Raw genomic sequence first — 72089 nt, 5'->3', positions numbered from 1 at the left:
TGTTTTCCATCATTTTCTTGACTAGAGATCTAATGAATACTAAAATACTAACCTGTCTGCTTTGCTGACAATCTGTCCGCTCTACTCTGCTGCAATTCTTGTCCGTCTGTGTTACTTAAACGGCCAAAACCTCCCTACCGAACTAAGTACAACCTAGGTACATAGCCTCAGAAAGCTTTCCAATTGAAGCAGTCTTATTCCCCCGTGCCCAAAAACTTCAATATAATCAAGGCTCATATCCATAATTATTCTCCACTCTGCTGCCCCCAAACAGGTTTTTCCCCCCTTCTTTTATCTCCTCATCCACCGCTTTCTTTTCATCCCCGTGTCAAAAATTTGGTTACGTGTACTTTATGAAATCAAATCTCATTTGATTTTGTTGATCTTTATTTGAATACAGTTTAATTTAATAAGGTTTATTTATTATATTTTATATTTAATGAATTAATTAAATTCATATTTTTTAATTAATTTATATTATTATTTTATTATTTTCTTAATTTTAAAATGCAAATTTTAATCTGTATTTTAAAATTAATATTTTCTGCTGGTTTTAAGGACTTATCATGTATATGATACTCTAGTGTGGTATTAATTTATTACCTTAATTTATATCTCCTCCTATAATAACTAGCTTACATATAGTGCGATACATGTGGGTCCATGCATATGTAGCTATCGTATGGAGGTCTCGTATGTATGCTAATACTCGTATTTTATTTATTGGCGGGTCATTACAGTTGGACCTTCGGCTTCCTCCTATCCTGCTGGAACTTTGGCTTCCTTCTGTCCTGCTGGACCTTCAACTTCCTTTTGTCCTGCTGGACCTTCGGTTTCCTTCTGTCCTGTTGGACCTTCAGCTTCCTTTTATCCTGCTGGACCTATAGCTAGCTTCTATCTCACTCGATCTTCGGTTTCTTTTGTACCTTTATCGTCTGCTAGACCTTTGGCTTCTCGACCTTTCGACTTCTCGATCTTTCATTCGCTCGACCTTTGGCTTCCTTTTTCGCTCGCTCGACCTTCGGCTTCCCGATCTTTAGCTTCCTCTGTCTCTTCAAGTTCACCAATACTCAAAAGACACGTTCATTTGGAAGAGAGGCCGAATTACAATAGATGTTTGGCAGTCCCCACATGCCACGCCATTGCTTTAATCCCGCAATCGCAATTTCATAAAAATCGGAGTTATTCCTAAGACGACTCCTCTCGCATGCGTCCATCGTTGATCTCATCACTAATCCAACGGTTTTTGATCCACCCGATCAACAAACCCAATCGTCGATCCTCCACCGTTTGATCAAGGCGCGTTGGATCCAATGGTTCACAACGATATCGGCCAGGGAACTTGCGCGACGCTTAACCGCCCTTACAAAGCAGATAAGGATTATAAATCCTTGATCTATAAAAGTTCGGGTCCGTTTTGAGATTAACGTCCGATCACTTTATGACCCAATATCCATTGGATATACGAGGTCATCAAATCTACAGCCTGCGGGTCTTCAACTAGCACACGGGTTAAAAACAGGCCTAACCCTCACCGTTGACTGTGACATAAGCATTTGAAAATGAGATCGATGGCTAGGATTTAGCGCGGGCCTTCAGCCACGATCAAAACATCCGTACACTCCTAACCTCCACTCTTCCGATAGTTGTTGCTCCTGTGACTTCTCTTCACTCTTCCGATAGCTGTTGCTCCTGTGGCTAATCTTCCTGTGACCTCCGATAACTCTGTTTATTCTCCTCCATTGTTTTCTTCCTATCGGTTCTTCTTGGGCATATATTACATGCGATACTTCCGATATGGCTCCTCTGATGTTTTCTTCTTTTCTCCTTCGATATCGTTGTTGCTCTTTGTTCTTTTGATAACACTAACCCTTGGGCAAATGCGATAACCTGCTTCTCTTGCTCCGATGACTTGCTTCTTTGATGGCTTTTGATAGACTCTTCATCTTACTCTTTGGTTTCTTGCTCCTGTTGTTTTACTGGATCTACTGCGTCATTTGTTGTTCAATTGCTATTCAGTTGCTGTTCAATTACTGTTCAATTGACGTTATGCGTCATTTGCTGTTCAATTGACCTCCTGCTGTTCAATTGTTGTTCAATCGCTGTTCAATTGACCTCCTGCGTCATTTGTTGTTCAATTGCTGTTCAATTTCTATTCAATTATTGTTCAACTGACTTGGGTCCCCCATCTCATTATATCATCATATATCAAACTTTCATCACTATGAGCATTATGATCAATGGGCATCAACAGGCAATCATGTATCAAAGAATTTGCCATCACAAACACTGGTATATTGACATCAATGACAACCTAGATTAATAATGTTAGACTCTGGTGCTTCGCATACCCTGATGCCTAAGTCATTCATGGACCATTTAGGACTTCAGATTACCAGACCTTACAAAGACCTGTTCTCATTTGATTCCAGAAAAGTAAAATGTTTAGGGATAATAAAAGATGTAGTTGTAACTTTGGCATAGATACCTTGCCAAAAGTGTAATGATGGACATAGTGGTAGCAGATATTCCAGCTAGATTCAACATGTTATTGTCTCGGTCTTGGGCAGCAAGATTAGAAGGAACATTGCAAATGGACATGTATTACGCATCAATCTCGTTGTTTGTTGCGTGGAAAAGATTATATAGGGATGTCCAAATGGCCTATACGGTAAGCAGTAGAACTCGGCCAGATAATCATCCCATTTATGCAGTAGATACAAAGGTGGGATGACAAATTTTCATTAATGATTTCTGTATTGATGTAGAAGTATCAAAACAAATTTAGGTCGATGTTCAGCAAAAACAGGTTCAAACATTTTCAGATGAATTTTGGAATTTGGATTTTGATGGCTCCACTTGTGAGAAGGGCTCTGCGGCAGGAATTTAGATTGTTCTGCCAAATTGTACCATTCAGTTACATTCATACAAATTGTATTTTGACTGTACAAACAACATTGCATAATATGAAGCTCTGATTAATGGGTTGAATATATTATGAGAGCAGAGAGCGAAAAAAGTTCATATTTTTGGAGATTCAGAGCTAATTGTGAACCAAGTCAAAGGCACTTATCAAACTAGACACCCAAGGATGAGAGCCTGCCGGAATGAGGTATGGGATTTGTTTTCAAATTTTTTCTCTGAGCATGATACCTCTCTCGTCCCTCGAGAAGAAAATGGAATTGCAAACTCTTTAGCAACAACTGCTAATGCATTTAGAATTCCTATCTATCCTAATGAAAAATATGAGATCAATGTGAGACATAAGCCTTCTATCCCGGACAATACTAGGCACTGGCAGGTGTTTGAAAATGACCAACAAATTAGAAGATTTCTTGAAAGAACTGATGAATTTCTTAGCACTCCAATTGACAAAGATGAAGATGAGACCATAGAGAAAGATATTGAAACAACAATCTTCTTGAATATTGTTGTTGGACAAGATATAATTCAGTTAAGTAATAATATAGTCCCTAGAGGTTTAGTTCTTTTAGAGAGATTATTTGATTCAAATGATGTGGAAATTAAACCTAGAATCCTGCCAAGTTATGGGGAGATGGAAGACTACAATTTTGGAACTAAAGATAATCCAAAGATGGTCAAAGTTTCTAACACTTTGAAACCAGAGTAGAAGCTGAAGCATGCAAAAATGTTAAAAGAGTTTGTAGATGTGTTTGCTTGGAGATATGACCAACCTAGATCCATCTTAACTCTAGATCTATCAAGCATTGAGAGGGATCAAAGAGGTGCAAATCTTTCCTCAAGTTTTGCACTCAAAAAAGAGGTTTGCACCTTAAGAGATTTGATCCCTCTCGGCGCTTGATAGATCCGGAGTTAAGATGGATTAGGTTGGTTTACATTTACATTTACGTTTACGTTTACGTTTATTTATTTATCATACCTCTTTTATAAATATGGTATTAATAATTATTTGTCCCATGGTATTTGGCTCATAGGCTTCACCTAAATAAAACATATTTTTTGAGTTTTCGTAAATATAAAGAGGTTTATGGAATAAATATAAAATGAGGTTTTATTTATTTACGATACCTCTAGTTTATTTATATTTTTATTTATTTACCATACCTCTGGAGTAAATATAAAAAAGTTTTATTTATTTACCATACCTCTAGTTTATTTATATTTTTATTTATTTACCATACATCTTTTTTGAGTGTTCCTAAACCTCTTTATATTTTAAATTTATATTGTGTTTATACATACTAATAATTAGATTGATTTTTAAATAGGGCCGACATTACATTAAAAATGTTAAATGTTAAACATTATGTTTACATTTACATTTACATGTTTACGTTTTTATGTGAGATCTACCCCCATACTGGGTTCTTTACATTTACATTTACGTTTATGTTTTTATGTGAGATCTACGTTTACATTTACATGTTTAAGTTTTTAGGTGATATCTACACCATAGGTTTATGTTTACGTTTTTACTTGAGATCTACACCCATACCGGGCTTAGGTGATATCTACACCATAACATTTACATTTAGTTTACATTTACATTTTTACTTGAGATCTACCCCCATACTGGGCTTAGGTGATATCTACACATAGCGTTTATGTTTACATTTATGTTTTTACTTGAGATCTACCCCCATACCAGGCTTAGGTGATATCTACACCATAAGTTTACGTTTACGTTTACATGTTTACATTTACATTTTTACTTGAGATCTACCCCCATACTGGGTTGTAAAGCGCCTCTTGGCACAATGACTTAAAAGTTTATGACAAAATTGTCATCCAGCACACTATACCACTCGAGGAAAACGAGAAGCCCTTTAAACAAAAGTTAAGAAGGACCAATCCAAAGTTGTTGTCGCTGATTGAAAAAGAGGTGAAGAGACTGTTGGCTGCAAAAATCATCATCCCACTGAGATTTTCAAATTGAATAGCAAACTTGGTGCTAGTGACGAAAAAGAGTGAGCAAATCCGTCTGTGTGTGGATTCCAAAAATTTGAATAAAGTTTCATTGAAGGATAATTATCCTTTACCAAAAATGGACCACATTTTGTAAAAATTGGTTGGCTCAGAAAGGATTTCCATGTTGGACAGGTTTTCTGGATATAATCAGATCTTGGTTAATCCAAAAGATCAGGACAAGACTGCTTTCACCATGCCATGGGGCACATTTATGTATTCAAAAATGCCATTCAGACTCATGAATGTCGGAGCCACCTTCCAGAGAGCGATGGATATAACTTTCACTGATGAAAGAGATAAGTTTGTTGTAATTTATCTAGATGATATAACTGTCTTTTCGAAATCTGAATCTGCTCATTTAAAACATTTGAGGACAGTCTTCACTAAGTGCAGGAAGTTCGAAGTTTCTTTAAATCTGAAAAAATCCCATTTCGCTATGAAGGAGGGGAAGTTGTTGGGTCACATAGTATCAAAGGAGAGCATTTAGATAGATCCCAACCGAGTGACAACAATACAAAAATTTGAACAACCAAGAAATAGGAAAGAAGTGCAGTCATTTCTAGGTAAAGTAAATTTTCTACGAAGATTTATCCCATATTTTGCAAAAATTTTGAAAGTGATGTCAAACATGCTTAAGAAAGGAAATGAGATTAAATGGATTGAACACGCAAAGGCATCCTTTAGTGATATCAAAAAGGCTTTAGGTCAAGCTCCTTCACTGATTAGTCAAGATTTCTCTAAAGATTTTGCAATTTTTTCATTTTCTTTCGAGCACACCATCTCTAGTGTTTTACTTTAGAAGAATGGGGAAGGTCAGGAACAACCCATTTCCTTTTTTAGCAGGCCATTAAGAGATGTTGAACTGAAATACAACATAATGGACAAACGGGCATATGTGTTGATTAAATCACTCAAAGATTTTAGCGTGTTTATACTGCATTCTCACGTGATTGCCTATGTACCAAACATTGCAATAAAAAGTATTATGATCCAGCCTGATAGTGATGGCAGGAGGAGGAAGTGGATTGCTAAGATGTTAGAATTTGATTTGGAAATCAAGCCTACCAAATTAATCAAAGGACAGAGTTTAGCTAGACTAATGACTGAAACAAATCTTGACACTTTTGGTGTGAATTCAATTATGGAATTATCAGATTTCCCAAAGGATAAGTCAATGGTTAAAGTGGATGACCGTTTCAGAGATTGTTCATGGTATACTAATATCATTTACATACTGCAGAATCTACAAGTGCCAAAAGGGACAAATAAAGCTCAGGCCTGATTTTTGAGGCTCAAATCTGTTAAATACTATCTTTTGGATGGTTATTTATTTTGGAAAGACCCATAAGGCATCTAATTAAATTGCTTATTAGAAAATGAAACCAAAACAATGATCAAAGAATTTCATGAAGGAGCCTGTGGAGGACATCATTATTGGAAGGCTACTATTGATAAGATCTTGAGAGCGAGATTCTACTGACCTACGGCTTTTTGTTTTGTCAGAAAAGAAGTTGCAACCTGCCATAAATGTCATTTGTTTGAAGGCAAGGCCAAATTAAGTCTCTACCTTTGAAACTCATTTTTGTAGAAGCACCATTTCAGCAATGGGGCCTTGACTTCATAGGCGAAATTCATCTGGCATCTTCAGCACAACACAAATGGATCTTAACAGGAACGGATTACTTTACCAAATGGATTGAGGTACTTCCATGTAGGAAAGCCACTGATCTCATTGATATTCAATTTTTAGAAAACATCATTTCTAGGTTTGGTCATCCAAAAAGAATTGTTACTTATAATGCACATTGTTTCAAATCCAAAAGACTAAAAAAATTCTTTGATGAGTACCATATTAAACTTAGTCATTCCACAACCTATTACCCCAAGGTAATGGACTAGCCGAGTGTTAAAATTGGCAACTAGGGCCAAACTCCATGTGGGTCATCTTATTAATGGCAGCTAATATTTTTCTTGGATCCCTCTCATCGAGAGGTGTAGGATTGACCTAAAGATCATCCGATTCTGATAAGTATTCATGGAGATATGAATTTATTAGTGTTATGGGACAATTCGTCAAGGTCGGCCAACAACCAAATAAACCCACTTGTGCTCAACGTTTTAGTATAAATAGAGGTGGCCTTCAAGTCATTTCACACACTCACTCTTGAGATCTCTCTTCATTTTGTTTTGGGTTTGATGAAGATGAGATCTAGAGGGAGTGCCCTAGGTGATACGCTGCCCTAATAGAAGATGCCCTAGAAGCTGTCATGGACAAGGCTCTACGTTGCCCTGATGGAGAAATCTAATACGCAGCAAGAAGAAGGCTCACGCAGTCAGGGAGGAAGGTTTCATATGAAGCCTTAATGCTGGTATGGTAGAAGCCTAATGCTGTCATCTAAGTAAGGTTCTACGCTGCCCTAAACGTGACCTTCCAACACAACAAGAATAAGCCTAAATGATGCCCTAACACTGCCCTAAACGTGACCTTCCAACACAACAAGAATAAGCCTAAATGATGCCCTAACGCTGCCCTAACAAATTGTTCTAGGACGCAGTTTAAAGAGGGTTCTTATGTGCCCTGACTGCTGTAAATGCAAGCCCTAGCCGCAGTCCTATTGGGAGGACTAGAGCCTTAACCTAGCTGCTAATAATGGAAAGACTTGGCCACAGTTCGAGGAGATCTCTAGCAGTCAAAGAGAGCCACCATACGCTACCTAAAAGGTTCCTCATCCACTGTTTAAACACTCAGCGTAATACGTAGTTTCAAAGAGGCATCTATCTGCCCTAGCAGCAGTAAAATGTGAAGGTTACAACCATCGAAATAAAGGTTTCTAGCAGTTGTCATTTGTGATTCAAACCGCAGTCCAAGTAGGGCCAAATACTGCTACCCTCCTGAGAACTTCTCACCTCAGAAAATTGATTTCCTCAATCTCTGTATGTATCTTCTCCAACTGACCCCAAGCCTCCATTTATACTTTTCCTGTTGAGAAATCAACAACCAAGATTAAGTTTCGAATCAATGGTTAAGAATAAATTAAACTTCATCCTCGTCTCTTAGAAGCTTCTCACCCATATTTTCATTAATACCTATTAATATTTTAATTTTCCTAAGTTTAGACTTAGGAACCTCATTAAAAATATTGATTATTTTAATAAAATGCAATCTGGGTGGAATTTCTCCAAACGATTTCTGGGTCTTAGAGATCTCATGTGTTCTAGCCCTCCACAAAATTTTGAAGCTAGAGCACATCCGATGCTACCCAAAAATCAACACTCCCTCTTAGCGAGGGATGTGCTCTAGCAATACTTCCTAGCAGAAGTATCACACTTATCAATGGCATCGGTCCTTTGCGTTGTGGATGCTCGACCTGCTGCCCTTCATCCACTGTGTTGCTGCAATCTATACTGCTACCCATGACATTGCCACTGTCACTGCTACATCTGTACTGCAGCTCCCTCTCAATACGCTGCATCATGTTGCCCATAGCACTGCCACTACTAACTGCTGCACTACAACTCAGTTGCTGAGAAGTAAGCAATTGAAAAGACACCCAAAAGCTGACATGGTGGTCAGTCTGGATGCCCCGTGATGTTGAAGCTACCTCTACTGCTAATCTGTGTTGACCCTCCTGCTGTTAATCTGTGCCTCCCGCACTGCTGCAACACTCTACTGTGTTGCTTCAGAGTTTGGCACTCTAGCTCTGCCACTGTTGCTCCATCATCCCTCGCACTAACTGAATCTCGTCATTCTGCCACTGTCATTAAGGGCTCCTGTAGTCATATGTGATCCAAGAGTTTGGGCACCTCAAAGGATCCTACCCAACGTGTAGTCCTCCCGACTATAGCTCAATATCGCCCCACCTCTTTTCTAAAGGTGCATGACCACTCATGGCGCAATCATCATCGTCGTCCTCTTTGTCAGCTTTCACTGGAACAGCCTTTGAGTCAGACTTCTCTTCCTTGCCCTTCTTTCGAGGGCACTAAGTGGCGAAATGACCCAGTTCTCCACATCTGAAGCATCTGACTTTGGATATATCTTTCTTTTTCCTCTTCTACTGCCCTTGTTGTCCCGCTGATGCAAGAGTTGCATCCTCCTCTTCCTCCTTGGCTCTGATCCCTTTGTTGTTGCTTCCCTCCTTGGTCAACCGTCTGAGACTCTGATCTCTTCTTGTCAAAGCGTTGCCCACATATCCTCCCAAATGGGGAGAGAAGCCATGCCCAAGATGCTCTGGACAAAGGTTTCCAAGTCTTCAATGACTGCATTCAGTGCAATCCTGATCATGAATTCAAGATCTGGTGTAGACCCTGCAGAAGTTAGCTAGTCTCGGATACCTTGCAACTTGAGAAAGAAGGGATGGACTTCTTCTCCCTTCTCCATCTGATACTTTCTCAACTGACTCTCAAGCAAAATCTTTCATTAAACGGAAGTTCCCTCATACAAAGTGGTCAAGGCCTCCCACATTTCCCTTATTGTGTCCTTCTCAGCAATATGTGGGATCACATGATCCTTGACCCCATCTAAGATCATGCATTTCGCTTTTTTCCTGAGCATCCTCGTACTTCTTGAGAGGATCAGCATCAACTAGAACAGAAATCGTCTTCAAGGCATAATCCTTTATGCGATTTTTATCCAAAACTGTCAGGATCCTGGCCTTCCAGATGACAAAGTTGGAAGCTCTATCCAACCTGTCCTGATCCCTCAGTCCATTAACAACCATCTATGCTCAAATGAGTATTGAACAGGTTCTCTTCTCCCTCTTTTGTTGCCGCCACAGCAAAACTCGGATCTGGATTTCTTTCGTGCTAGAAATCCCCTAAGGAACAAGCTCCCTATGAAATTTGATTTCCCTCGCGGAAATCCTTCTACCAACAACTATCGAACCACCCCTCTCTGATCTCTCTTTGCTGCTGCTCAACATTGGATCTAGATTTCTTGGCAAGGAATCTTTTGAGGAACCGATTCCCTCTACTTTGCTTCTGCCCCACTAGGTACTGTTCTACACCAACAAAATCAGCACCCCGCCAACAACTCTAGATGAAATATGCGTTGCACCTCTAGCCCCAACAACTAGAAAACCGAGACTCAACAGTCTCTGCGCTGGCCCAGCAATCACTGTGTTTCCCTCTGTAGCAACAATGTCACACAAACAGGCTGACGCAGACTCTGCATGAGCCTCCCTTGGTGACTCCGTCACCCCTCCTCTGCTCTCTCAGCTAGAAACTGCGTTGTCACTCGGGACAGCTGCCTTCGCACACTGATTTTCTTCTGTTCTTTCGCTGATGGCTTCAATCCTCCTTGATCTACAATTCCTCTGATACCATGTGAAAATTTATGAATCTAACAGACCAGAAATCCTACTGTAGTAAGCTGATATACATTACCTACTTATATTCTTCATTTAACAAGTTATTTTCGAAAATATTCAGAAAATATAAATGTAAATACACTGCAGCCTACATCTCTATACAAATCAAATACTGAAAAAAAAAAAAAATGAGACAATCATGTAAAGGACACTTATTTTTGGATTAAATGTCCCCGGAAAAACCCAACGTGGGAAAACCGGTGCACCAGCTCTGAGGGTTTTCTATTATTAAGTAGAAGTTCTGAATACAAATGTTGGTTGCCCTCCCGGCAAACTAGTGACAGAAAAATAAAATGTCAAAGAACTTGAGTGAGTTTTACATCACTTCACCTGGCAGAATCCTGCTGATCCGACAACAAATCTAGCTGGCCTCGGCGACCACTGCGCTGCCCCTTCGCAGTAATAGCGTGGGCCTGCATGGAGCTCTCTAGGGCTCTACATTAGCACTATTGCCCACCGCGTCAGCTCTCCCGACTGTTCTGGCAGTTTCCGGCAACTCCCCGGCGTTTTGCATGGAAGGCAGCTCTTGCTCTAGTTGGCCCTCCTGGCTCTGTATCAAGGTTGCGTGGGCCCATACTAGCTTAGCATCATCTCTCCCAGCTATTGCACTGCCTCCACAAGTTTCTCTCCGTCTGTATTCCCAAACTATCACTGCCCCTCAGCTGCAAGATCTCCCCAATCGATTTCCCTCCTAACAACTTCTCACCTCAGAAAATCCATTTCCTCAATCTCTCTATGTATCTTCTCCAACTGACCCCAAGCCTCCATTTATAGTTTTCCTGTTGAGAAATCAACGGTCGAAATTAAGTCTCTAATCAACGACTAAGATTAAATTAGACTTGATCCTAGTCTCTTAGAAGCTTCTCACCCATATTTTCATTAATACCCATTAATATTTTACTTTTCCTAAGTTTAGACTTAGGAACCCCATTAAAAGTATTAATTATTTTAATAAAATACAATTCAGGCGGAATTTCTCCAAACAATTTCTGGATCTTGGAGATCTCATGTGTTCTAGCCCCTACACAAAATTTCGAAGGTAGAGCACATCTGATACTATCCAAAAATCAACAATCTTTAGGTCAATTTTGATCCTCTCGAAAAGACGAATCTAATGCAATCATTATCTTGGTAGTTTGAGATGTCCAAGGTGGAATTTTACTGCAATTGCAAAAATTAACACTCCCTCTCAACTAGGGAGAATTCCACCTACCAATATCTATTGATCGAACAATATGCTATTATGGAATCTTCGAGTGTCATCATCACGGATCATCTTTGTCATGTAGTCGTTGTGCCATGTCCATCACAAGTGTCTCATCATCACGGATCATCTTTGTCATGTAGTCATCGTGCCACGTCCATGTCATTGTACATCTCAATCTATCCTTTGCTTATTTCGACTTATCACTTGATTGTTCCTACTCGTATGTTGAACATTCTCATATCTAGAAGAAGAAGAATTTGTTATCGGAGGGGAGCTCAAGCTACCACCCTCTATCCATCACGCTGCTATCTGGAATCTCTATCGACGAGCTGCTACCCGAAATATCAATCATCATCGGAGAGCATATTATCAAGGAGCACGTCTCAACCTAGAACCACATTGGGGAGCAACAGATTCCACCCATACCGAGCAAAAGGATAACTCATCACACAGGGGAGTACACCCTTGACCCTGGAATTTCATCGAGGAATTACCCTCTACCCAGAACCATATCGAGTTATCTCAACCCATCCTATTGCCTACTGATCTTCCCATTGATGACCCAGAATAGTCATGTGGTAGAACACCTACATCATAATCGACTTGGGTTATACACCCCAAGTACACTTTCAGCTCGTTGGCCAAAACAAGGAGTGGTATTCCCATCAAGCTGGCCTACTTGAGGTTATGATGCCAACTGGGGTATACTTTGTAAAGACCAAGAGTGGAGCAGCATGCTCCAACCCTATAAAGATAGGGGAGCAACATTCTTCTACCCTGGGTAACAGTAAGGGTAACCCCCTATTGTCCAGAGTTACCTCAACCCTAGGAGCCCTCTATCTCAATTCCTCACCCTGGTGTTGTTCCTCTGAGATGATAATGGTCAGTTGACCATGCCAGAGCATCTAAGATATTTGTTTTGGGGATTTTGGTTTTGGTTTTTATGGAGGACCAATACATAGACAAACTGTAAGAATGATGTATTAACTCTTTTAGATAGTACTAATAGATAATCAAAGGGCTGCTTTTTAACTTCACACAGTGATTTAAATTTATAAGGTGTGTAGAAAGAATTGTAAGGAGATATGATTAATATAGATTTCAGACAGAAAGATAAATTATCATAAGTGGAAAACCTGTGTCCAATGTTCCAAAGTTAAACAAACTATGCTTAAAATTACATAAGATGTTGACAATTTTATGATTTAGAGGGAGCCTTTCAAACAGACAATCCAATATCTCAGTCTCTTTATGATAATAACTTCAGAAAGGAATTTTAAGAATAACTGTAACACATTTATTCTCACCTGATATCTCTGTAAAATTTAAACACATGAAGAATAAACAAAATGAATGAAACACATGAAAAACTTACAAAAGAAAACGAAACTGTATGAGACCAAATTCAAAATCCTTTGCTTTATTATCAGTGATCTAGAAACAGCTTGTACATCAATGCTTTTACAAAATTGCTTATGAAAGGTACCACCCTTGATAACTCGTGAAAGAGAGTTATTTATACAAGTTGAGTGTTAAGAATATATCTTAAACAAATTTACAAAAATAGCTTAATACAAAATCAGGAAAAATGAGCTGATAGTCGATCTGTCACTATTTTGTTGTTGAATTGTTTCCTCAAAACTCTGAATGTTGTTGACCTGTTGATGACTATTCCCCAAAATGCTGAATGTTGTTGATCTTTCTTTCAGTCAAGTAAATCAGTTAACTGTTCCCAGCGTTTTTTATCTGGGATAGATAACTTAGTTACCCTTCTATAAACCTCATCCATTTCTGTATATTTAGTAAAAGTAGGTTTTACTAAAAATATGTGTTTTATTTCATTAAGGATGAAAAAGGTATCTCGGAGGGCATTCAACACAAGCCTTGGTGTTGTTGTACCCTTTATATTTGAAACTATAGTTGCACTGGTCTTGACCTCTGTGAGCTTGCGGACATAGTCTTCAATAGGCATTAACTTATCATTTATCACAAATATGGAGGGCAAACCCTTGCTGGTCAAGGGTTCCAGCTTGTTGAAAAAACGTTGAACTATGACATTAACACTGCTGCACTTTTCCTCCAACTGAAGAATGAGATTTTTCTTTGTAATAACTTTCTTCACTTCCAGTATGGTTGTTGTCCTGTCATCAATACCCAATTCTTGAAGCTCATAGCTATCTTTAGAATTCAAAAACTTGATTATATCAGTGGCTATTTCTAGCTTGTCCTCAAGTTCATTTGAGATAGTTTCAATAGCTTCTTGAGCTTTTTCCAACAAGTCTTTTTTATCAAAAATTATTTTGATATAAGGTCGGATATCTTTGATTGATTAAATGATCTCTTCCCATATAATCTCCTTTACTAAACCCAGTATATTTCCGAGGTAAGGGTCTTTGACTTCTTTCTACAATACCTCAATTTGACCTCTTTCCCTCTACAAGTCAACTGCATGTGAGTTGTCTGCAACTTCTTTCATGTGTTGTAGTGTCTTCAGTTGATCCTGCAATTTCTTGATTTCCTCTGTCTGAATAGACATATTCTGAACAGCTTCAGCAAGCTGTTCAGCTCCTTCTACTGTGCTTGAGGTAGAAACTATAGTTATAACGACTGTTGCAAGAGGAACTACATCCATTTGAATATTGGCCTTTTTCACAACTTCCTCTTCTCTTTGACAAGTTTTTCCATTTGTTCCTCCATCTGTTTTATTTGCAGATTTTGTTCCATAATGAGTTTCGTAATATCTTATTTCTGAGCCTCAGTTTCTTCAATTTCTTTAGTCATGGGGTCCTCTGAAGCTGGCAATTTTAGTTGCTTCCTTAATGCTGAAACCTCAGCATTTTTCTTCTTGACAATTTCTTCTACATCATTTATATTGGAGGGATCATATCCCATCTTCAACACCGGATCTTCCAAAGATTTGATCTTGGTGTCTTTTGCCAATGAGGAAACTTTCTCAATCTTGAGTTGTGACTGTGTATTAGCCAAGGTGACCTACAATTTTGATCGACTCATGGCAGTGTTAGTTAAAATAGAAGAAATCATTTGGCCAGTCTGTTTGTGCATCTCAATTTGGTCAATTGGATGTACATCTTTAACATTAAATTCAAAGGAGGTTTGCTTTTGGTAATATGCAACAGTTATGGGTTGTGGTATTTGAGCTTGTAAGAAAGCCATCTGCATCTTACCCTTTTCAGAGTCAAAGACTAAAAGAAGTCTAGCTTGAGAACTAGAAGAATGTTTCCAGAATTGAGCATAAGTGTTTAACTTTAATTCCTCATTCTTCTTCTTAATTTCACTGAAAACATGAAAAATGTCATCTTCTTTATCCTTCTGACTGCGTTCACTGGTCTGAATCACCTGTTGTTCATGAGATGTGGTGGAATGAGCGGGAGACTGAGTAGATTGTCCACCAAACTGTCTGAAAAGAGATGTCTCTCCAAGTCCATCAAATGTTGTTTTCTGTGACACATTAGTTGCACTGGTCTTCAATGAGATCTTAGGCCTCTTATTTTTGTGTACAATTCTAAAGCCTTTACTTGATGCTTCTTCTGTAGGGGATGATTGTTCTTCCCTTCCTCATTTGGCTGTCTTTTCCTGTGCAAGTGGAGTTTGTATATTTGAAGTAGAGACTGCCTACTCTTCAGCTTCTTGAAGGGTGTTTTCCTTCCATTCTAACAGATTTTTGTATTGCTCAATCTCAGGCCTGGCTGTGTGATGATATGGAGTAAATTTATTTTCTACTCTAAGTTTTGAAATCACTCCCATTGGGTCATAAGACCAAGTAAAGCTGAGGCCAAACTTCATCTCTTTCAATAACCTGTCTGCTTCTTCTCCTGCTGCTCTAGTGTTACAGATGAATGGACCAACCTGAGCTTTTAGCTTAAACTGTGATTTCTTCTTTGCAGCCACAAAATGCACTTCATCTGCATTGAGCCTCTGCCTAATATATTCTAATGAAAAAATTCTCATAGGGAGGTACTTAGGCAACTTGTAAGGTGGAAGCTCACAGCCAAAGACTCTAATCTCTGTATAATTTTGGTAAAGATACCAATCTCCTGTTGTGGCTTGATCAACTAGCTGCAAAACTTTTACAATTTCATCACTAATCCTTGGTTCTGGAGTACTGCTCAGAAGATTAATGGCTGGATGAACAAACAATTCTATGAACTGTTTATATGAAAATTCTTCTTTCTCCTTCATTCCCATAGAAGTCCAAAAGATAACTGATTGTTGGTTCCCTTCTTCATCTAGCTTCTGCAAAGTGAATGGAAACTTGTCTCCCTGAAAATAGATAAAAAGATATACAAGTACTGAAGCATACTTGAATACTTCTTCAGTATTGAACTGGACAAATTGTTCATGAATGGCCTCAGCTAGAAATTGACTAAAGTTAAAAAGAACAGTGGGTTTGGAACCAGCAGAAAAGATAGACAAGAAACCAATGATGGCTTCATCTACATATTGATCAGAATAGTAACCAAGGAGATAAGAGAGAATGGTGGTAATTTTCTTGGTTCTGTCTGGGAATATAGATGAATCATAGGGAGGGTTTCTTTTAGGCAGAGGGCTATCTACAACTAGGAAAAGTTCTAGGGTTTGAGCTCTTTTAGTGAAATCCAGCTTCTGATAGGCTTCTGTTAGGCTTTCATGAGAAAAAGGAGTGGTTGGCACAATAGTTGGGGCCTGCAACATCTAGTCAATGGACTGGGCATTGATGGAGCACAGGATTTCTCCTATAGGTGAGATAATAGCTCTTTGACTGGGGTCATAGGATGCATGACATTTTCTGACAAATTCAGGTGCTCTGTGGATCTGAGGGAAGATGTAATGAGGAAGATGGGAATCCCAAAGTCCAATTTCGTCAATTTGATTGACGAATTGGTCCTCCATCCAACAATAGATCTCAAACAAGTCAAATTCGGACAAGGACTCATGGATTTTATAGTCTCTGTCAACCAAGGGAGTATGATGGAAATCAACTTGAGGATGAATGAGAGGATTTTGGGTTTCTGCAACTTCCTTTCCCTTAGGAGGCATTCTGTTGATTGGATTACAAACTGAAAGTGACAGAAATGGGAAGGATTTGGCTAAAACATAGTGATAACAGAAAAACAGTGTAATTGAAAAAGATTGAGTGAACCTGGATGCTGGCTTGCTTGGAACAGGACAGAAAATTGGCTTGAATGGTGAACTTGTCGTTTTGACTGTAAGCTGCAAGTATCTAGTGATCAATTGAGTTATGGGAATGCACTGTGTAATGGTTTTTATGAAAGAACAAGGTTTATAAGGCATAAAATGGAGCGGGTCTGTTAATCAACGGCTAAAATTCATATTAACTTTTCAACAGGCCTAAGAAACGGATCGATGGAATATTCATTTGCAGGTGTGGCAAATTAAATGGATAACAGGCAGACATGCAGAAGATTGGTCCTTGTAGGATGATGGGATAGAGGAAATAACGGGGTGTTGTCATAGACGATGACGTGGGAGTGACAATGATGGAGGACGTCGAAAACCGCATTTCGGAGTGAGTTCAGGCGGTAAGTGGTTTGGGATTTTAAGTCCCAAATAACTAGCAGTAGGGTTGGCAGTTTCAGAGGGCGGTTTCTAAAACTGCCGACTTCGGACCCCCCCCCCTCTACTGATAACGTTCGGACAGCAAGGGAGGGCCGAAGAGCAATGTTGGTCGTCCGATCGTAGGGGGATGTGAAGGATGAAAAGAAAATGGGGGGAGTTTAATTAAGTGAGGCGGAAGATTGTCAGGCCAGGGTAACTCCTCATTTGAACGAGAGAAAACACTGATTGATTTATTCATTAGCTAGCACTTTATTTATACAAATACAAAACGGATCAGTTCATCTTCTAGATGACTGTCCGGCTTCACCTCATCCGTTTCGGATTAGGTGTCAACATTCCCCCCCTTAATCTGAAGGGATGTTGGTGAGTCCAAGCATCATTCTGAATCTTTCAAGCTTTTCTCTTCCAAGCGCTTTGGTGAAGATGTCTGCAATTTGCTCGTTTGTGGAACAATGACGAAGATGGATTGTTTTGGCCTCAACATGATGTCGGATCAGATGATATTTAGTATTGATGTGCTTAGTACGATCATGGAACTTTGGGTTCTTGGCCAACTTTATTGCAGATGTGTTATCAATCATGAGTGGAGTTGATTGTATTTGTTTTACCTGCAAATCTTCAAGAATTTTCCTGAGCCACACAATTTCTTTCGTTGCTTCAGCTGCTGCCACATATTCTGCTTCTGTTGTGGAATCTGCTGGTACTGATTGTTTGCGTGATCTCCAGGAGACAGCTCCTGATCCAAGACTCATAGTATATCCTGAAGTAGATACCCCTGTTTCTTTGTCTCCATCAAAGTCTGAATCAGAGTATCCAATCAAGTTGAAGTCGTCCACCTGTGTATACTTGATTCCAAGGTCTTGAGTTCCCTTCAAGTACCTTAGAACTCTTTTTGCAGCAGACCAATGTCCCTCACAAGGCTTTTGCATAAACCTGGAGAGGATTCCAACAGCAAATGAAATGTCTGGTCTGGTAGTAGTGAGGTAGATGAGACTTCCTACAAGCTGTCTATACTTTGTTGCATCCTCAAATTCTTTTCCTTCAATAGATGTGAGCTTCAAGTTTTGTTCCATTGGAGTAGAAAGGGGATTGCACTCTGTCATGCCAAATCTGTTTAACAAATCTCCAATGTATTTCTTTTGAGAAAGAAATATGGACTTTGGATGTTGGGTTACTTCAATGCCAAGATAGTAATGAACATAGCCCAAATCAGTGATTTCAAAAATTTTTCCTAATTCTTTCTTTATGGATGCAATATAGCTTTCATTGTTCCCTGTCATTAAAAGATCATCTACATATACCACAAGATATACAACTGTTTTGCCAACTTTCTTGACAAATAAAGTTGCATCATCAAGATCAAAATGTTCGAGTTTCAGAAGATGCTCAGTTAGTTTTTCATACCAGGCTCGTGGTGCTTGTTTGAGGCCATACAAGGACTTCACAAGTTTGCATACTTTGTGTTCATGTCCTTTCACAGCAAATCCTTCAGGCTGGGACATAAAAACATTCTCTTTTAGATCTCCATTCAAGAATGCAGTTTTTACATCCATTTGATGGACTTTCCAACCGTTCTGAGCAGCTAGTGCAAAGAGTGTCCGGATGGTGGCCCATTTTGCTGTGGGAGCAAAAGTTTCCTCATAATCGACCCCTTCCTTCTGTGCAAAACCTTTTGCCACAAGCCTAGCTTTGTGCTTGTCAAGTGAGCCATCAGCTTTGTACTTGTTCTTGTAGACCCACTTGCAGCCAATTGGTTTGGTTCCAAATGGAGGATCAACCAGCTTCCAAGTGCCATTCTTTATGAGGGCATCATACTCCTTCTGCATCGCTTCTTTCCATTCATCATGAGAAGCAGCTTCTTTGAAGGAAGTTGGTTCAAAATCTGTAGACAAGTTCAATTCACAATCATAAGTAACATCCATATCAACAGGTGAATTAGAGTTATCTACATCACCTCCATCTTGTCGGTTTGAATTTCTGGTTCCTGTTTTTCCAATTTCATCAGGATGAACACTTTCAAGTGTCTTTGTCAGCCACTTTGGGGGACCTTTCTGAGATGGTCCAGGCTGTTCTGTTGATTGAGTTGGGTCTGAATCAAGATTGAGTCTCCCAATTCTATCAATTACATCACTTAAAGCATCATCCGTTGTTGGAGTGTCATGCAGGGGAGGTTGTTCTTCAGAAGAAGATTCCACATGTTGATCTAGTATAGGAATCCCCCCTTCAAGATGTGGAATCTGATTATCAAACTCTTGAAATGATTTCGGTTTTGTGAATCTATCCAAGCGATCAAGTTGCCGCTCAACAACACTGTCAGATTTGGATGATTCAAGAAAAATGACATCTCTAGATAAAACAAACTTTTTATTTACTTCATCATAAAGGCGGTATGCTTTAGATGTGTTTGAATACCCCAGGAAGATACACTTACGACTTCTAGCACCAAGTTTGTTTCTATGTACCTTTGGTATTAAAGCATAACAGGTGGAACCAAATATCCTGAGATGTTTTACCGAAGGAACATGTCCATACCACAATTCATAAGGAGTCTTGTTTCTTATAGCACTAGATGGACATCTATTCTTTATATATGCAGCACATAGAACAGCATCAGCCCAAAACATTGTCTTTACATTTTTGAAGAAAAGCATGGATCGTACCATATTCAAAATTGTTCTGTTCATTCTTTCAGCTACACCATTCTGTTGAGGATTATAAGGCACAATTGTTTGATGTTTAATCCCATGTTGGCGAAGATAGTGTTAAAATTCATTTGATGTATATTCTTTTCCATTATCAGTGCGAATAGACCCAATATGAGATTGTGCATCATTTTCAATCCACTTATGAAAATTCTTGAATGTTTGAAAAGCATCAGATTTGTTCTTCAATAAGTAAACCCAACACATTCTGGTGTAATCATCAATAAATGTCATGATATATTTATTTCCATTTGCAGAAGGAACAGGCATTGGACCACATAAATCTGAATGAATAAGTTCAAGCTTCCTATGTGCTCTTGAATGTGAATCATGAAAAGACTGTTTGCTATGCTTTCCTAGAATGCAAGCATCACATTGTTTATGTTTTCTAGGAATTGTAGGCAAACCAGCAACACCATTTTTCTTCAACAAGCGGAGACTATCATAGTTTAAATGTCCAAATCTAGCATGCCATAATAAACTTGATGGAAGTGTACTTTCATCATGATGAGAAACATATGAAAAATGTTGTGCACGAGCAGAGGTTCCTTGCAGTTTAAGGAGTCTTTCTTCTTCTATACCCCTCATGACAAGTGAGTGGTCAGATGCCTTTCTTACCTCAAGCTTGCCATCAAACATGTGAATGGAGTGACCTTGCTGGCGGATGTGGACCAGGGACAGCAAGTGTCTCTTCAGCTGTGGGAGATATAGAACATGATCCAGAAGAAAGTCTGGAAGACCAGGCAGTTTAAGCCTGATTGTGCCAAGCCCTTATGGCTTGATTTTTGACTGATCTGCAAAGTATACTGCTCCATCAACATTGTAAGTGAAATCTTCAAAGAAATCTTTCCTATGAGTCATATGACAGGTTGCTCCTGAATCAAGCAACCAGTCATTTTTCGAAGAAGTAAGTGAAGCATTAAACAGATCTTCATTTACTCCAATGTTACATTGTGCCTCAATATAGTGAGCGGATTCAGGTGCTTTACCTTTGTCTGTGTCATCAGTTTTACCTTTCTGCTGATTTCTTCTCTGCTCAACTTTGTCCCATGGTAGCTTGCATGTAGAAGCATCATGTGATCCATTTCGTTTGCAGCGAATGCAATGCAGATCTGACTTTTCTGCTTGAGGATGTCTGCCCCCCCTGCCTCTGAAGTATCTTCCTCTTCCTCTTCGTCCACCTCTTCTTCTTGTAGAATCTTGAGCAGGCTGCTTTTCTTTATGAGCAAGGCAAACAGTCTCTTCAGAAGATTCAGGGACTGTTTTCTTTCCAAAGGCTTTCTCTCTTTCAGCAAACTTTTTCACAAGAGTGTCAAAGGTTATATCTTTAAGATTTCCATTTGCTTGTAAAGACTCAAGATAGTTAGAGTAGGTAGGATAGAGTGCTTTGAGAAAGGCAATAAGAGAGATATCCAGCTCAACCTTAGTGGATTTAATATCATGCACTATAGACTTTATTTCAGATGCAAGAGTAAGAGGATCATTATTTTTCAGTTCAAGAGTGAAGAGTTTAATCATGAGCTGAACAACTTCAAGTGCAGAATGTGTATCATAGAGTTCTTTCAACTTTTGTAAAGCTTCAAAGGCAGTGGAATAGGATGAAATATGACGACTTACTTCCTCATTGACAGATGCTGCGATCAATGCAAAGGCTTTGCTGTTCTTGTTTTCCCAAATGACGAGTTCTTTGTCTGATGTGGGTTGCACAGGGTCTCTGTCTTCTTCTCCGACACACACTCCTTTCCACAGCTCATTGTAGATGAGGGTGTGTTTCACCATCCGAGACCATTCAGAATAGTTCTCCTTGCCAGTGAGAACTATTCCGACCATTGAAATGATTGAGTGCATTCTGTAAAATATCTCTGCTAAAAAAAAACTTCTGTTGATAAAAAATTTCTGCTGGAAAAAAAGAAAATCCTTATGTAATAGCCTTATGCATTCTATAAAAAAATATATCTCTGCTCATATATATCACCGTTTAATAAAACGAGGGCGCTCACTGCTTACATATATCACTGTTCAACTCATATATATATGACTGCTTACATATATCACTGCTCAACAAAAAAACATGGCGCTCATATATATGTCACTGTTTACATATATCACTGCTCAACAAAACAAAAAAAAGGCGCTCATATATATGTCACTGTTTTGAAAAAGGAGAGGGCGCTCAACATATGTAGTGTTTTGAAGAAAAAGAGGGCGCTCAACATATATCTCTGTTTTGAAAAAGAGAGGGCGCTCAATACCAACAAAACGCAGCCAATACCATGGAGCAGCTTACAAACAAACGCAGCTTTGATGCCATGGAGCGGTCTTTACAAACAAACGCAGTCAATACCATTCTCAATACATCAATACAAAAAACTCGGCATCTGTTATATCAACAAAGCTCAAACCCACCGACAAAACACGGGTTTCCTCAACAAAGGAAATTACAAGAAAGGAATGATAAGAATCGCCTTCTTCTTCCGCTAAAAAACGCAGGGGTACCAATCAGCTCTCAGCTAAACTCTTTTCACCGGTTTCTAATCTCTTTTCTTAACAATTAGAACAGTCTTTTAAAAAACGCAGGGGTACCAATTAGAACACTTCCGCTGCGCAACTCTGTTCTTACCACAGTTTACAATCTTTAATAGCGCAGCATCAAATACATTCAGAACGCGGTATCAAATACATTCAGAACGCAGGCTTCAATACATTAACCCAGCATCAAATACATTCAGAACGCAGGCTTTAATACATTAACCCAGCATCAAATACATTCAGAACGCAGGCTTTAATACATTAACGCAGCATCAAATATATTCAACGTTGCTTTCCAGATGTACAAAACACACCATTAACGCAGTCATGAAGGCACCATCAGTTTCATTTGAATGGAAGGAGATAGATATTTTTTTTTTTTACCAGCATCGAAAACGCTTCAACGTATACCACGGACAGAGGGCGCAGTCTCCATGTCTCAGCAGTGTCAGGAATCCCTCAGCAGAGGGCGCAGTCATATATATATGAGTTGAACAGTGATATATGTAAGCAGTGAGCGCCCTCGTTTTATTAAACGGTGATATATATGAGCAGAGATTAGGTGTCAACAAAGATGATGGTGGGGTCGAAAAGATATGATGGATGTGACAGGTGTGGGGTCCGAAGGGAATCAATGGATAAAGTTGAATAACATTGAGGTTTAGCAAATAATGGTTAATTAAAACCATTCGTTATATGCACATATATCCAATGATTTGACTTAGGATAAAAATCCTATCATGCTCCAATTTTATTTCATTTCTCTACCTACCCTTAACTCTCCTAACATTTTTTGCAATCTTAGTCACCCAAGTGCATTTAGACTAGCAACTCAACATTTTCCTTTTAATGATTAATCTACTTCTATCCCTTATTGCTTCCATTGGCTCAGATTAAACTGTTGAGCCAATTTTATTTGCTACCTATTAACAAACAATTTAAATCTAATCCAATCATGATTAAACTTTACGATTGGATTGTATGAACTAGTGTGGCATTTAAACAATCTGCACACAACTTTATTTGCAAAAATAAAATTGACTAAGAGTAGTGGCATTTGGATGTGCAACACTTTCAGAATTTATTATTTTTTCTTTTATTTCTAACCTAACATTTTATTTTTTGCCTTCCTTTTTTAGGGCATCTATTCTAACATTTTATTTTATATGGACTTATTCATCAAAATATTCCTAACATTTTGTTTCTTTATTCTTTTTGTCCATATCCTAACTTAACATTTTCTTAAAATATATTTTCATTTTTTGCTAACTTACCAAAAGCAAAAAATGCTACAACACCTGGGATCTCAAGCAGGGTAGGAAGAGTTTGCTCAGTGTCCTCGATCATCGCTACTCTTGTCATCAGCTTGTCTCAATAGCAGTTGTTTCCTGTTCATACAGAACATCAAATCAAATATCATGTCAGATCATATATAATCATATGAATCACAAAAGGATACCATAATCATCCTCCCTCTCAAGGAGGTGCTAACCACAAGCCTAAGCTTGTTTCGAACAGCTGCACTGTCTCAATATATGAGAGTATCTCAGTCCCAACTATAAATATGGGACTTACTGCCAATCGGATCATCACAATGTATCCATGGTATCCATGTCATATCCAGATCATGCTCAAACAGCTCTCTAAGGAGCTTCCGTATCCTGCCTCACAGCTAGCCATGCTAGCAACATCATGATCAACCTTGGTCATGCTATGGACCTCTCATCCAAGATATCATGGCAGATCGTATACTAAAACAGCATCCAAATGTGCTTATCAACAATAATCTCAAATATTAGCGATACATCTATGTAGATACATATCATAGGAGAAATATCACATTCTCAAAATAGAACACCTCATTCAGAGATTTCAAAGCATGCTCAGAGGCAATTCTATGTGAGTGAGGAAACACTCAAGAATTCATTAAGGTTTTGTGCACATCATACATATACAGATGGATGTTCAAAACGAAACATCAATGCTTCAACCATCGAATGCCATGTCAAGTTCAAGAACATCTTGAACTTCAAATCCAAGTATCCAAGGATTTGCAATTTTCATTATTCAAAAACATTTTCCAATAGCTTTGCAATATGGAATTTCTTTCCCAAATTCTAGAAATCGATTCATCATGCCATGATACATTATTTTGGGTTTCATAAGCCATCTCCCTCTGATTTAGATCATCAGAGGCTCATCACCTATCACAAGTAGATCATCAGGATATAAAACCAAAACCATAATCAATATCAAAGCCATACCTTGGAACTCATCATCTTGACTTCATCAGATAACTGTCAAATATAGACATATCTGGATCGAGGAGCTTGCTTCATGCAAAGCTCTCTACAGGTACCATGCCTTGCTAAGCCACCATAATTATCCTTACATAACTCAATGTTATACCATCAATCAACAAGGTCAACTCATCAGAGTTTATAAGCCAAATCACGACCATTATCAAAGTCATCATTATCATAGTATTAATACTTTCAACCAGGAGACAGGTGTAGCTCATATCAAATCATGACTTCATCATGCCAACAAGTCATGCATTATCAATCCGAACTTGATTAAGTCATTCTCATAATCATAATATAAGTCATCTTGTCACTAGGTGCAAATGCATACATCAAGGATGAGTCATGCAGGTTCCATTTTTCATGCCAAATCACAACTATCATTATTTCAACCATTGTGCTAAGAATAAGGAGGCCAATCTCCAAATAAGTCATCATGCCCACATAGTATCGATATCAGGCAAATCAACAATCGTCAAATCAAATCACTAGACATCAAGTCAAGTCCAAATGCTATCGTAGAGAGATCTATAGTCAAAGCACATCTCAATCATTAATTCAAAGTTATTGTCAAGCATCATGACAAAACACTTTTCATATATACCAGTAGTGCCAAATCATGCCAACCTCTTGTAGCACAAACATAGTGACATATCTATATGTATGTCTCGGTCACCTGCAAACACAAGTTCAATCTGCATGTTCATGTTATGGCAAACATTCAACCTTTTCTTGTTAGAAGATCTTGTTGTTATCTGCAATACATCTGTGGTCCTAATATCTTCCAAGTGACTATCTCATTTCATGCACAATACTTCATTATATGATCAATAATTTAACTCAATAACTTCATAAATCAGTTAACAGTGGCAGAATATGTCAAGAACATCATGATTCAGAGTTCAGACAGCTTCAGAAAGCTTCAGATGATGGTCAACAATAGTCAAACCTCTGGTCGCTCTCTTCAGGTTAGCATGGGAGCGACTTTAGCTGCCTGGACATTGTCTAGGCCTTAGCATGCGTGCGACCAGGGACGAAATCTCCTAGATCTGTGACTACAACCAGAGCAGAAACCCTAATTTTTGTATGGGCTTCAGATCTAAGACTCTGTTGTAGATCAATACTATCAGATGCACATAAATCATACTTCAACAACACATAATGAAAATAGTAATAAGGTTAAGAATCTTGAGAAGAGATTCTCCCTCTGACTAGGGATCTACATCATTCATCTTCATTCATGTCATCAGCCTGTCTCTACTAGAGTCATGCAATAGTAGATATGTTAGATCATAAACATATATCTATCATGGCTATCAACATCATGACATCAATCTTTCATCAAGTGATTAGACTCAAAGCAACAGATAGATGCAGCAAAACAATAATGATATCTATGAAACAGATCTAATCATGCTAGGAATCAGAACCCTCATACTAATGACTGTAATGTGTTTTCACAAACTAATGTCAATTGTTGTATATTGTTGTCACTGTGCCAAACACTGCTGAGTATTGTTGTCACTGTGCCAAACACTATATTGTTGTCACTGTGCCAAACACTGCTGAGTATTGTTGTCACTATGCCAAACACTGCTGAGTATTGTTGTCACTGTGCCAAACACTGCTGAGTATTGTTGTCACTGTGCCAAACACTGCTGAGTATTGTTGTCACTGTGTTGAATACTGCTGAGTATTGTTGTCAATGTGTCGAATATTGCTGAGTATTGTTGTCACTGTCAATGAGCCCAATACATATGTTTGCAACGGAAACTAACAAATTAGATCTACAGATCTGTATAACAATAGAGAGAAACCCAAATCTACCTGATCACTGAAGTCAACTAAAGCCAAGATGTCAAACCCTAGATCTGAATTGGGTCGCCCTCATCAACACTGTTTGTGAGCGACTGAAACTTCTGGGTCGCTCTCACGAATACAGTATGCGAGCAACTGTGACTGCAGAGTTGCTCCCAAGAGGTCTCTATGCGTGCGATTCTGGCATTGAACTGCAAAGACCCAAAGTCGCTCCCTAGCCGAGCTGTGCGAGCGACCGAAAAACCAAAGTCGCACCCTTTCTGAGTTGTGCGAGCGACTGAGATGACAGGGTTGCTCCCAGGGCTACCTAGTGCGAGCGATCGGGGACTGGAGCCTTCCAATCTACCTCTGAACCCAAAGTTCTCCCATAAGCCTTTGTGCCAGCATCCAAGGGTCTATAGTCACTCTCATAGGCTTGTGTGCCAGCGACCAAGGACCAAAATGCCCTATTCTATGCCAGCGACCGAGATCCAGAAGACCCTAACCTAGAGCGAACCTTTCACCTATAATTTCGGACCCTTGAGCGAACTCCTTCCGTCGAACCTATGCGAACCAAGACAAAAGAGAAGAGAATATGTGTCCAAATGATCTTGAGGTCTCTTCTATTTATAGGATTTCCTGAGGGGTCACTTGGGGTTAAGATTGACCCAAGCAGTTACTCATGTGGTTAGGGCTGACCCATTCTATAATACATATGTGAATAAAATAATTCATAACTCAACTTCCACTTAACCAAATTGGGTGATCTTTAGGTCGATTTTTGTCCTCTCGAAAAGACGAATCTTGCAATCATTATCTTGGTAATTTGATTTGTCCAAGGTGGAATTTTACAGCAGTTTCCAAAATTAACAAACTTATCAAATAAGGAATAAGGATCAAAGCAATAATCAGATTACATCTCGAAGTTTTAACCCTAGTTCAAGCTCTGGATTGAATATTGATTTGGGAGGATGGTCGAATAATGCAAAAATCTGGGTTCCTGTCACCGAGATATTGAAGATTAACTTCCAAAAGGCTAAGTTATTAAATGCCATTGAAGCTCCTCATGTTAATATTTCTCAAGAAAAGGACCCTGAAACTGTCTATCAAGGTGCCCCTATATATTTGCAAAGTATGGATTCAGATAACAAAGAGCATCAGCGATTTTTTATTACTTTGCTAGTTAATGGTTATCGAATATATAACTGCATGTTGGATTTTGGTGTCGCAGGTTGTGTTATGGCCAAAAGGATCATGGAGCAGCCCAATCTAAGAATTTCTAGGCCTTATTACAACATATGTGCCATGGATCTAAAAAGATTGAAGTTCATGGGTTGTTCAAGGATTTACAATTTCATTTATCAGTTAACCCTGACATAATGATTTTAATGGACATAGTTGTAAATGATGTGTCAGATGCTTGGGGAATGTTATTGTCAAGGAAGTGGGCCTCTGATCTAGGAGGAAGTATTCAAATGAATTGGTCATATGTTATGATTCCTTCTCCTACATGTTTTGGATTTCTTAGACTTAATAGAGAGCTTGAAAGAAGATTCCATGTTGAAGATCCCAAGAGCCCCCATAATGAGATAATAAAGGAACAACCTAACCTTGGGAATTATGCCATTCTGTCTAACTCCATAATTCCTTTAGATGTTAAGGTTGATGAAAAGTTGGGTGATTTAAAGGATAAAGTATGGTCTATGAATTTTGATGGTGCATCTTCTAGGCATGGTAAAGGTGCTGGAATAGTATTAAAGTCTCCCCTTGGTCACATTTTCAAATTTGCCTATAGATTGGAATTTGAAGCAACCAACAATGTTGTTGAGTATGAAGCTTTATTGTTGGGTCTTGAATTGGAAAAGGATTTGAAGATTAAGTTGCTTAGTATCAAGGGAGACTGATTTGATTATCATGCAGATTAAGAACAAATTCACATGTAAAAATCAAAGATTAAAAAACTATCGAAATGTTGTATGGGATACTATGGAATATTTTGATGCTCTTGATCTTGAAGCTATCCCAAGAGAAAAGAATAACTTGGCAGATGAACTTGCTGTAGCGGCATCTACTTTGCAGTTGTCTGATGAATTGCTAAAGGATAAGGTTAAAATGGAAATTATTTTTAGACCTTTTGTACCTGATAATATGGAGCATTGGCAGGTCTTCGATGATGAGAGATAGGTGATTCACTTTCTTAATAATTTGGATGAATTTGAGAATTTTCAGATTAGTTGTAAGGAGGATGGATCTGATAACCATGAAGATATAACAAATCCTACTCCCAGCAACATTGTAGCTTTGGAGCAACATTTTGATTGACATGATACCACAAAGAAGAAAGATGAAGTGAGAATGCCCAATTGTTGTCCTCTTCCTTGGCTTACCCTCCACCCTTGATGTGGACCTCCTTAAGCCTCTAAGGCTTGGCCGCAAGCCTTTCCCTTCCCTCCTAACCCTCTCGTGTTTGTTTCTCCTCCTCCGTCCTGCCTTTTTCCTTCTTTTTGGCCCATGGTTCACCTCTTTCCAGCCTTCTGCTGCCCTCAATCTCCCTCTGCTCCTCTCGGCCCTCACTGTCGTGGCCTCTAAGGCCTTCATCCCCTCAACGCAACCCTGTTTTGCCCATTTTTCAGGGCTGCAAGCCCCTAATTCCCCTAGACGTCAGGCCTTACGGCCTTTCCAGCCCTAACCGTGGGCCTAATTGGGCATTGTTGTCCTCTCTTCCTCACTGTTTGGTAATTGATTGAATTTTCGGCTAAAATTTTTTAAATTTTGCAGAGATATCAAGACGATTCTCGTGTTTACAGGTGGTCTAAGCTACTGAAGAAGTTTTGGGCATTCTCACTAGGTATCTACAATCCCAAAGGGCTCACTGGTTTGCACCCTCCAACCCTTTGTTTCCTCACTGCTCATCTACAGCTAAGAAATTATTCATTAACAGTGATGAAATCATTATAAAAGTGCCCTAAAAAATAATTCATAAATTGCCTAATAACCTAAGGAATTAATTGCATTAGTGGAGCATTCTTTGTTTGGCACAAAATTGCAAATTCCATTTCTGTTTTGAATGCTTGCTAAATTCTGATAGAAACAGTGACATTTACTTCATCTAATCAACATAAAATTACTCACACATTGCTAAATGCATTGGCAAGTCACTTAGGTAAATTAAGCATTGTTCATTTGGCAAAGATCTAATGATTTTAATAACTGTCACATATACATAATAAGCATAACCAGGTCTGATATATCAGTGGCATAAGCATATTTTTCACCGCTTGTTCTCCATCTCAAGTGCTCTAGTATAGGTCAGGAAGAAATGAAAATTTTATGACTATTTGACACACTTGGCATAAGGAAATTTTATAAGTAGCTTATCACTGCCCTATTGCTCACTGTTATCTTATTTGCGGTTTACTTGGTAATCACTGAATATCATTTTATGTTCATGCTCTAATAAGCTTGATTAAGAAATAAATCTAAATTTCTCCATGTCATAAACTCATTTGCTGCTCCTTTATCATTGGAACATAAGTAGCTTACTGTTGTCATATGTTGCTCATTAATGCCATTTGGAATATAAATATCATAGGTGGCTCTAAGTGCTTTCATTGATTCATAAGATTGTTAACATTGGATAGGGAATATCTTGTTGGGCATCTTGTTTACATCATTTGTCTTTTGAGATTTAATGGTCTTCATCATTCTAATTGGTACAAGAGCATTGGTATAACTCTCATTTTTGTTTCATTGCTAAGATACCTTATTGAAAGATAACCTTACGTTGGCACTTTGAGATCTAGGGATTTGTAAGTCTCCTTGTTTCAATTGAGCATCTCTTAAGTTGAATGATCATTGGCATTTTGTAATCTAACTAAGGAACATTGGTTGCATTGCCTAAAATCGTTGGCTAAGTGTTCTAATAGAAAGGTGCTCTGATTGTTACTATTGGCTTATATTATCGCTATCTTGAGAATATTGATAAATTCGTTTATTTTGTTGGGCATTGTTGACCACTGGAGTGGCACCTGATGATTATATGAAGACTCTGTTCCCAAGGATGATCCAAATGACACTTGTACCATCAGATATCATCAATCAACAAAGTGTCTAAACTCTACTTCTATTTCTCATCATCTTTCTTGTACCCAGATTCCACACCCTCAAGGGAATTGTAATAAGTGATACTAGTAATGATGAGCTTTGAGTCTGTAACAAGCCTAGAATGTTGGAACTCTATTAGCAAGCAAGTACACCTCAGAGTGTTTTTTTATCTGGTTAATTATCCCTTCTTTTTTAGAGGCGGATAATTTTCTAGGTTTTTTCACTCACTTTTTACCCCAAAGTCGGGGTGACGGTTTGAAGGTTGAGTCCCTGAAACATCTTAGTGTCTAGATTCGATGTATATTACCATACTAGATCACACAAAAAAATTCGTGAAATTTGGTTAGGTCGAGGTAGTCATTTTTTAATTTTTTAGATTTTCCGCAGTGCAGAAATTGCAATAAAAATTGTATTTGTAATGTAATAAGTGATGTCTAGAGAAATTGTATGGGATATTAGTAACAAAATTTGCCCCTCACCCTCAACTTTCTACTATGACACACTTTGAGGGGTTAAAAATGTGTTTTGAACCCTCAAAACCCATTTTTCCTTAAGTTTAGTTGGAAATCTGACAATTAATCAGTGTTTTACAACTCGGACTCGGACTCGGACTCGGCCGAGGATCGACTCCGACTCGGACTCGGACTCGGTAATGACTCGGCCGGCTCGATTTCAATGACTCGGTCGTTGTAAAAAATACATTAAATATTTATTTTTTTTATAAAAAAACATAATTTTAAATATTTTAAACATAATTTTAAAGATTTTCATTCAAGTTTCCAAACACACAACATTATAATATACATGGAAGACAACCATTCAATTCCATAATAACATACCCTGCATGGAGACTGAGTTATTGTGGGTGTTTGTGAGATACTGAGCTGTGACCTGGGCTGAGTTTGGTGCCTGTTCGCGGAACTGATATATGCAGTAAAAAGGGGCTAGATTTATCAGTTTTGGAGGTCCAGCTACAGCCAACCTTTGAGAGGACGTGTTGCTGATTAGAAGACTGTATAAACAGCCTGTTTATTGGCATGTATCTCGGTGGAAGAAGGGCTGAGTTCACAACCATCTAGGAGCCATTATACCTGAAGATGACAATCCTAAAACCACTCAACAAGTGACTGAGAAACTAAAGTTTGTATCACTGGAGCTACCCCAGGTTCCTCTTATACTGTGCACTGTAATTCTTCAAGAACTGTCCCCTAAATAAAGTTGTATGGTGAAGGGTCTTCTGAATCCATATTAAGAGGTGAGTCACATAAATGAACATTTCACACGGTTATATCCAGTAGATAGAAGGTTCAAAAATCAAATGCTGAATCAGGTTTCCCTAAAGCTGCCTGAATTAGTTTGCTGAAAGACTTTAAAGTTTAAACTTTAAAGAGCCATGCACTTGAGTATTTGACTAGCATTTAATCTTTGCCTTGTGTCAGACAGTTAATTTTGATTGTGTCAGACAATTAACTTTGATTCCTTTAATCTTCAATTTGTTATAGAGTCCACAGACTAGTATGACCAAGAGTGCCAGCTTTACATCCTGGAAATTAATAAGTTTGCGTGTTTTTCATTTTACCCAACAGATCATATCTGAAGGTTGTGCAAAAATGTTTGCAAGGATACCGTCAAATACTGATTGTGGTATAGGCATCTATGGTGAATGAGGATACCATGAGATAGTGGTAAGCAAGAGGTCACTGGGCAAGCAAAAAAATGTGAATGGCAAACTAACAGGAAAGATTGGAACCTTAAACAACAAGAAATGAAGCACAATGTAGCAAAAGAGTGCATAGAGTGTGTAAGATTGCATCACATTGGCTATTTGAGTGTGATTTTCTTTTGATGTGCAACCCCACTGATGCATCCAAGTGAAAATTTGCTTGACCCCTACTTACCTTTACCAAATATCAGCAAAAACATGAATTTTTTTTATTAAAATTGCTGCCCAGCCGTCCTTTCCATGACTCGGCCGAGTCAATACAAACCCGGCCGGGTTGACCGAGTCATTGGATGACTCGGCCGAGTCATTGCTGACTCGGTCAGCCGAGCCGGGTCATGGGCCGGGTCAACCTGTGGGCTAATGAAACGGTCAGAAACGGCCGTTTCCGTTTCAACCCGCCCGTTTTGTAAAACAATGCAATTAATTAAGCCATAAATTAAATAAATGGAGAAAAATAAATATCCACGAATGCTAAATGTTGTGGAAATGAGGTGGAAAATCATGAAAGAGTTAAAGTGAAGTCCCAAGGTGATGTGGACTCCTAAAATCAAGGAAAGGGCATGTGCTCAAATATAATCAAATTTCTAGCATTAAATGAGAAAATTGCTTACTTGGAAATTCGAATTTGTGAAGTTAATGCACATTTGGGAGGATTTGAGAGAATATTTGGTGGAGAATTTTGCGGGAAATTGTCCCCACATGGATTACCACCCATCTACACTTGTCATTCCATCATAAAATTCTAATTTGGCACATAAGGGAAGAAGAAAATGATGTCCACTTGCCAGAATTCGATTTTTACACTTGGCATTGGAGCTCCATTCAACAAATTCGAATCTCTTTGGGATTGTCATCTCATGCCACTTGTTTAATCACTTCCACATTGGGATTTGCTCCCAACTCTGTATATAATGAGGTTATGGGCTCTTATATTGTTTCATTGTTTACTAGCTCGTGTGCTTGCAAAAGTGCTGCTACCTTGTACACTTTTCAAGAATATCAATAAAAAGACTTTGGGGGTCCATTCATGGGTGTTTTTCCTTTGGAGCATGATTCATTGTGAGCTATTAGTATAATATTTCTATGCTTTGAATTATTTCGTTTTCCAGATATTCTTGTAAACTTGCTAGTGCACAACTATCTTGTATTAGTATTTGATTTGAAAGTAGGCTCTAGAGTTTGAGAGTTCTAGTTTATTTTCAAAGGAATTTCTAGAAGTTTCAATTCATTGTTTCTTTATCTAAATCTATATGGACTAATGTTTAATTTGAGTATTGTAGAAGAATTTTTGTTGGATCGAGCGTGAGGGGAAGTCTTTAGAGGACCAACCCAGTGTTGGAGCACCATTCAAAGAAACTCTCATTTGTTATTTGGATTCACTTAGTATCTTACAAAAAGTGCCTTGCAGACATTCGTTTGGGCATAGCTTGTATGCAAACAATTATTTTAAAAATTTTAAATATTTGACATAATGCTTCATTGATTCATATTAGCTATTTGAGAGCTTTTCTAAATTAAACCAAGTGATGGGGTTCACTCATATCACTTGGTTTGGTTTCTTGTATATTATTTGTATTTTATTTAATTGTTTTCGTATTCTCTCTACGATAATTTGTTTCTTGATCTTGCAGCCCATATGTAGAGTGTTGGTGATAAGAGCATCAAGGAAGGATCACAAAAACTCTAACACTTTTCCTTCTAGGAACTCTCTGCCCTTTCAAAGTTGATATTTTTGACGAGGCCATGGATAAAGAGGAGAGATGTTATTAGGCAAGGTCGTGGGCTTTCGAGGAGGATTGAATCCTTGTTTTGTGCAACATTTCATTCACATTTGGAGGCCAAGCCTTGGAGCACCAAGAGACACTTAACTTCTTCAATATTGAGAGTTTTCTCATTATACTTGCTTCATTTTCTGAATTTGAGTTTCAAGAAAGAGATCTAGAGCTTGAGAAGCCTCCTTAATTGTAAAGACTCATCATGAAGATTTACTTGAGACCTCCTCAAGGTTTCTCATCTTGTAACATCTAATAAAAGCTTAGTTTTTCTTGTGGGGGCTTGGGTTTTCACCCAAGGCATCATTTTCTCCTTTTTGGCAAAAGGAGGAACATGTGGGTGGTTTGATTTTGAGGTTGTTTTATAAGTGTTTCATCTTGCATGCCTTAAAATTAACACAACATCACCTTCACCAGCTAATTTTCTGAATTTGCTTTTTGTTACTTATTTTCATGCTTTACCATTTCAAGTTTAGCTTTCAAGTACAATTCTGAATCTTACTTTTAGAAGCAATTTATTTTATGCAAGGTGTCTAATTTTAAGTAGCAAAGTTTAACCATTTGCTTCATGTTGGCCTCATAATAGGCTCATTGTTTACATGCTCTTTTATCCAAGTTATTTGTTCATTTTGCAAGCACACAAATTTCAAGCTTCATCGCTTTAGTTGGTTATTTGTTTATCATTTGTCAAAGAAATTATTTTGAGTAACTTACAACCTTATATGTTCATGAAGCTAATGTATCTTTCATTATCTTGAGCAACTATCCAAGTTATGTTTTTGAGCACCTTTCCATTTTCTTGAAGCAAAGCATTTAGTAATCTTATTTAATTCATGTGCAAGCTAATTTCCTTTTCCAATTGAGTTTACATTTTGCAATTTACTTTGAGCATTATTTCCATTATATTGAATGCATTGCAAATCTCTATTTGGAAAACTTATTTGCATACCATATTAAGCATTTTGGTATAGTTGCATCCTCACTAAAATTAACCTCCAAGCATAAGCTTGGTTAATAGAAAGTATAGGGAAAAAGGATTTCTGGGAAAGTTCTTCCATCCGGTACGAAGTAAGGCAAAAGCGTTGTGACCCTACAGTTATGAAGGTGGCTTGTCCCCTTGTAGGAATGAAGGCACACGCTGGCTCGTAAGACTCAAGGGACGGGTATCATTAATGACAACTTTGTGCCCTCGCCCTTTCTTTCTTACAGTCTCCCCAATTTTTACCCTTTGGTAAGAGTTCAAGAGGAGGACTTTTCACTTAGATTAGGCATTTTAGAATAAAAATAACCAAGACTAATTGCATCCAAATCTAGTATAAGTACATCTCATGCTAATACATCTTATAGTTTTACTTGCAATTGTCCATTCTACTTGTCATTGTTGAATATTTTATGTTGGCAAGCATTGTTGCATTTTCCTTTTGCAAGTAGAACACTAATTGTTTTTCCTTTTGCAAGATATCTCTATATGTTTTGATTATATTTTGAAATCATTTTATATGTTGTATCAATTATCGTGCTAACATATATGTTTCCATTTCATGATTGTTTTGCTTTCATTGTTGGAAGCATTCTACTTTTGTTTTGAGCAAATGTATCTTTCATTTTTGTTGAGCAATTTATCTTAAGGCACTGGTTTTTATGGTTTTATCATGTTAATGATTTTTATTGCTCATATCATATTTTGCTCATAATTCTTAAAAGTAATCCACTTTCACTTTAACACCTCTCCTAGAACCTCACATTTCTTTAACTTAGTTTTCCATTTAGGGACCACCCCCCATAGCTAACCTAGGAGATAGCTTAAACGGAGAGAGAAGGGATTTAGTGTGACAACCCCTTCTCTTAGTTCCCTGCCACCAACCACACCTTGTGGGGTTGAAGGCTTTTTCTCACTGACTTGTAGGTAGGTGTAGGATGTTGAATTTCCACAACCTTGGGTCTAGATTAGAGTCTTAAAATCATTGACGCTACCAAACCAAGAATCTCAACCATAAACTACTTTGCACAGCCGAAATATAAAGCAATAAATCACGTATGCACAAATATACACACATTTTAACAAAATTGTACAATAATGTACAATCACCAATCTTCGTTATATTAAACAATTTGAGTAATACAACAGTTTATGGTATACAAGATACGATGACAAACTCTGTTGCAGCTTCTATGTTGTATCTTGTCCTGTCAATCCTTCACTTCCGTACTACTCACTAGTAGTGCCTTAGTCCATCAAGGCCACTACACATCAAGACTCTAGGAGAGTTGCCACCTAACAATGTTGCATGCCACTTCTGCTCAATGTACACAGGCTCATAAATCTGCTCTCTGGGTAGGCTTAATTCCCAAGCTCCAATCTACCTTCTAGTAGCCTCTTTCGTCCATCAAAGAGCTACTCATTAAGCTGCAAACTTCACCAAATCACACACCAAACAACGTTCTTCTTGTATGTTGCTCTAGGGCTACTTTGGGTAGCCAACACACTTCCCCCCAATCAGAACAATGGCACCCAGTCCAATCACTGTGGAATTTGCACTAATGAAGACACACGATCACCCAATCTCGCCTCCAAATTGGCTCCTACAGGCTGCTTTAATGATCCAAATCCGATCACCAAACTGTGACCCAACACATACCAAAACACTATTGTTGTGACTCCTACAATGCTGCAATTTCTAGGACTGGTTAGGGCACTAACCACAGTCCCCAACCACCCAATAAACAAGCCCAGAAATTGCTCCTCTTGTTGCGGTTCCTCCTCCAAGTGTTGTTTCTCCTTTGTGTTGCTCTCCTAGGGTAGTTACAACCCTAAACGTGGGACTGTCTCCCTAAGAGGACTACGACACCCTTTAGTAGTTCAACCTAGGTCTGCGGCAGCCTCTTGAGAGCACTGTCCACCCTCCACAACAACTCTAAACTCCTTCTTTGCTCCTCCTATGGTTGCGGCCCTTCAAAGAAGACCTTTTAATGGCCCTGCGTTACCCTTAAGACAATTTGCACCCACACACAACAACCCAACCTCCTTTAGAAGATTTCAGACCCCTGTTCAGCTATGAATAGTCCTCTTCCTCCTCACTATATTGGCCTTCTAGCTGCGTCCTCAAATCAGAGCTATCCGAGTTCTTTTCTTAGGTATGTATTGCCCAAGTGGATGATAAAACAACATGTCTTCACCCTTTATTTATATCCATTAAAGGGGTTCCACAAATTGATGAAGAGACACATCTATTGGACAAATTTTACTTCAAACCTACATGACTTCAAAACCAATAATTACTTGTCAATATCAAAAATTCATTTCTCAACTTCTACAACTCAAAATTCGACGATTCTTGAAGCGTTGGATTCTCCTTTCCACCCTCTATCGTCTCATGCCATCACATGTAGAAATGTGCTACCGGAATTGCCCCAAACACGATTAGGTGCAAAACCCCATTCTTGGGTTCCAAGCCCACAAGTGACCATTGTGGCGTTTTGCCCTCCAAACCCTGAACCCTAGGGCTTGAAGTACCTCCCAAGCTACACAAATCAACATAGGCGGCATGCTTTCAAAATATAATCAAAGCATATAGAGATCTCTTGCAAAAGGAAAAGCAATTAGTGTTCTACTTGCAAAAGGAAAATAAAACAATGCTTGCAAACATAAAATACTCAACAATGACAAGTAGAATGGACAATTGCAAGTAAAACCATAAGATGTATTATCATGAGATGTACTTATACTAGATTTGGATGCAATTAGTCTTGGTTATTTTTAATCTAAAATGCCTAATCTAAGTGAGAAGTCCTCCTCTTGAGCTCTTACCAAAGGGTAAAAATTGGGGTGACTGTAAGAAAGAGGGGGCGAGGGCACGTAGGTGTCATTAACGATACTCGTCCCCTGAGTCTTACAAGTCAGTGTGTGCCTTTGTTCCTACAAGGGGACAAGCCACCTTCATAACTGCAGGGTCACAAGGCTTTTACCTTACTTTGTACCAAATGGAAGAACTTTCTAAGAAAGCCTTTTTCCCTATACTTTATATCTACCAAGCTTATGCTTGGAGGATAATTTGGCACATTCTCTCATGGTTAAGATTGTCTCTTGAATATCATTGTCAAGTACTTGTTTCCTTGATTCAAGATTTAATCTTAAGTACATAATCATTAATCAACCTTAACTCGAGAATCACATTCAACATCCTTGTATCTCATCCTAAGTTAATTTGCATTAATAACTTACCTCCAAGCATAAGCTTGGTTGATATACCTTTAGGACCACCCTTCTCATCTGACTGAAGGGTCTTAACAACTTTTCGGTGGTTAACATGGTGACCTTGCAGTCGTTAGAGCCACAGTCTCTACAGCACCGGAGGCATCAAGTGATAGGAGCCTAACAGAAGGTATCGTTAATCAAACCCTTGCTTGTAGTTGCTTCCTGTAGGCCTCCTTCCCACAACCTACCTTAGAGCCTAGTTTCAAAACAGTTAAGGGAAGGTCATACTTAGATTAGGCACTTAATTAAAACTAACCAAGATCTTTGCATCTCACCTAGGTCTTAGGATTTTCATCTCATATAGGTTAGTAAGCTATCAAAGCAGTAGTTGTCCATCCAGTACTTGGTCTCCAATGCTAGCTCAGATGAATAGAGAAACTATGACAATTGCTAGCTCCAAATCTGAGCTCAATCTGCAAAAGAAATAATTGTTTTCTCTGCTCAACGATAAACTCTAGCCAACACTTAGCCAAATATCAGCTCACCTAGCCTCCTATTTCCTTGCACAATTCCTGAGGAAATTAGCACCTATTTTCTAGGATTTTTCCTCCAATTGATTGCACAATTCCCAAGGATTGATCATCTAACTGCATGCAACACTTGTAGTACTATATAGTATACACTCAAACTAGTTTACAGATGCTTGTACACTGCCTTGTCATCTCCACTTTAGCTGAGGAACTCGAATTCCTTGCATGCACCAGCTACATTGGATTGATTGATCAGTTAACTAATAGATATCTAAGTTATACTATTGTCCCACTGCACCACTGACTTTCAACTGACTCCAATAATTGTTAGAGGTCAATTAACGGAATACAACTGAAAATAACTGCACTGGATTACAAAAATTTAGAAATCACACATGCATAAGTGAACTTCAAGCCCTCTAACTTGAATTTACTGAGCTAACTGAGTGACAAGAGCAATGTCACACAAGTTAACTGCCTCTTAGTTATCCCACTGATGTGGAAATTTGATTTACTCAATTTGACTAAGGCTAAAGTCAAATTGAGCCTTTCTTGCTACATTTTTTTTAACAAGAGATGAATTTCACCATTTGATTATGTTAGATAAGATTTGTAAACAATTTAGGAATGAAATATAAGCTAGAGTAGGATTAGAAATGTACCTTTTTGGGTCAAATATGATTTAAGTTTTGCATTTCACCAAATCTGATTTTTTAATGCTGCAATTTAATTTCCAAATTTGGTTAACACCTCAAATCAGCCCACAAAACATTAGATACCAACAACTATGCATAAGCCCTTGGATAAAATGTCTAGAAAATGATATAGGTTGTTTGATTCCTCTAGACAATGGATTAATATTTTTACTTAATTTTATCTTTTATGAATTTTTTGTATTTTATATGATAAGAAAGAAAATAATTTGGATTTTTAGAGTTATTGGTTGGTTATTGGGAGTTAGATTGAGTGCCTTATCTCCACTTAGGGTTTATGGCTTCAAGAAGAATGTGTGAAAATTTCATCTATCATAGCAACTGGAAATTATTTTCCTAATTGTTAATTTATTTAACAATTTATGTGTTGTCTGTTACAACGAATATCAAATAGTTCACACTTTGATTTTCACAAATAAACTATGGAAGAAAAAATAGCGCTGAAAACTGAGAAAATCTAGCACACATGAAATCTACACAGTTATTTTTGGACAAATGTCCCCAAAAAAACCCAACTTGGGAAAACCGGTGCAGCAGATGAGGGTTTTATTATTATGCAGCAGTGAAATCTAAGTACAATCTATGGATGCCCAACTAATCGAAACATCAAGTGATCTGAAAATGAAAATCTTAGATTACTTTTAAAGTATTACAGACTCATGTGCATGGATTAGCTTATATTACTTAGTGCAACGGATCAATAAGATTGCGAATAATATAGACAATTGAGCAGTTAGAGAAGCATAATAGACAAACACACATAAACACAACAAGTTTAATATGGAGTTCACCCAAAACTCTTGTGCTACGTCTCTTGGTCCAGCCTTCAGCGGTGACCTCTCTATAATGTCTTCAAGAGCAGAGTTTTACAAAGTGTGAGCTCAAATTGAGTCTCAACACACAGATACAAACAGCAGGAGTTTGCTTGAATCCCTCAAGCCTCTCTGAGTACACAGACTCTTTCTTTCACTCTTTGTCTATGTTTTCTCTTTGTCTCAGTACTGCCTCTCTCTGTCTCTGTCAGTCTGTGGCTTTAAAGCCAATCGGCGTTGTCTGTTCGTTTCCCCTTCTCGGGCTCTCTAGCTCCTGGCCTCTGTCTGCTCGAATCCCATTTTGAGCGTTAGCAATCATGGCATAACGTCTTCAGGGAAGGTGGCCACCTATTCTGCAACAGAAGGGACCATCGAGCCTTTGAAATCCCCAAAAATAGCGTATTCTGTTTACACAGAGAAACACTGTAAAACACAGGAAAAATCTGCGAAATCATTGTTCATCGAACTTCAACTATTATGAATTCTGCCCTATATTCCATCGGGTCCGCCTTTAAATCGCTATCCCATATCCACCGTTGATCTGGGTGATCCTGATCCAACGGCTGATATTCATTTCGGGCAGCGAAGGCGTACGGAGATTACTTGCCCGAAAAGGCAGTTTTCTCACGCCACGTGTCGGCCAGTGGATTGGATAGGGCGAACCCCGTCCAATACCACTTACCGCCTAAGGCCCGCCTGAAATCCTGCCTATTACGGAACTCAAAACATATATATCTGCATGTATATCCCTTTTAGGTCCGAATTCATCGCTTTATTCGCATTTCTTTTGCATTTCGTTTATTTAACGAAAATACGAAATACAAAGGAAAATGTCGTTTTCTGGATCTCAAAATATATAAAATATCATCTATAACTCCATCGGGTCCGGCTATCGTAAGTCATATGTATATCGGCCCCGCTCCGATGTAATATTGCGATGCGATTGATCGCAATCGCATATCGCATAGACCCCGAGCTGTTTGGTAAGCGCTCCTTGTATTTGCTAATTATGATGTTGCGAGTTAACATGGGTCGTCAATCTACGCTCTTGATCGACGGTCCTCGTTGACCCGCACTGATCGCAATCGCAACTGTCACATGGTCAGCTCAGATAGCCTCCTCATGTTACCGCCGATTGCGATATGCCGATCGGATCTGGACCGTTGATCGGCCAGATTCGACGACTCCTGTGCAAAGTTGTTTTGACCTCCGATAGGTTCTATTTCCATCGTTTCCTTGTGTTTTTCGCTCCCGATAGTGTAATCTGCCATTTTTAAAGGTTCTTCTTATGCGATAGTTTTGGATATTTGGAGACTTAGAGGGTGTTTAAGATCCATTTTGGATCACGCCTTCCCACTGAAAAAGCTTTTGGACCACCAAAAGTTGGTTTTCAAGCATTGATCAAGTGAGGATACAACTTCCTCACTTGTCCAATTTCCATCCATCGTGCACTGCTTGGTTTTGAACCTTTGAGTCCAATTCTGAGGTACTCAATATCCCCTCTGCGCGTAGTTCTCACCTTCCTGTCCAGAACTGTATCTTCCTACAACTCATTGAGATATTCAGGCAACAAATCATCAATAGAAGGCAATTGACTTTGCTCTTCGAGATCTTCAATTAATGAAGGTTCAAACAGTCTCAAATTTTCTGCATTAACCACTGAATAGATGTGCATGTAAGCTGGCAAATCAAGGCGAAAAGCGTTCTCACCAATTTTCTCAAGTATCTTGAAAGGCCCATACCTTATTAGCTTCAACTTCTTTCCTTCACCTTGCATTCTGTCTTCGCTGATGTACAGCCAGACTTGATCACCAACTTGGAAACTATGTTCAATTCGATGCTTATCATGCCTTGCCTTGTACTTGTCTTGGCTCTTTTCCAGCTGTTCCTGTACTGCCTAGTGAATTTCTTGGATATGTTCAATGAACTTGGTTGCTTTGTCCACATCATTGTGTCCATCAACTGCTATGTCTTTTCCAAAGACAAAGTCCAAGGGAGACTTTGGTGTAAAGCCAAAACAAGTCTCAAAAGGAGATCTCTGTGTAGAAGAGTGCTTAGCACGGTTGTAAACATGTTGCACATGACACAAAAGTTCATCCCAAAGTTTGGGATGCTTGCTGCAATACCCCTTGAGCAACTGGATCACTGTCATGTTGACCACCTCTGTTTGGCCATCTGTTTGTGGATGAAATATTGTGCTCTTCTTCAGTCTGGTGTCCATCAATTCCCACAGACTTGACCAAAACTTCCCAACAAATTGGGAATCTCGATCAGATACAATGGAAGTGGGTAACCCAAAATGAACCCATATATGCTGAAAGAACAACTTCGCTGTTTGTATAGTTGTAATCTGCTTATTACAAGGTATTAAAATACACATTTTGCTGAACCTGTCCACAATAACATATAAGTAGTCATGACCTTTTCTAGATTTTGGCAATCCCCCAACAAAGTCCATGGAAACACTTTCCCAAGGATGAGAAGGAACTGGAAGTGGAGTGTACAAGCCTAATTTCTATTGCTGGGCTTGCTTTTAGCACACATGGTACACCCTTTAATATATCTAGAAATTGTTTCATGCATTCTTGGCCAATAACAGAACCTTTGCAGCTGTGCAACTATTTTACTTACACCAAAATGACCTGATATAAGAGAAGTATGTGCTTCTCGGATTATGTTAACTCTTTCAGTTTGTGGAATGCATAACTTTCCCAAATGATACAAGAGTTGGTCCTTAACATAATAATCCAATTCTTCTACTTGTTTGCCATGACTTAAAGTTGCATATACATCTTTAAAATCTATATCTTGAGCATATTGTTCAATGTAGCTTTCATGCATTACTGAGTTATGCTTAAGTATAGTAGATGCATTTATGATTGGTCTGGACAACATATTTGCAACTTTATTGTGTATGCCTTTCTTATATCTAATGACAAGATGAAACTGTTGTAGAAAACTCATCCACCTATAGTGTCTTGATTGTTGCAATTTAGTTTGTGAGTGCAAATATTGAAGTGGTTGATGATCTGTATGGATGATTGTTTCTTTGCCCATTAAGTAATGTTTCCACTTTTTCACACTCTGTATTAATGCATACAATTCTTTATCATATGTGGGATAATTAACTACTGCAGAATTAAATTTCTCAGAATGATAGCATATGGGTTTACCGTGTTGCATCAACACTGCTTCCATGGCATAGTCACTGGCATCTGTTTCAATCTCAAATGGTCGTTGAAGATATGGCAATGCTAGTATTGGCACTGTACTAATTTTTTTCTTTTAAGGTGTCGAAGTCTTTCTGTTGTTTGCCTCCCCACTGAACACCTTATTCAATCCTTCTAAAGCATTTAAAGGAGCTGCAATCAAGGAAAAGTTAGCAATAAAATTTCTCCAATATTGTGCTGCTCCTAGGAAACTCCTAACTTCTGTAGCAGATTTGGGTTTAGGCCAGTTCACAATGACTTCAACCTTAAAGGGATCCATCTTTAATTCACCACCCCCTACAATATGACCCAAATAATTTAAAGATGTTTTGCTGAATTCACATTTTGACAATTTCACATAGAGATTTTCTCTTTTCAAAACATATAAAGTCTGCTTTACATGCTTCAAACGTTCTTCCCATGTTTTACTGAAAACAAGAATGTCATCTAAATATACAATTACAAAATCATCAATAAAAGGCCTGAGTACATCATTCATAACTCTCATGAAAGAGGCAGGAGCATTAGTTAAGCCGAAAGGCATAACCAGCCATTCATACAACCCTTTCTTTGTTTTGAACGCAGTATTCCATGCATCTTGTTCTGCTACTCTGACCTGATGATAGCCACTACGCAAGTCCAACTTGGAAAAGTAAACTGCCTCTTTCAGCTGATCTAATAGATCATCAATGCGAAGAAGAGGATAACGATTCTTGATCGTTATTTTATTCAGTGCTCTGTAATCAATGCACATCCTCCACAAACCATTTTTCTTCCTCACCAACACGATTGGAGATCCGCATGGTAATGTGCTTGGTCTTATGAACCCTTTCTCGAGCAACTCATGTACCTGCTTCTTGATCTCTGCATTCTCTAAAGCAGATAACTTGTACATTCCGATGTTAGGCAATGGAGCATCTTGCTGCAAATTAATATCATGTACAATTTCCATTTTGGGTGGCAGACCTTTAGGTTCTTGAAATAGGATATCATATTCTGAAACAACTTTTTCTAAATCAGCTTTCTATTTAGCATCACAGCCCTCAAATACATTGGTTTTATCAGGGTTCTTTTCCTTTACAACCATTAGTAAAAATTGCTTGCATGAATTTACAATTCTTTTCATCTGCCCTGAGTTTATGAGAGTGTAATTATTTTTGAGTTTATGAGCTCTTAGAATATATTCTATTCCATCTCTGGTGAGTTGATACTTATTTTCAGCTCTATACAATATGGCTTTTCTATCATACAAGTAAGGACTTCCCAAAACAATACCACATATATCCAAGGGAACGATATCTAACTCAACCTCATCTACAAATGTTGACCCAAATGCAAACCTAAGTTTACATTGTTTAGTCACTTGTAGCTTTGCTTTATCACATACCCAACCTAATGGATATGGCTTCTTGTAAGGTGTGGTTAGTAATCCCAACTTCTTTACAATGCTTTAGAAATCAAGTGTACTTGTGATCCACTATCAAATAACGTATCAATCTTTTGATGCGTGGAAACAACTCTAATATGAAAGACTCATGTCTTTTCCTCTCATTTTCTTCATTATCAATAGATTGTGCAGAATTACTAGTAGATGCTTCAAAATTTTTAACTTTTATACCTGTAGCTGTGACTGTTGTTTCATCTTCTGAGTCTGACCCCAAATCTTTCTGAATAGCAGCAGCAGTCTTCTTCTTCTTGCCATCGAACTTCTTGGGTTTCAACTATGGATGCAAAGACTAGCAATGTGCATCATCTTGTCCATCCTTCTTGCAGTGAGTGCATGAAGGTTTGTCTTTCTGTACAGCGTTTGCCTTCCTCTCTTTCCATTTCTGCTTCTTCTTTTCCTTGTTCTTGCTTGCAGTGGGTTTTGATGATCCCCCAATCTTCGGGTTCACATTCTTGCCTCTAGCCTCTAAATGTGTAGCCTGAACGGATACCTCATCTATGCTAGTGGGGTTAAACATGAGAATGGTGTGCCTCAAATAGCTATGCATACCACCTATATACTTCAACAAAGTTTCAGGTGAGTCTAGAGAAATGCCTAGAATTAAAGCTCTTTTTCTAAATTCCTAGGTATAGCTTTGTACACTTTGCCCCTTTAATTGGCGAAGAGTTTGCCAACTCATCATTACTTCCTGCATATAAGCTAGTGGATAGAATTGTTTTTTAATGGCAGAAACAAATTCACTCCAGGTAGAAAGAATTTTACCATGCTTCTTCAAATCAATGTGTGTCTTGCCTTCCCACCACACTAGGGCAGTTCCTCCAAGGCAAAGGCTGGCTAGCTGAATCTTTCTCCTTTCTGAATCAATGTTCTGCACCCTGCAGTACACATCAATCTATCTAATCCAGTTATCTAGCTTTTCTACATTTAATTCTCCATCATAGATTGGAAAATCAAATTTTACATCTAATTTAATCAAAGGTGTTTTCTTCTTTTTCTTTTCAGGGCTAGGAGGTGTTGATGGAGGAGGCTCTTCCCCTTTCCTTTTGCCTTCTAAATGGGCAAATAGAAGAGGTTCCTCTACTCCTTTGCCTTGTTCGGGTGTTGAGGTGCTTTCACCTCGATCCTTCTTGAATTCCTGATACATTTCTTCCACCATGGCTCTCATGGTCATGAAACTGTACATGAACTAAGATTCTGATTCCAATGGGACTTCTCTGGCCATTCTCCTCTGAGCGTAGACTCTTCCAATCTCTGGATTAGTCTCAACAAGCTCTCCTTCTCCTAGTTTGATCTCTGACCTAGTTAGCATACAACAATCCAGCACAAGCTTGTCTAACCTTAGCAAACCTAAAGCTCTGATACCACTTGATCTAAAAATGAAGATCTTAGATTACTTTTAAGGTATTACAGACTCATGTGCATGGATTAGCTTATATTACTTAGTGCAACAGATCGATAAGATTGCGAATAATATAGACAATTGAGCAGTTAGAGAAGCATAATAGACAAACACACATAAACACAACAAGTTTAATATGGAGTTCACCCAAAACTCTTGAGCTACATCTCCCAGTCTAGCCTTCGGTGGTGACCTCTCTATTATGTCTTCAAGAGCAGAGTTTTACAACATGTGAGCTCAAATTGAATCTCAACATACAGATACAAACAACAGGGGTTTGCTTGAATCCCTCAAGCCTCTCTGAGTACACAGACTCTTTCTTTCACTCTCTGTCTCTGTTTTCTCTCTGTCTCAGTACTACCTCTCTCTGTCTCTATCAGTCTGTGGCTTTAAAGCCAATCGGCGTTGTCTGTTCGTTTCCCCTTCTCAGGCTCTCTGGCTCTCGGCCTCTGTCCGCTCGAATCCCCTTCTGAGCATTAGCAATCATGGCATAACGTCTTCAAGGAAGGCAGCCACCTGTTCTGCAACAGAAGGGGTCATCGGGCCTTTGAAATCCCCAAAAATAGTGTTTTTGGTTTACACAAAGAAACATTGTAAAACAAGAGAAAAAACTGCCAAATCATTGTTCATTGGACTTCAAATATTATGAATTCTGCCCTATATTCCATCGGGTCCGCCTTTAAATCGCTATTGCATATCCACTGTTGATCTGTGTGATCCTGATCCAACGGCTGAGATTCATTTCGGGTGGCGAAGGCGTACAGAGATTACCCACCCGAAAAGGCAGTTTTCTCATGCCACATGTCGTCCAGTGGATGGGATCGGGCAGAGCCCGTCCAATACCACTTACCGCCTAAGGCCTGCCTGAAATCTTGCCTATTACGGAACTCAAAACATATATATCTGCATGTATATCCCTTTTAGGTCCAGATTCATCGCTTTATTCGCATTTCCTTTGCATTTTGTTTATTTGACGAAAATACGAAATACAAAGGAAAATGTCGTTTTCCGAATCTCAAAATATATAAAATATCATCTATAACTCCATCGGGTCCGGCTATCACAAGTCATATGTATATTGGCCCCGCTCCATTATAATTCTCTGATGCAATATTAAGATACAATTGATCGCAATCGCATATCGCATAGACCCTGGGCCATTTGGTAAGCGCTCCTTGTATTTGTCGATTGCAATGTTGCGAGTTAACCTGGGCCGTCGATTTGCGCGCTTGATCGACAATCCTCGTTGACCCGCATTGATCACGATCGCAACTGTCACATGGTCACCTCCGATAGCCTCCGCCTGTTACCCCCGATTGCAATATGCCGATCGGATTTGGACCGTTGATCGGCCAGATCCGACGGCTCCTGTACAAAGTTGTTTTGACCTCCGATAGGTTCTATTTCCGTTGTTTCCTTGTGTTTTTCACTCCCGATAATGTAATCCGCCATTTTTAAAGGTTCTTCTTATGCGATAGTTATGGATATTTGGAGACATAGAGGGCGTTTAGGATCCATTTTGGATCATCAAGTATCTGACAAAAATAATTAGAGAGAAGTGTTAATCAAGGTTGTCATTGATGTCAATATGGCATTATTGGGACAGCAAATATTCTTGTGATGAATGAATAACTCTTTTGTGATGTTGTCCTAACCTCAAGCAAACCCTACATGTTGTGCAAACCCTAGAACCTAAATACATGAGCAAACCAATGTTGTGAAAATCGTGATCGGGATTAAATCGGCCCGGGGAACAAATCAGAAAAAATCGGGAAAAAATTGTTTGGTACAAAAATATTCATTTTTTTCATTTTTTTTCAATTTTTTTAATATCTAAACCATCTACAACATAAAATAAATACATTGACACATAAATATGATAAAAAAAACTAATATGTAAGATGTTTAATATCATTTCTAGCGCTAAAATCACACATAACATTGAATCATGTCCTGAATAGTAAGTCCTGACTGCTGAGTCCCAACTCAGCCTCAAAATATCAACAAAAAATATGATAATGTATCTCATCATGTCATAATGTCATATACAATAAAATGAAAGTCTAATCCTATTGATTTCCTCTGCCCCTCTTGCGAGAAAATGCCACAGCTTTCCCTTTCCCTCTAGATGTAGATGTTGGTGCCTGTGCTGGTGGAGATGGCAGTGGAGTCTGATGTGCTCTAGAAGCTGAAGAACTAGAAGTAGGAGCTATAGGAGGTAGACCACGTCCTCTACTGGTGGCAGGGGTAGCCCGGGCAGGTGGTGTCACCTGGAAACATTACAATCTCCCAATCCTGAAATCCTGAAAAACTGATAAGTCTGCTGGATTTTAAATGAAATCTAAAATTCTACTTTCTCCATATGAAATCCAATGAGGCTGGAACCACTCTCAAACATCCTGAGTCATTTCATGGTAATGTTAAAAATTTAAGTAAAAGAATGTCACTTTTACTTTAAGAATTTAACATTACCATGAATAGCATATCCATACTAGGGCCTAGACCCACTCAAAAATTATTTGTTTCTTTCAAAAAAAATTGCATGAAAAACCCAAAAAAAACGTTATAAAACTACGTTGTCACGACCCCCGGCGATTTTTTAAGTTTTTATCGCGATTTTTTCATTTTTATTGCGATTTTTTCATAAAATCGCGATTTTTTCAATAAAAATCGGCAACAAAAAATCTGGCGATTTTTTGTTTAATTATCGCGATTTTATCGGCAGAGGGAAAAAATCGCGATTTTCACAACACTAGAGCAAACCCTTTGACCTAATCTTTTGTTGGAACCTTAACCCTAGACTATAAAACCCTAACCCTTGAAATCTTGCTCCTAATGATACCCTATCGTAACCATATCATTTTTCATAAATTCCTTAAAATCCTAATATAAAATCTTAATCACCTCAAAATTACCTAAAACACCCCACCTACCTCTTATAATGTCATATTATTCATTCATATCATGTAGCCTCTCCATGTAAAACATAATACACACTACCAAACATTATTAAAACAAACATAATCCTTATCATGTCATATTATTCATTCATATCATGTAGCCTCTCCATGTAAAACATAATACACACTACCAAACATTATTAAAACAAACATAATCCTTGGCAACGAATATGATCTCAAAAATTCCTTATTAACAAATGGCTTTGTTTAATGGCAGACAAACATGGCATACATATGACCATACATGGCAGACATAATGTATAATGTAGGCAGCATGGTTCCCTGTGACCATACATGGTACACATAATGTATAATGCATCAACACGGTGTTAGACATCACTCGCATGGCAGTCATGGACGGAAGATGGAATACAACACTCACATGGCAGACATAGCCTTTTTTGCATGGTGTTTTATATGGTCCATCTTTCACATGGAAAACAAATGTAATGCATATATCACATGGAAAACCATATAAAATTTGATGCTCTAATGAAATACGCATGATGTGCTAAACATTCGTATACCCTTAGTGCTATAATTGATTATATTACTATCATGGAAATCCCTTTGAAAAGAAGTTAAGGTTGTCTACCATACACAATAAATTTATCTGCCATATATGAATTAAATCTATCTGCCATATACGAATTAAAATTGTCTGCTACAAATTGACTAATATAAGGTTGGTTGCACAAAAAGGAGATTTAAGTCGCCTTCTTCACCCAACAGACATGTCTCTTCATTTTAAGTCAAAACATGTATAAATACAAGTTTAATCTCATCGTTTTAGTCACCGTAAGCTCGGTGAAGAACACAGAGAAGAGACAAACACAGACAGAGGCCGAACAGGACAAAATAGGACATTAAAGATCACGATGATTGAGCTAATTTTGTTTTTGAATTTTCAGTGATTGGGTATACCACAAACCTGTGGTAGCACGGATAGATTACAGCAAGGACAGACCTATTAGCCCAGATCTGTGGACAAGGACAGTCGTCGAAATTTGGAGATAACTCACAGCTCGGATTACCATTTGTTAGACTAGTGAAGAGGCTGGGACTTGACCTTTGTTGAAGCTCGAATTGTTGAGGAGAATCGGAACAGTAACATGTAGCCTACATCTGTGAAGCTCAAACCTCATCTCAGACCTGTTGCTACTCAGTGTTGTAATATACTTGAAGTACAGTCATCACCATTACAGCTCAGTGTGTGGACAGTCTTCCTGTGGCAGCTCAGTTTATTAATAAGATTTGGACCTGTGTGTGATAGTCACCAATAAGAGCAGTCATATGTGGGAGCTCAGATTACAGTGTTCTCATTTGTAGCATCTAGAAGTAACACATTCTTTATACCTGTTTGGAGGACAAAATTATAACAGTGGTTTTGGGCATCATATTTGGAGCAGTAACTGAAAACTTTGTATACCCTTTTTTGAAGGCCTTCGTCAAGTCTTGCTGAAGGAGCATTGATGAGTTAAATAGTTTGGAGCATCTCTAGTATTGTTGAAGATCCCTTGAAGTCTAGTATGCAGATGTTGTGAAGACCTGTGAAGACCCGTTGACCTGTGAAGACTAGTAAAGGCTTGTTGACTTGTGAAGCATTCTTGGAGAAGCCTTCATTGTCTTGGAGAATTCTTGGAACAACTTATGGAAGACAACTTGGAGGTATTCTTGAAGACACTTGGAAGACTTGTAGACGCTGATCTTGGAGGCATCCTTGAAAATCATGATGCATTGTTGAAGACCCTCATGATGTGACCTTGGAGATTTTTGTTTGGGTAACATGAAGAGTTGTGGAGACACCTTCTAAGAAAACAAGGTTGTCATTGACGAAGTAATTTGGAGGAGGCATTGTTAAAGATAGATAGGGCTCGTTGAAGAAGATATTGGGAGTCGTGAAGAATCATCAAACTTATCTTGATGAATTGAAGCTAAGGGTTGGAGCCCTAGAGGATCGGAGTCCTCAAGAAACCAGATCGGAGTTTGTACCAGAGAAGGGTTGGTGCCCTAAGGGTTGGAGCCTCTAAACGCAAGGTTGGTGCCTTGAGAAGATAGGGTCGGTGCCCTAGAGGTCGGAGCCTCACAAAAGTCCAAATTGGTGCTTGGCAACAGGTTGGAGCCTGGGAGATTGAAGATCAGTGTCTTCATCTAGGGTTGGAGCCCAATATATGTTGTACTTAATTTATTGTGAAAAAAGAAATTAATAAAATCATTTATTCTTATTGTTCATTTTGTGTTCTAAATATAAGTGATATAACTAGTAAAAGTAACAATTGAAAAGAAATATTGATTCAAACCACCTCTCAGTATTTCCAACAATTGGTATCAGAGCCAGTACCTTCACTCAAAGCCTAACAGCTTGAAGGTTGATCATTAGAACACAAATGGCGAAGCCAAGGAAGAAAGTCTCTAATCCTCCTAAAGATGTGTCTCCCTCAACCACCGAAATTGAAGTCAATCAATTCCTGAAGGCTCCATTATTCAATGGAAACTTTGATATATGGGACGCAAAAATGAGGAATTTCTTAAAGGCTCAAGGCATTGAAGTCTAGAAATCAGTGATTGTTGATAGCATGATGGATGGAGAATCCAAGGAACATAATACAAGAGCATTGAAAGCAATCTTGAATGGGCTACCTGATTCTATGAAGGCAAATTTTGAAAAATGTTCGTTAGCAAAAGGCATATGGGATAAACTTCATGATCTTCACTCAAAAGGAGCATTGACAATGATCTCTAGTCAAGAAAATGATGGAAAAAAAGAAGGAAATCCAGAGCCCATCAAGGAAGATGAAGATAAGAGTGATAACATCAAAGCTAAAGAAGACCTAGAAGATGAAGAGAATGAAGAATATTTTGAAGAAAATCACCTCACTAAACTTATGGTTGCGATAGAAGAGATTAACAATTTGAAAAACGAAAATGAGGAACTTAAGAAGAAAGCACAAGTTGGTGACCAGGACAAGACAAGGAAGGAAGTTGACCTTGTCAAGCTTCAAGTACAAGAAGGAGATGAGGAGCTCGCCAAGATTAAGGAAGCATTTCATCAAAACATAAGAAAGCATCATGAACAAAGACTCAAGAGCTTGAACAAACTTGAAGTAGAGATTGGTCAATACAGGGAAGAGGTCTCCTCCCTTAGATCTCAACTAGAAGAAGCAAGGAAACAAGCACAAGGAGTTGTGAAGGTGATGGAGGCTTTGGCATTCATAGAAGGACAAGTTGATGAAGCAGAAAAGGAGAGAAACACCATGATATGCCAACTAGAAGAACAGGATGATGACATCACCAATCATGTTAAGCAACCAAGATGAAGGAAGAAATGGAGATCATTCTATCAAAGAGGCATGACGAATGCAAGAAAGTGAAGGAAGAAATTGTCTTTCTTAAAAAGGAAGTTGACTTGCTGAATAAGAACTTAAAAAGTTCTCAAACCCTAGATGACATCCTAAGTCATCAAAGGTCTCCCCTTGATAAATCAGGTCTTGGCTATGAAGGTGAATCCTCAAGCAAGTATGATAATGCTTCAAACAACAAGGATGTGTGGAAGCCAGAAACAAGTGTTGATGCTCCCAGTTCCAACAAAGGCAAGGAGAAGAGCCAGGGAAACTATGGAAGAAATCCTACTCAAAGGAGACTTGCAGATGGTGTCAAGAATATAAAAGGCAACGAATATCATCAAAGAATCCCAAGGCAAAAAGACTTCAGAAGTACATAAAGGAAATCTTCATCTCCCTATTACCAAAGTATATTTCTTGGTTATTTCTATTCTTATACAAACTTTGGGCACATGGCAAAAGATTGTAGGGCATATCACAAAGATAAATATTATGGTCCCCATCAATCTCTGAGAAGCAATTTTGCAAGAAGTCATGAATTCTTATTCATGATCAACATAGAGTGATTCAAGTGTCATAACATTGGACATATAGCATGTAATTGTAACTTGAATTGGGCACCTACTCAAGCTAGAACTATGCTAGAAAAGAAAGTTACACAAGTATGGAGAAGGAAGCAAATACAACTGAAAATCTCTTGAAATCTCCAGCCAACAATACGTGGTGTTCACCTGATCCTTGATAATCTAAGTATTTGATGGGGAGACTCTGTCAGAAAGAAGACCATGCATACAATTAGGGGGAGCTTATAATGATTAATCATTCTTGCAGAAGCTAGTCATGGATGGATCCTATGAGAACCTTGATGAGTCACACTTGAACAATCATCAATTGATAGATCATCTCTTGGGAGCAACTCCATTGAAGAACATGATTCCTTATCCGATGGACTATTGTTGAAGATTTCTTCCACTTGATCACAAGGCAGAAATCTTTCTTGTCTAAAGAAGCTAGAGGAGTTTATGCAAGCAGGGGGAGTTGGTTCATCACATGAAGAAATCTAAACACATCTATCATGGACCATAGTGCCAGAAGAAAGAGTACCATGACAGGGGGAGTAACGTACCTATGAAGAACTACTATTGACGAAGAAAAGAAGCAGCTTGACAGGGGAGTACTTGGGCACCTCGTTTGCCATTGATGTCAAAGGGGGAGAAAATGTTGGAAGGGCAAGAATATTGCCATCAATGACAAAGGGGGAGATTGTTAATCAAGGTTGTCATTGATGTCAATATGGCATTATTGGGATGGAAAATATTCTTGTGATGCATGAATAACTCTTTTATGATGTTGCCCTAACCTCAGGCAAACCCTAGATGTTGTGCAAACCCTACATCCTAAATACATGAGCAAACCCTTTGACCTAATCTTTTGTTGGAACCTTAACCCTAGACTATAAAACCCTAACCCCTAAAATCTTGCTCCTAATGATACTCTATCGTAACCATATCATATTTCATAAATTCCTTAAAATCCTAATATAAAATCTTAATCACCTCAAAATTACTTAAAACACCCTACCTACCTCTTATAATATCATATTATTCATTCATATCATGTAGCCTCTCCATGTAAAACATAATACACACTACCAAACATTATTAAAACAAACATAATCCTTATCATGTCATATTATTCATTCATATCATGTAGCCTCTCCATGTAAAACATAATACACACTACCAAACATTATTAAAACAAACATAATCCTTGGCAACGAATATGATATCAAAAATTCCTTATTAACACATGCCTTTGTTTAATGGCAGACAAACATGGCATCCATATGACCAGACATGGAAGACATAATGTAAAATGTAGGCAGCATGGTTCCCTATGACCATACATCGTAGACATAATGTATAATGCAGCAACATGGTGTTAGACATCTCTCGCGTGGCAGACATGGATGGAAGATGGAATACAACACTCACATGGCAGACATAGCCTTTTTTGCGTGGTGTTTTATATGGTCCATCTTTCACATGGAAAAAAGATGTAATGCATATATCACATGGCAGACCATATAAAATTTGATGCTCTAATGAAATACACATGATGTGCTAAACATTCATATAACCTTAGTGCTATAATTGATTATATTACTATCATGGCAATCCCTTTGAAAAGAAGTTAAGGTTGTCTGCCATACACAATAAAGTTATCTGCCATATATGAATTAAAGCTATCTGCCATATACGAATTAAAACTGTCTGCTACAAATTGATTAATATAAGGTCGGTTGCACAAAAAGGAGATTTAAGTCGGCTTCTTCACCCAACAGACACGTCTCTTCATTTTAAGTCAAAACATGTATAAATACAAGTTTAATCTAATTGTTTTAGCCGTCATAAGCTCCGTGAAGAACACAGAGAAGAGACATAAACACAGACAGAGGCCGAATAGGACATTAAAGATCACAGTGATTGAGCTAATTTTGTTTTTGAATTTTCAGTGATTGGGTATACCATAGACCTGTGGTAGCACGGATAGATTACAGCGAGGACAGACCTATTAGCCCAGATCTATGGGCAGGGACAGTCATCGAAATTGGAAGGTTACTCATAGCTCGGATTATTATTTGTTGACTAGTGAAGAGGCTGGGACTTGACCTTTGTTGAAGCTCGGATTGTTGAGGAGACTCGGAGCAGTGACATGTAGCCTACATCTGTGAAGCTCAAACCTCATCTCAGACCTGTTGCTACTCGGTGTTGTAATATACTTTAAGTACAGTCATCACCATTACAGCTCGGTGTGTGGACAGTCTTCCTGTGGCAGCTTAGTTTATTAATAAGGTTTGGACCTGTGTGTGACAGTCACCAATAAGAGAAGTCATCTGTGGGAGCTTAGATTACAGTGTTCTCATTTGTAGCATCTAGAAGTAACACATTCTTTATACCTAATTGGAGGACAGAATTATAACAGTTGTTTTGGGCATCATATTTAGAGCAGTGATTGAAAACTTCGTATACCCTTTTTTTGAAGGCCTTTGTTAAGTCTTGTTGAAGGAGCATTGATGAGTTAAGAAGTTTGGAGGATCTCTAGTATTGTTGAAGATTCCTTGAAGTCTAGTATGCAGATGTTGTGAAGACTTGCTGGCTTGTGAAGACTTGTGAAGACTTGTGAAGACTTATGAAGACTTGTGAAGACTTGTTGACCTGTGAAGACTAGTAAAGGCTTGTTGACTTGTGAAGCATTCTTGGAGAAGCCTTCATTGTCTTGGAGAATTCTTGGGACAACTTATTGAAGACAACTTGGAGGTATTCTTGAAGACATTTGGAAGACTTGTAGAAGTTGATCTTGGAGGCATCCTTGAAAATCATGATGCATTGTTGAAGACCCTCATGATGTGACCTTGGAGATTTTTGTTTGGGTAACATGAAGAGTTGTGGAGACACCTTCTGAGAAGACAAGGTTGTCATTGATGAAGTAATTTGGAGGAGGCATTGTTAAAGATAGACAGGGCTCGTTGAAGAAGATATTGGGAGCCGTGAAGAATCATCAAACTTATCTTGATGAATTGAAGCTGAGGGTTGGAGCCCTAGAGGATTGGAGTCCTCAAGAAACCAGATCGGAGTCTGTACTAGAGAAGGGTTGGTGCCCTAGGGGTTGGAGCCTCTAAACACAAGGTCGGTGCCTTGAGAAGATAGGGCCAGCACCATAGAAGTCGAAGCCTCACAAAAGTCCAAGTTGGTGCTTGGCAATAGGTTGGAGCCTGGGAGATTGAATATCGTTGTCTTCATCTAGGGTTGGACCCTGGGAGATTGAATATCGGTGTCTTCATCTAGGGTTGGAGCCCTATATACATTGTACTTGATTTATTGTCGAAAAAAAATTAATAAAATTATTTATTCTTATTGTTAATTTTGTGTTCTAAATATAAGTCATCTAATTGGTAAAAGTAACAATTGAAAACGAAACCCCCCCCTCAGTATTTCCAACAATTGGTATCAGAGCCAGTACCTTCACTCAAAGCCTAACAGCTTGAAGGTTGATCATTAGAACACAAATGGCGAAGCCAAGGAAGAAAGTCTCCAATCCTCCTAAAGATGTGTCTCCCACAACCACCGAAATTGAAGTCAATCAATTCCTGAAGGCTCCATTATTCAATGGAAACTTTGATATATGGGAGGCAAGAACGAGGAATTTCTTAAAGGCTCAAGGCATTGAAGTCTAGAAAACGGTGATTGCTGATAACATGATGGATGGAGAATCCAAGGAACATAATACAAGAGCAATGAAAGCAATCTTGAATGGGCTACCTGATTCTATGAAGGCCAATTTTGAAAAATGTTTGTCGACAAAAGGCATATGGGATAAACTTCATGATCTTCACTCAAAAGGAGCGTTCACAATGATCTCTAGTCAAGAAAATGATGGAAAAAAAAGGAAATCCAAAGCCCATCAAGGAAGATGAAGATAAGAGTGATAACATCAAGGCTAAAGAAGACCTAGAAGATGAAGAGAATGAAGAATATTTTGAAGAAGATCGCCTCACTAAACTTATGGCTGCCATAGAAGAGATTAACAATTTGAAAAACGAAAATAAGGAACTTAAGAAGAAAGCACAAGTTGGTGACCAGGACAAGACAAGGTAGGAAGTTGACCTTGTCAAGCTTCAAGTATAAGAAAGAGATGAGGATCTCGCCAAGATTAAGGAATAATTTCATTAAAACAAAAGAAAGCATCATGAAGAAGTCATATCCATGACAAATCAATTGGATAAGGCAAAGAAAAGGGAAGAAACTTTGTCACGCGACCTTGAACAAAGACTCGAGCTTGAACAAGCTTGAAGTAGAGATTGGTCAATACAAGGAAGAGGTATCTTCCCTTAGATCTCAACTAGAAGAAGCAAGGAAACAAGCACAAGAAGCTGTGAAGGTGATCGAAGCTTTGGCATTCATAGAAGGACAAGTTGATGAAGCAAAAAAGGAGAGAAACACCATGATATGCCAACTAGAAGAAAAGGATGACACATCACCAAGCTAAGATCAAAAATCACTTCTCTTAAGGCCCAATCATGTGAAGCAACCAAGATGAAGGAAGAAATGGAGATCATTCTATCAAAGAGGGATGAAGAATGCAAGAAAATGAAGGAAGAAATTGTCTTTCTTAAAAAGGAAGTTGACTTGCTGAATAAGAACTTGAAAAGTTCTCAAACCCTAGATGACATCCTAAGTCATCAAAGGTCTCCCCTTGATAAATCAGGTCTTGGCTATGAAGGTGAATCCTCAAGCAAGTATGATAATGTTTCAAACAACAAGGATGTGTGGAAGCCAGAAATAGATGTTGATGCTCCCAGTTCTAGCCAAGGCAAGGACAAGAGCCAAGGAAACTATGGAAGAAATCCTACTCAAAGGAGACTTGAAGATGGTGTCAAGAATACAAAAGGCAATGAATATCATCAAAGAACCCCAAGGCAAAAAGACTTCAGAAATACATCAAGGAAATCTACATCTCCCAGGTATCAAAGAATATTTCTTGGTTATTGCTATTCTTGTACAAACTTTGGGCACATGGCAAAAGATTGTAGATCATATCACAAAGATAAATATAATGGTCCCCGTCAATCTCTAAGAAGCAATTTTGCAAGAAGTCATGAATTCTTATTCATAAACAACATAGAGTGCTTCAAGTGTCATAACATTGGACATATGGCACGTAATTGTAACTTGACTTGGGCGCCTACTCAAGCTAGAACTATGCTAGAAAAGAAAGTTACACAAGTATGGAGAAGGAAGCAAATACAATCCGAAAATCTCTTGAACTCTCCAGCCAACAACACGTGTTGTTGACCTGATCCTTGATAATCTAAGTATTTGATGGGGAGACTCTGTCAAAAAGAAGACCATGCATACAATTAGGGGGAGCTTATGATGATTAAGCATTCTTGCAGAAGCTAGTCATGGATGGATCCTATGACAAACTTGATGAGTCACACTTGAACAATCATCAGTTGATAGATCATCTCTTGGGAGAAACTCCATTGAAGAACATGATTCCTTATCCGATGGACTATTGTTGAAGATTTCTTCCACTTGATCATAAGGCAGAAATATTTCTAGTCTAAAGAAGCTAGAGGATTTTATGCAGGCAGGGGGAGTTGGTTCATCACATGAAGAAATGTAAACACATCTATCATGGACCACATTACCAGAAGGAAGAGTACCATGACAAGGGGAGTAACATACCTATGAATAACTACTCTTGACGAAGAAAAGAAGCAGCTTGATAGAGGGAGTACTTGGGCACCCCATTTGCCATTGATGTCAAAGGGGGAGAGAATATTGGAAGGGCAAGAATATTGCCATCAATGACAAAGGGGGAGATTGTTAATCAAGGTTGCCATTGATGTCAATATGGCATTATTGGGATGGAAAATATTCTTGTGATGCATGAATAACTCTTTTGTGATGTTACCCTAACCTCAAGCAAACCCTAGATGTTGTGCAAATCCTACATCCTAAATACATGAGCAAACCCATTGACCTAATCTTTTGTTGAAACCTTAACCCTAGACTACAAAACCCTAACCCCTAAAATCTTGCTCCTAACGATACCCTATCGTAACCATATCATATTTCATAATTTCCTTAAAATCCTAATATAAAATCTTAATCACCTCAAAATTACTTAAAACACCCCACCTACCTCTTATAATGTCATATTATTCATTCATATCATGTAGCCTCTCCAAGTAAAACATAATACACACTACCAAACATTATTAAAACAAACATAATCCTTATCCTATCATATTATTGATTCATATCATGTAGCCTCTCCATGTAAAACATAATACACACTACCAAACATTATTAAAACAAACATAATCCTTGGCAACGAATATGATATCAAAAATTCCTTATTAACAAATGGCTTTGTTTAATAGCAAACAAACATGACATACATATGACCATACATGGCAGACAATGTATAATGTAGGCAACATGGTTCCCTATGACCATACATGGTAGACATAATGTATAATGCAGCAACATGGTGTTAGACATCACTCACATGGCAGACACGGATGGAAGATGGAATACAACACTCACATGGCAGACATAGCCTTTTATGCATGGTGTTTTATATAGTCCATCTTTCACATGGAAAACAGATGTAATGCATATATCACATGGCAGACCATATATGAATTAAAGCTATCTGCATATAAGAATTAAAATTGTCTGCTACAAATTGATTAATATAAGGTTGGTTGCACAAAAAGGAGATTTAAGTTGACTTCTTCACCCAACAGACACGTTTCTTCATTTTAAGTCAAAACATGCATAAATACAAGTTTAATCTCATCGTTTTAGCCACCGTAAGCTCGGTGAAGAACACAGAGAAGAGACATAAACACATACAGAGGTTGAATAGGACAGAATAGGACACTAAAGATCACGATGATTGAGCTAATTTTGTTTTTGAATTTTCAGTGATTGGGTATACCACAAACCTATGGTAGCACGGATAGATTACAGCGAGGACAGACCTATTAGCCCAGATCTGTGGACAGGGACAGTCATCAAAATTTGGAGATAACTCACAGATCGGATTACTACTTGTTGACTAGTGAAGAGGCTGGGACTTGACCTTTGTTGATGCTCAGATTGTTGCGGAGACTCGAAACAGTGACATGTAGCCTACATCTGTGAAGCTCAAACCTCATCTCAGACCTGTTGCTACTCGGTGCTGTAATATACTTGAAGTACAGTCATCACCATTACAACTCTGTGTGTGGGCAGTCTTCCTGTGGCAGCTCAGTTTATTAATAAGATTTGGACCTATGTGTGACAGACACCAATAAGAGCAGTCATCTGTGGGAGCTCAGATTACAGTGTTCTCATTTGTAGCATCTAGAAGTAACACATTCTTTATACCTGTTTGGAGGACAGAATTATAACAGTGGTTTAGGTCATCATATTTGGAGCAGTGATTGAAAACTTTGTATACCCTTTTTTTTGAAGGCCTTTGTTAAGTCTTGTTGAAGGAGCATTGATGAATTAAGAAGTTTGGAGCATCTTTAGTATTGTTGAAGATCCCTTGAAGTCTAGTATGCAGATGTTGTGACTATGTTGCGGGGGAGTGCCCCCCCCCTCGAACCCGCTCCCGAATCGCGCTCCGGGCGGGATCGGCTCGGGAGCGCTCTCCCAAAATCGCTCCCGTCCATTTGCGCTCCCTGGTCTGTTCGGAAGCGACTTAGGGAGCGATCGCTCCGGCGCTCCAGGAGCGATTCGCGCGGGGCTGGGAGCGGGTCGGCGGGAAAAAATTCCGCGGACCCAAAAAAAAAAAAAAAATTAAAAAAAAAATTGGTTTTAAAAGGCCAATGGGCCAAAAAAATATTCATTGTTACTTCATTGAGCTTGAGTTTGGAGCTGGAGCAAGAGCAAAGGAGAGAGGAGCAAGTGCTGAGGAGCGAGGAGCAAGTGCCAAGGAGCGAGGAGCAAGCCTGCAAAGGTAAGTAACTTAGTAATTTAGTTAGTTTAGTTGGTTAGGTAGTAATTTAGTTAATTTAATTTAGCTTACTGAGTTTAAAAATCATGTATTTAAATTAAATTAATTTGCAGATTCAAGAATCAAAACCCTACAAACATCAAACACCATGGACCTGGCTATATTTCTTGGCATTTTCCTCTTCCTGGTCCCTTTTATGGTTATTATGGTGCTGGAGAGTAGGAAATGGAGGGGCCAGCCTCAAACTGAAGAGGGGGATGAAGAAGCCGGAGAAAGTCAAATGGGTGAAAACCCCGGTGAGGAGGAGCTGGAGGAGGGTGAACATGACCCTCAAAAAACTAAACAAGACCAAACTCCATTGTGGAAATATGTTAACAGGGCTGAAACAGGGAGAGGGGGTGGAACCACTAAATTTCATTGCCCCCATTGCAACACTGATTACACAGGTTCATACACCCGTGCTAGAAGACACCTCTGCAGGAAAAGGCCATGAGATGGAGAGAAACAAATAAGAATCAAAACTTGTACAGCGGTGTCAGTAGCGGAGAGAGCCAAATACATAAGGGAAGAGGAGGAAGCCCATTACAGAACAAAAAAATCAAGGGGTTTCTTTGAACCAAGCTCACAATCACAAAGAACTCCTTCAGCATCCTCCCAAGGCAGTGGATATGGACATGGAGGCACAGGGTCATCATCTTTAAGGCGTAGAACCATATCAGATTTCCTTGATGAGGGGTGTAGGAATGATGTGGATTCAAAAGTTTACAGGTTTCTCTATGCATGTGGGATACCATTCAATGTTCTTCGCTCACCTTATTGGCACGAAATGGTTTCTGCCATAAATGATGCCCCTAAAGGATACAAGAGCCCTGGGTATGACAAGGCAAGAACCGTTGGCCTTGATCATGAAAAAGCAAAAATATCACATTCTTTGAATAAAATGACAAGTTCTTGGACTGACCATGGGGTGTCCATTGTATATGATGGATGGACAAATGTAAAAGGCAAGCCATTGATAAGTGTTCTTGCTGTGTCTGTTAGTGGTCCCATCTTTCTAGTTGCACATGATTACTCAGACAAGTTCAAGACCGCCATCAACATTGCAGAAGCATTACTTGAAACAATTGAGCGTATTGGCCCATACAATGTCATCCAAGTCATCACTGATAATGCTCCTAATTGTAAGGCAGCGGGAGCAATTATTGAGGATAAATACCCCAACATATTTTGGTCTGGATGTTTGGTTCACACATTGAACCTTCTGTTGCATGATATTGTCAAAAACAAAAATGAACAATACCAATGGATTGGTAATTTGTACAAGAAAGGCAAACAAATGATAAAATTTATTACAAATCATAGCAATACCCATGGCCTTTTCCGCAGTCACTCGAGATTGGAGTTGCTGAAGATTGCGAAGACTAGATTTGGTAGCTATTACCTCACCTTCAGGCGCCTTTTGAAGGTAAGAGAGGCATTAGCTAGCATGGTATCAAGTCCACATTGGCAGGTGTTAAAGGAAAGGGCTACAAATGTAGCTGACATGGCAGGTTTTGAAATGGTGGAGGAGGCCGCTCTTGATGGGCAGTTTTGGACAAGTGTGAGGCAGGTATTGGATTTCACCAAGCCAATTTATCACATGATTCGGTTTGCAGATACAGACAAACCAGTGAGTGGCGAGGTGTATGAGCAAATGGATACCATGTTGGGGGAAATAAAAGACATTGTTCATAATACAGATCCCAACTTGTACAAACTGATTCATCACTGTGTGTGTGAAGGGTGGAATAGGCTTAACCTTCCACTACATTGCTTGGCATATATCCTTACGCCAAAATACTACCCTACATCTTGGTTGGGCCAACCTGCAGCAGGGGGTGGGGTTAGGACCAAACCCCATTTAGATCCAGAGGTAACTAAAGGATATTTGGAAGCATTAGAAAAGTTGGTACCTGACAGGGAGGAATGTGCAGTTGTGCGCCTTGAAATAGGCAGATACTTCAGTGGCACTGGTTTGTATGGTAACTTCCATGCAATGGACGACAAAGATAAATTTGAATCTCTCACATGGTGGGAAACATATGGCGGCCACGGACTTTTGCCAAAATTGGCAAAAAAAGTTCTTTCACAGGTTGTAAATTCTTCTTCTGCAGAGAGGTGTTGGAGCACCTACAGCTATATACATAATGTGAAAAGAAACAGACTCAATGAAAACCGAGCAGAAAGCTTGGTTTATGTGCACTACAACTTGAGGTTGTTGAGTCATTACTGTGATCGGGCTAATGAGGATCCCACATATAAAATTTGGGACAATCACCCAGAGGATGATAATTTGGAGGATGGCATTGTACATATTGAAGAACTAGAAGAGGAACTTGTAAGGGATGAAAATGAAGCAGCTGCAGCAGCCATGCCACCTCCACCTCCACCTCCACCATCCAGTGGCAGTGCTCGAGGTCCGAGTCTTGTTCCTTTGCTGTCGCCACCTCCATCTACACCCTCGTGTGGAGGTTCTAGTTCTGGTCGTCGGTCTGTGCGGGAGACTCCTAGAAGACCACCACGACCTACTTATACTCCTGGATACTCTCGTGGCAAGGGCCACATGTAGATTTACAGTTTACTTGTCTTTTTTAGTTTCTATTAGACTTTAGTTTTCATAACTGTTGAGTTTTGAGTCCTTGACTCTTGACTCTTGACTCTTGACTCTTTCATATCATAATGATATTTTTTGTAAACATTATATCACTGTGACAATGAAAATTTGAAGTTTGAAGTTGGGCCTTGGCAATTATAACTCATTGGTAATGATTGTGAATTATGAATATGATGCTTTGTGAAAGACTAAAGTTGTTTCATTTCATCTCATTATTCATGTTTCATTTTATAAATTTTTAACATTTCATATCATGTTAACAGTTAGAAGTTAGGACTTAGAAATATCTTCGATATTACTTCTTGTAATGGTTAAACTTAGCTTACAAGTACAACTTTGGTGATCAATGATGATAAATGTTATTGAATTTTCAATTCTGAAAGCTTGAAGTTGAAACTTTAAGATTGAATTTGATGAATCATGATTTATAAGACTCAATATGTTGCAGTTGTAATATGTATTTTACTAACTTGTGGACATGGTTGATGACGATTATAATTTCTAGATGATTGATGTGATATGGTTCAATGATCAATCTATGTTTTTTTATGTTTTTTATGTCTAATTCATCATTCTACATGTTTTTGTTGACATATATGTATCAAAAATTAAAAAATATAAAAAATATATATATTTTAAAAAAATCGCTCCCGGATTCGCTCCCAAACCGGGAGCTTCTGAAAATGGTCGCTCCCGCTCCCGTTTTGCTCCCGCTCCCGCTCCCAAGTAACATTGTGTTGTGAAGACTTGCTGGCTTGTGAAGACCTGTTGACCTGTGAAGTCTAGTAAAGGCTTGTTGACTTGTGAAGCATTCTTGGAGAAGCCTTCATTGTCTTGGAGAATTATTGAGACAACTTGGAGGTATTCTTGAAGACATTTGGAAGACTTGTAGAAGTTGATCTTGGAGGCATCCTTGAAAATCATGATGCATTGTTGAAGACCCTCATGATGTGACCTTGGAGATTTTTGTTTGGGTAACATGAAGAGTTGTGGAGACACCTTCTGAGAAGACAAGGTTTTCATTGATAAAGTAATTTTGAGGAGGCATAGTTAAAGATAGACAAGGCTCGTTGAAGAAGATATTGGGAGCCGTGAAGAATCATCAAACTTATCTTGATGAATTGAAGTTGAGGGTCGGAGCCGTAGAGGATCAGAGTCCTCAAGGAACCAGATCGGAGTCTGTACCAAAGAAGGGTTGGTGCCTTAGGGGTTGGAGCCTCTAAACGCAAGGTTGGTGCCTTGAGAAGATAGGGTCGACGCCTTAGAGGTCGAAACCTCACAAAAGTCTAAGTTGGTGCTTGGCAACAGGTTGGAGCCTGGGAGATTGAAGAACGTGTCTTCATCTAGGGTTGGAGCCCTATATACATTATACTTGATTTATTGTGAAAAAAGAAATTAAAAAAAATCATTTATTCTTATTGTTCATTTTGTGTTCTAAATATAAGTGATCTAACTGGTAAAAGTAACAATTGAAAAGAAATATTGATTCACCCCCCTCTCAGTATTTCCAGCAAGAAGAAATTCTCTCACTCCACAAGCAATCTTGGCACTGGCTCCTCTTGAAAAACTAATCATCCAAACCTCAGCGTAGGCCCTCTACGCAGTCTTTGCGTTGTCTTTCACATGTGTGGCTTAGATCAGCCCCCAAGCAAGTCGTCTTGCCTGCCTCTGTTGCTAGAAGTGACTCTCTGACCCATTGTAAGACTTTCTCGGCCTCTGGAAGCTTAATCGACTTCCTTCCCAACTAAATCGAAATGCTCTGCTTCAGCTACTGTGCAGTCCTTGCATTGCTTCTACGTGGATCACTTCTATCACTTGTTGTTGCTTCTCCGGATCTAGAAAACTTCCTCTAGATCATTGTCCCTGCCCCTCATTGTCTCTGCTTCAATCTTTGGCTCTCTGATAACTATTGCTGCTCTCTGGAATCGATCTGCCAAGGATCGAACCCCTCATGTGTCTCCAGTGTCTTCTCCAAGTGTTAATACTTATTCTTATAATCCTCTATCGGGGCTCCAACAACCAAGATTAAAACTTAACGAAGGGCTAGGATCGTATCGGAGTCAATCCATGTGAGTTTCTAGAGAATTCTCACCTTGACTTAATTAATTTTGATTAATTAACCAGTTTTCCTAAGTTGAGACTTAGGAATCATTAAAAAATAGGTTAATAATCTAATTAAGTCATCGCTAGGTGGAATTTCTAGAAACGATTTCTAGGTTATGGAGATCTCATGTATTCTAGCCTCTCCAACAAGTTTCTTGGCTAGAACACATTTGATGCTATAAAAACTAACACTCCCTCTTAGTGAGGATTGTGTTCTAGTGCTGCACACCTGCTGCTACAACACCCTATCTCTGTATTACCCCCTCTGTCATGCTATTGATGTCTGATAGGAAACTCTTTTGGAAATGACTGTGTTGCTCCCTCACTCACAGTGTTGCTTCCTCAGTGACTGCATTGTTCCCTCAGTCATGCATTGTTCCCTTAGTCACTGTGTTGTTTCCTCAGTCACTATCCATCAACCATTGTGCTAACTCTGATGTTGCATCTGTGCTGCCACTAACACTGCCATACTAATGCCAACCCTGCATCTGCACTGCAACTCCCTCTCATATGTTATCGTTGCAACTACAACTATTGCAACTGAGAAGCATCCAAAATACTAAATCAATTGTGTTTAGTATGATGCATTTGTCTCCTGTGTCCTAGCTGCTACTAGTCTCTGCACTGTCACTGAAGAATTTGTGCTATTGCCGACTCTGCATTGTGCTCCCCAACATCTGACTGCTACTAGTCTGCAACTGTCCCTCTAGTACTAACTGCATCAACTGTCACTGATCCATCCTGCTACTGAATATTGTGGGCCCTCGTAGCTAGGTAATGAACCAAGAGGTAGAGTCCTCAATGGACCCTGCCCAAATTTGTAGCTCTCTATGGCTACAAAGCCAAATCACTCCACCTCACTCTTGGAGGTATATCTACAAACATAGCAAAATCTGATCTACTCATACTGTTGTTGCTACCACTTTGCTCATGCTTCCACACTGCTGCTGCAACTACTACAATAATAAGTCTGATCTCCCTAGATCCTGAAGGGCTAGCTTCCATAGGGTTGCTCCCTCTGAAGCTACACTCACTCTGACTCTCGATCTCCCTATGGGAAATCTCTTTGCTCCCTCCTGGCAACTCACATTGTCCTCCTGTATTGGAAACTCGACTGTGGAGCTCTGCACTGGGAATTTGCTGATTGGAACATCAATTGCAATTCACATTGCCTGTGTCACTACACCTAGCTCTACAACTGTCTTACGTGTACCGACTGCAACTAGATATGTAGTTGTCATATGAATGACTAGCTGCGTCTATTGACATTGAACCTGCTACTATGATATTGTCAGCCGTTGTAGCAAAGGTGATGGTCTTGTTGCAACAAACTGGAATTGATTTGACTCATCTCCTTGTTGCAATTGCGTTGGACCCTGCTCATTTGGCACACTGGAGTCTCATACTCCTCCACCTCGATCTGGTGCCCCACAATCTCCTTTCGAGCCTAGTCCCTCACTGGGATCCTTCCTTTCTTTGCAACTCGCACTAGACAACTCGCACTTCCTCCGGCACTTGTCTCTGGTAGCTGGAAGTTGATCTGCTACCCAGATCTGCATTCTGGCTAACTGATACGACCGCTTCTGGGAATCTCGTATGGCTATCTCTGCAAAGTTGCAAATTTTGTGAAACTCAAAAATTGGGAAAATAAACAAGAATATCTTCCTTCCTGCTCGATTGCTATCACTACTACTCGCACTCCCTCCTAGAATGCATAAATCTTCCTCCTGCTATTGCCACCAGCAACTAGAAATTACAAATTTCCTTCAAGACTGAAATTGGAAACCCTCTGAGGAAAACTCCCTCTGTTACGAATATAAATTATATAAAATAAGACGAATATAAATAATAAATAATCAAACGATGATTATCTTAAATAGTCATTAGTTAAGTGAAAAGACATGTCTAAACGACATGCCCAAACATGAAAGGAAACCTACTTGGGTATATAAGCAGGGCCTCATTGTAACACTCAATCATCTCTTGTACCTTTCATATATTAATAAAATATTATTTACAATACCTTTGTGTATTTTACATTTAAAGTCAACAAGCTACAATTTTGTTACTTCAGTGGTATCAGAGCCATGCGAGTCTTTGAACGTTATCCGTCGCACAATATGTCGTTAAGTTTTCACCCTGAATTCATTGAGCAGTTTAGTAAAATTCAAGAAGCATTTCAGCGATTAGAAAAATCATGTGCAAAAGTTACAGCATGTCTAAAGAAAAGTTATGCAGAAATCCATAATAAGGAAGATGATAGCGATGGTGAAGAAACGAAACAAGGTGAAGCAGGAGAAGAAGATTTTGATCAGAATGATGATAATGAAAATGAAGATGTAATAGATAATGATGAATATGAAAATGATATCGATCAAGATGATGATCCAGATGAAGTTGATCTTGATGTGGATGAGAATGATATAGATCAAGATGATGACCCAAATGAAGATGATCATGATGTGGATGAGAATGATGTTGATTTGTGGTAGCATCGTATGTGCTCTAGGCCTCAAATTTTGCAGGGAGGCTAGGGCACATGCATTCGAAAGAACCTAGAAACCGTTTTTAAAATTCCACCGAGAAAGGATTATATTAAAAATATTAATATTTTTAAATGGACTTCCTAAGTCTAAACTTAGGAAAATTAAAATATTAATGGGTATTAATCTAATTGTGGGTGAATCTTCTAGATAAAGACGGAGATCAAGTCAAAACGATCTGAGCCTTTGATTATGAGTTAATCTGGGTCATTGGTTGTCCAACAGAAAGATATAAGAAGCAGCTTGAAGGTCATTTGGAAAACACACCAAGAGAGATCAAGAAATCAATTTTGTTGAAGTGAGAAGTTCTCAGGAGGAAAATTCGATTGAGGAGATTTCTTGCAGCAGAGGGGCAGGGATAGCTTCCGGAGAGAGTGATTTTCTCAGTCAAAGAATCGTCAACAGAGAGAGGCAGACAGTAATCCAGCAATGGCAGTGCTGAGCCAGAGGGGTTGACGTAGAGCCACACAGAAGCCAATGAGGAGTCCGAAATTTGCAGAGGAATTCGAATTTCAGAAGCCAGGAGTCAGGGTGTGAGACCGAGTGGCAGAAATTGAATCTCCTAGGCAGTAAATCGACCAACCAAAGGAGTAATGCAGTCCCCAGAGAGCTTAACGCTGAGCTGACACAGAAACTACACTGAGGCAGCCAGAAACATCGGGGAGGCAATCAGTCTAAGTCTGGATCAGTCAAAGATTTCCAGTGATAGTGTGAGGTAACCTCAAAATTCTTTCTGCTAGTATTTCTCTCTGTAACTGAATAGCCCCGTGAGGTATTCAGAGATGTATTCAGAATTTTCCACTGCTTAATAATAATAAAACCCTCAGAGCTGCTACACCAGTTTTCCCGCATTAGGTTTTTCCAGGGACATTTGTCCAAAAATAATGGTGTCCTGTGTGTTTGTATTTCCTTGCTCAATTTCTATGTTTTAGAATCATATTTAATTTGGTGTAGGCCACTTCAGTAATTTACTTCAATATTTCAAGAAGAAACCCGAAATAGTTTGTAATGTAATTTACGATCTAGGTGAAGTAGATTCAGCTGGTTGCAGTAGGAATCCAAAGATTGTTAGATCTAGGAATTTTCACAAATGGTACAGATCAAGATGATGATCCAGATGAAGATAATGTGGATGAGGACTATCTTAAGAAACAAGAAGATGAACAATATCATAAAGACAAAGACAAAGATGATGGAATGGAAAAGGTGGGGAAGAAGAAGACCACAAAGAAGTTCAAGTGAAAGATATTGTTCAAAGATTATGTTCGGATGAATGCAAATTGATTCTAAACTAGCTGCTACGGGCCATCCAACACTTGCACTCTGCAAACATCCTCCACGGAGACCTGAAACCCCAAAATATTCTCATCACACCCAACTGACTCGTAAAACTTTGCGACTCTGGTCTCTCCTGAATCGAAGACGACTGGATGTCTCGGTGGGTGGTGACTGTCTCATACAGACCGTCGAAGCTCCTATTCACCAACGACGTCGATGACCACTATTATTACAGCCTCACCATCGACATATGGTCTCTCGGTTGCTCTCTACTTTCTCCAGTGATATGTAACAATATTTCCCCAGCTAGAGGTGTTTCGTCTGATCCACCTACCCCTCATCAAGAAGACCCTCAACCCTATATGAAGTCCTCACATTTTCCTGCGAAAAGCTTTGGCCACTTCCAAGTTTTAATTCATCATATCTTCTTCTATTGTAAACAAACTTCAAAATATTCAGTTTCGAGTGCAATTGATAACTCCATTCAGCATAATTACTTTGAAAAGCTAAAGAATACCATTACGAAGACTTTTGGGGTCAGTGACATGAAAAAAGTTCATCATTTGGTGTTTCTCGTAGAAAACACTGGTTTCAATAATTTGATAGGGAAGTCAGTGCATATATCAATTATATTGAAGTTGATGGACTTCCCAAATGTGAAAAGTGGCTTACTGATAATGATGATAGGAAAGAAGAAAATGCTACATGGTGGTTGAATCATTTGATGGGGCATGCAAAGAAGTCATCATCAATTGATTGGTCATATCCATTTATGGAGGGAAAATTATTTGTTCTTACATTAAGAGTGGGTTTGAAAGGTTATCATGTGAATGTGGACGGGAGGCATGTGACCTCTTTTCCTTATCGAACAGGACTTGTGCTTGAAGATTCCATTGGCTTCTCTGTAAATGGTAACATTTATGTGCATACAATTGTGGCTGCTTCCTTTGCCTGTATCACATCCAAGCTTTTCACCTCAAAGACTTCTAGACATGTCAGAAAAATGGAGAGCTCCACATTTTCCAGAAGGCCCTGTGGATCTTTTCATTGGGATACTCTCTGCAGGCAACCACTTTGCAGACCGGATGGTTGTCAGAAAAACATGGATGCAGTCTAAACTTGTTAGGTCATCGAATGTTGTGGCCCGTTTTTTTGTTGCGTTGAATGCAAGGAAGGAAATAACATACAGTTAAAGAAGGAAGTGGATTTTTATGGTGATATGGTAATTGTGTCGTTCATGGACAATTATGAGCTCGTAGTTTTGAAGACTCTTGCAATATGTGAATATGGTGTTCAGAGGTTATCTACTAAATATGTTATGAAATGCGATGATGATAATTTTGTAAGAATTGATGTTGTAATGAAGGAAGTTAATAGATTATCTCATGGAAAACCTTTGTACATTAGCAACCTAAATAACTTTCACAAGCCCCTCAAAGTAGGGAAATGCGCTGTCACATATGAGGAATGGCTAGAGGATGACTACCCACCCTATGCGAATGGGCCTAGATATATCATATCAAGAGACATTGCAAACTTTATTGTATCTCAACACACGATCAGACTCTGAGGTTGTTCAAAATGGAAGATGTTAGCATGGGGATGTGGGTATAGCAATTCAATGCATCAACACCCGTTCAATACTCCCGTGATTGAAAATTTTGCCAATTCGAGCGCATTGATGACTATTACACTGCACATTGCTAGTCACCAAGACAAATGATATGTATGGGGGATAAGCGTTCTAAAGGAAAGGCTCAGTGCTGCAACATGAGATGACAGGAGAGAATTTTGATGTTTCAATGGTATCCGGTTTTTATGCTCCTTATGGTGTATCGATCCGTCGTCCACCTGTTGCGTCCCTATCCGTCCTGTGCTTCCCGCGTAAACCTCGTCCCTGTCCGTTCCAATCTATTCCCCTTCGTCGTTGAACCTGTCTTCCGCCGTCCGCTGCAACCGTTCCCCTTACCATTGCTCGACATCGCCATTTCATTCCACATGCTGACCTGCATCCCACTACCCACATTGTGGCCTGTTGTACCGACCGGCAACGTGGCAACCTCGATCCTTGTCTAACCCATCTAACCCATTGTCTTTTTTGTCAGAACTGGTCGTCGTTTTGTTTGACTACGAGTCAAACGGTGTGACCCCTGCTTTAGCGTTTGGAACCATTGCAATATAGTTACAAACTATAAAATTTAATTAAATTTATTTATTTATTATATAATTTGGTTAATTTAATTATTTATATAGTTACAAACTATATAATTTAATTAATTAATTAAAAAAATTATATATATATATATTATTTAAAAAAATCGATAACCCTGGGTTCAAAACAGTGTCACCAACGAAT

The 72089-nt window shown here is 38.8% G+C and overlaps 1 pseudogene; it reads left to right on the top strand.

Annotated features, from left to right (window-relative positions):
* The first annotated feature begins 28417 nt into the window (after positions 1-28417).
* LOC149254681 (hydroxyproline O-galactosyltransferase GALT4 pseudogene) lies at positions 28418-71512 on the top strand (annotated as a pseudogene).
* The last annotated feature ends 577 nt before the right edge of the window (positions 71513-72089 follow it).

Source organism: Pinus tabuliformis, chromosome 7 (genome assembly GCF_031772625.1).
Source record: "Pinus tabuliformis cultivar Carrire ecotype Pingquan chromosome 7, CPIR1, whole genome shotgun sequence".
NCBI classification, from domain to species: Eukaryota; Viridiplantae; Streptophyta; class Pinopsida; order Pinales; family Pinaceae; genus Pinus; species Pinus tabuliformis.
This window is presented reverse-complemented; position numbering and strand designations above follow the sequence as displayed.